The sequence below is a fragment of the Trachurus japonicus genome, chromosome 6, assembly GCF_045865225.1.
Source record: "Trachurus japonicus isolate A0001 chromosome 6, Traja_1.0".
In the NCBI taxonomy this organism is placed as follows: Eukaryota; Metazoa; Chordata; class Actinopteri; order Carangiformes; family Carangidae; genus Trachurus; species Trachurus japonicus.
In genome coordinates, this window is record NC_140912.1 from 30,198,409 (window position 1) to 30,267,585 (window position 69,177).

A 69,177-nucleotide genomic window follows, 5' to 3' on the forward strand; every position below is an offset into this window, starting at 1 on the left:
AAAGCGTCCAAATGTTGTTCTTCTGAATGATGCCGAACTGAAGACTGGACCCTGATGATACTAAATATGAGGTCGGACCTGGTTTCACATCGATACCCGTATTGATTCTGGTATCATAAGGGATAAATTGGTGACTTTTGACCGGCGGTGGCCGTGACGTTCTCTCAATCACCAGCAGTCTGTTGCTAAAAGAACTCCTCCACGAACTGAAGAGTTATTTTAGCAGCAGCCTGGTGATGCCAAGATGTTCCTCAGAGAGATGCAGGAGGTCTTTTGTACCTGGTGCAGTGAAGTTTTTTAATGAACATTGTTGTTTTCTGTTGTGTTGTGTGTGCTATGCTAAGTAATGCATTTCATAGCACTTATGGTACTGCCTGAGTTGTCAATGCTTGTCATGTTGTACGTACAGAGTGACAATCAATTTCCCTTCAGAGGGATTAATAAAGTAAACCAACCAACCAGCCAACCGGGCGGTTCGCTTCGCTTCGCGCCGCGGCTAACGGTGCAGCTAGCTAACGTTAGCCGGCGGTCCCATCCAGCAGCCAGACACAGACACACACACCGGCACACCCTGCCTCCTCCGCCCGACCTACCTCCTTCTTGTCCTGCAGACACTCCAGCACCGCCAGGTTGTTGCTCCACGAGTGTTTGGGGCAGAGCCGGCTCAGGTCCTCCCTGCACACCGCCTCCTCCGCCAGCTTCCAGCCGCCGCCGCCGCCGGCAGCAGAGCGCCTCCGAGGCTGCGAGGCCCCGGCAGCAGCAGCGGCGGCGCCCAGGGATCCCCGGTCCGATCCCCGGTCCGCGGCGGCGGCGGCTGCGGGCAGCACCGGTCCGGGACCTCCTCCTCCTCCTCCTCCACCTCCTCCTCCGACCGGGTGCTGCTGCGGGTTGTCGATGTTAGCGGCGGCGAGTCTGGCGACGGCATTGTTGTCTCCTCGGAGCGGATGCACGGACGACAAGATGCACATCAGAAGCAGCAGCAGAGGAACACGTATACAGTCCGCCATCTTCACACAGCCAGTCAGCCTGCCCTGCTGCGTTCACGGGCTGTCGGAAATATGGCAACTAGGAGAAAAGTTTTTTTTTTTTTTTTTTTTCAACAAACTTTATTATCATCAGGGCTCCAGCCTAACTTTTTTTTTTTTTTTACTGGGAGCACAGTGGCCCCTAACTTAAAACTTCAGGAGCGCAATCAGAAAATATCAGTGGTGTCAAACTTATTTTAGTTACCGGTAAGCGGAGCCACATACAGCGCAATGTGTTTTATTATCAACTGACGATCATAACTGACAGATAGAATGTTCACAGATCAGCTGTAACCGGTGATACTGTAACCTGGCAACCGTAGTGTTCCATTTACAGTGTTGCCTGGGACTGCGCTACTTATCTTTTTTTGTAACTTCCTTTGTCAAAAATAAATAACTTTTAGTCCAGTAATTTTAGGCCAAAAAAAGGGGTCAACGTTAAACAAATTGCAACAGAAGCAAACTCAACTGATTTTGTATCCTCAACATGTCCTGAGTGAGGGAAAAAAAGCCCCGAAGAATCCCATTAGGGGAAAGTTTCGAAACACACCCAAATATATCCCATTTATACGCATATAAAAAAAATTTTTCACATGAATAGGGTAAAATTTTTAACCTTTAGATATCTCTATGAAAATGACTGAGTTGATTACTTACATTAAGACAAACAAAAAATGTATTCCAAGTTTTTTGAAATTCTTTGTTAACATGAGCAAATTTGCATAAATCTGCATACATTTGCATAAATCGCACCATTTTGACGGCACATGTATATATGAAGTTGCTGTGGTGGTACCGGCATGAAAATTGGAATGAGTTGACTCCATCGGTCAACCGACAAGTTGACCACTTTAAATTTCAAGATGACTGCAATTTTTCAAGACAGCCACATCCTTAGTAGAGCAGGTATGACACGCTCCGTCTTTATTAGTAATGCTCATGGGTAGCCTTGGTTCCATTCCTTAAGTTTTTTAACGGTAATATGTTAAAAAGATTGAACAAGACATTTTCACCTGCTCTACCCAATGTTTAGATCAGGTGCTGCTGTATGTATGCAAATTAGCCATACGTAATTGACCCTTTGTTGGCCTTCTGATTGGTTGCTGATCCACCAATCAGAGTGCTCCTCCCCATGTCACATGTTGCACAACATTCTAAGGTTGGACAACCCTGGAATGAAACCCTATGAAACAAGATAGGTAGACAGCAAGTTTTTCGGCAAAAACTACTTTATAATTTTTCAATATAGTTAAAATGTGCCTGGGGTTCCTGCAGTAGCAACTCACGATATCTGGAACGTATTCATGGAGTCATTTTTATCCCATTCCCCAAACCTAAGACATCAATAAACATGTAGGCTACTGTATTACTTTAACCTACTGTTATGTATTTAGTTGAGCTTAGAACTAATAGGGTTTGGGGGTGGTCCACTAGGGGGAGCTGTAGACATAGGTCAGGGGTTAACTGCAAAGTTTTGTTTGTTGTTGTGTGCAGTCCCTGTGCAGTCCTCATGAGAAGTGAGCCTGTTTTTCCCTGGCTGTATTACTGAAGTGCTATTGAAGCTCATTCATTCTCTAGTCCACTCTCTGGTCGTGTTCATAGACAGAGAAGATCTAATACCTTCAAAGTTATCTAGCAAACGTAACATTACCGCTGCTAATGTCTTTTGAACTTTGTGAAGTTTTACGAGGAAAAACGGGAGATCGGCGGAGATTAGCTTGTAGCTAACGTTAGCTAGCGTCGTTAGCTACTAGCTAGTGAGTGACCAAAACAATGATTTTACCCCATTTTTCGGAAAAGTCAGGTAATGCCCGTTCAATCGCTATTGAGCCACGTCTGTCCTCTATCATGGACACTATTTTTCTGATGTATAAGTTAATTCAAATTTTCCTTACAAGCAATTTAAATCTGCCTAATTTTCAATGGTTTCCAATGGGAGTTAACCCTTCCGTGACCATTGTTTGTCCAACCTAGCAACAGTAACCGTGGGGGGCGGGGCCTTGACAAAGGGTCAATTGGATTATGCACTGTTGGCTCAGGTCATACCTGCTCTACTAAGGATGTGGTTGTCTTGAAAAATCAACCAAAACCCGGCCACAGCAGCGTATTTCAGTTTGTGCGAATCAGGGGATTTTACAGTCATCTTGAAATTTAAAGTGGTCAACTTGTCGGTTGACCGATGGAGTCAACTCACTCCAATTTTCATGCCGGTACCACCACAGCAACTTCATATATACATGTGCCGTCAAAACGGTGCAATTTATGCAAATTTTGGCAGATTTATGCAAATTTGCTCATGTTAACAAAGAATTTCAAAAAACTTGTAATACATTTTTTGTTTGTCTTAATGTAAGTAATCAACTCAGTAATTTTCATGGAGATATCTAAAGGTTAAAAATTTTACCCTATTCACGTGAAAATTTTTTTTATATGCGTATAAATGGGATATGTTTGGGTGTTTTTCGAAACTTTCCCCTAATGGGATTCTTCGGGGCTTTTTTTCCCTCACTCAGGACATGCTGAGGATACAAAATCAGTTGAGTTTGCTTCTGTTGCAATTTGTTTAACCTTTTCTCATAAAATGACTGGACTATTAATGAACATTAACCTTAAACAAATGACATATTGATGAGCATCAATAAGGGTATCTATCTCACTCATAAAACAAAAATTAATCATACCTTCAAATTGCTGTATCAATTATCAATACAGAGATTATGTGACTTAAACCAAAATATTAGCCTACATCCAGAGTGCAAACACTGTTTCTAATAAAATTAAAGATGTAAAGATAAAATTAAAGATGTCTCAAATATTATTTGCTGCCACCATGTTTCATCCTGTCCTGTTGTCTTCAATAATCAACTAGGCCTACAGGATGTACGGTTAAAGCACAAACTTGCTTAGGCTACTTGTTTTATTATCAACTGACGATCATAACTGACAGATAGAATGTTCACAGATCAGCTGTAACCGGTGATACTGTAACCTGGCAACCGTAGTGTTCCATTTACAGTGTTGCCTGGGACTGCGTTACTTATAACAAACCTGTAGCCTACCTCATTAAAGAGACCCAGAGGAGGTTGCTTTTGGTTATAAAAGAGTCTCATATTAAAGCAGAAGTAAGCGGAATATTTGTATTAAAGCAGATATCAGTGGAATGTTTTTGTTAATATAAGTCCTAAATAGTCCTATTTTCCGTCAGCAATCACTTACATGAAGTATTTCAGCCTAAACACGAGTCTCTCCGTCACTCTGCTCTGCTGTAACCCGAGGAGAAAATTTTCCTTGTGGGATACAAGTGTTATCCAATGAGGGGAGAGAACGGCATGAAGGGCTGTGTGTGCAGCCAAGGGATGCGCGTGAATGTGGTGACGTAGCACGAGGACCAATTGATGCCTGACAAGGGCGGGGCTGCTAACTCATGGTGCGTTCAAGGAAACTCGTACTTTGTGTTTTTCCTTCCTGTGAAGTCATACCAGTTCGATCTGGTACGAGTTCACGGGTCGGAAGTTACGAGTGGCCGTTATAGGGAACTTTCACAGACAACAGGACGGTAAAAACACGAGCTACGGGTTACCTGGAACGCTACCAAGTCGTAGTTGTGACTTGAAGCTGTAACTTACGGTTTCAAAAGCCTGCCTTGAACACAGCATTAGCCGAAACGGCCGTGCCACTGATATCTGCTTTAATATAAGTCTTAAATAGTTATATCTTCCGACGGCAATCACTTATATACTGTAGAGTGTTTGGTCTGAAACACGTGGGTCTGTCAGTCACTCTGCTCTGAGCCGAGGAGAAAACTTTCCTTGTATCCTACAACCTTTATCCAATGAGGAGAGAGAACGGCATAAAGGGGCGGTCCTCTCTGTGTGTGCAGCCAAGGGATGCGCCTGAATGTGGGCGGAGACTGCTAACTCCATCATCAGCTGACAGGAAGTTAGCCAAAACGACCGGATCGCTTACTTCTGCTTTAAAACTTTAGGAGCGCAATCAGAAAATATCAGCGGTGTCAAACTTATTTTAGTTCAGCGGAGCCACATACAGCGCAATTTGATCTCAAGTGGGTTGGACCAGTAAAATAAAAATATAACTTTAAAAAAAAAAAAACAAGAACTCTAAAAGTTCTTCCCTTTGTTTTAGTGTTAAGAAGTAAAAACTTGTAGCCTACCTCATTAAAGAGACCCCAAGGAGGTTGCTTTTGGTTATAAAAGCATCTCTGTGGATGAATCTACGTTACCCACATTTGTTAATGGGTCCATTTTTGATAAATATATTGTTGTCTTTATAGTTATTTTGATATTATTTAGTGGTCGACTCACCCAGCATTTCCTAGTTTAGGTTTCCCTGATGCTGTCATAACGCCGCCGGATCGCTAGTTGGCACTAGCGTATGGTCGGAAATACGACGGTATCTGATCGTCTTCAAACTTTCGTTCTTGATTAATGAAAACATTCTTGGCAAATGCTCTCGCTTTCGTCCGTCTTGCGCTGGTCCAAGAATTTCACCGTGTACTCGGAGGCTCATGGGAAATGTAGTGTGAAAACCCCTCGTATAGTCCCTTTAAGATGTTTACATTTAATGAACTATACTTTTACAAAACATTATGAACATCCTGAAATGTCCTATGTGATATTTCAACAACAATAAGCCTTTTCTGTCTTCTGTTTAATTTTCACACTTGGCAAATTCATCCCCGTGGGCTGGATTGGTCCCTCTGGCGGGCCGGTTTTGGTCCGTGGGCCACATGTTTGACACCCCTGCTGTAAATCGACTTGCAAAGCGAATATTCCCATTTACTTTACATTCATGATCCTCACACACATCAGCCTGACACCTGACTGACTGAGTCGTCTCTTCCATGTTTTACGAGTGTTAAAAAAAAAACAGCAAATTTACTGGTTGCACATGCGTCAAACATTTACTTGCACTGTCTCAAATTTTAGGGGCAAAATGCTGCAGTTTAGGAGACAATCTGGAGCCCTGATCATATTAAAGGGCATATATTAGTCTATGTAATTATCACTTTTTGAAATAACTAGTAATTGCATCATAATGTCTAGAAATACCCTAGAAATAACCTTCAATTTCATAGTAATGTCGAGAAATATGGCCAAGAAATAACGATTGATTGCGTAGAAATAGTCCAGAAATAACGGTCAATTACAAGGACTTGGGGGGAAAACATTACTACGCCAGTAATTGTTATTTCTTGGCTATTATCATGTAATTAGCGGCCTGTAAATTAAAGGGTTGCCAAAAGAAAAAAGAAATACAATGTATCAGGATGCATTAAGATAAATTTGATCAATAAAGAAACTATACAAAGCCCAGAGGCAGTGAACAGCTCAGCTCATGAATAATTAATGAGTGCATTGGGTTCATGCTCTGAGTCATCCATCCAATCACACAAGCCATGTAGACTCATAGCCTACTCTACCGGTATTTCTGGTTAATTTAATAGCAGATAAATACATAGAAATATGAAGCTAATACAAATATTGATACTGCACCAGTTCAGTAGAAAGACATTTAATATGTTTGTGCCCAAAGGAAAATAATGCAAAATGTGCACCAACTTTACTTTGCATGAGAAATATTCAGTTGTTGATCCATTCAAAACTCAATCTAAATGGTTTTGTGTGACCTACAGTTTAAAAAAATCTATAATTGAGTGTATACTGATAGAAAACAGAGAAAAGCAGGATCAGGAGTCAGGGAATAATTGACCGTTTTAAAACAAAATAGTGTTTATTCATTTTTATATTGATAAATCTGTGTTAAAGAGGAAAATTATGGACGGATGCAACAAACACTTGCCACGACTGTGAAAGAGACCCAGGAATCGACGAGCTTACCTTGAAAGCAGCATCCAGTGGCTTTGTGCAGTTAGATAGAAATATGTTTTCCAGATTGAAACATCCCATAATGTACCGACAGTAATAAAGTAGCCGATCTTATATAAGGAAAAAATGTTTGGTCTAAAGAATGAACAGGTGTTTTTTTGTTTCCATTGCTTTGTATCACACTTACTGTGATTTTTCCAGCTGATGATGATTCCAGATGTTGACCACTGCTCAGTCACATTCACCGTCGACATCTGCTTCATCTACACAGCAGCTCCGCTCCCAGAGATTTTAGACAAATCCATGACATTTCACAGCATTTTTATCTTATTACATCAAGAAAATGTTAATTAAAATGACACAACAGTGACTAGATATGAAGATGAGCCACTGAGATGAACCATTGAATAATTAATTTAGTAAACAAACTGTTTATATGGTTGAACATTTACAGTTCAGTTCGTAGCCTCACAAACTAAGCATGTATATGTAATAATCAATTTAAATAATCATTTTTTTTATTAAAGAGGTATCATTGGTATATTAAAGTGTAAACAAACAAGAAAAATGTAAAACTAAAATGTCAATTTATAATTTGTTTTGTTTGATCAATTTACAAATTCACTGCAGACTTTTACACCATTTACAATCAATTCTGAAAGTAACTTTAAACTTTTATCATATAGCAACATAAAAAATGTAATAAATTAAAAAACATGTTGATTTTGGAAGTGTTATTTTTTGGTGTTACTGCATTTACAAATGACACTTTTACTTTATCAGTTGATAAAATAACTATTCAAAAGATAAAATGTGATTGAATCTTTTTTTTTTTTTTAACTTTTATCCTTTTACATTCTGTATATCAGTTAATTTTATTGTCCGGTGCTGTCCTATGAATTTTTAAGTCAGAAATGTAAAACTTGGCATTTTTAGCAATTAATTTAAAGCAGAAGTAAGCGATATTTTTGTGTTAATATAAGTCTTAAATAGTTATATCTTCCGACAGCAATCACTTACATAGAGTGTTTGGTCTGAAACACGGGTCTGTCAGTCACTCTGCTCTGCTCTGAGCCGAGGAGAAAACATTTATCGTATCCTACAGTTTTTATCCAATGAGGAGAGAGAACGGCATGCAGGGCTGTGTGTGCAGCCAAGGAACGCCGTGAATGTGGCGACGTAGGGACGAGGACTGTTATGGTGCGTTCAAGGAAACTCGTATTTTTCCGACCGTGGATCGTGAAGTGGTACCAGTTCGATCTGGTACGAGTTCACCGGTCGGAAGTTACGAGTGGCCGTTATAGTGACTTTCACCGGTAAAACAGGTCGGAAAAACACGAGTGGGTTGCCTGGAACGCTACAAAGTCGTAAGTTGTGACTTGATGGAGGAGAGAGAGAAGCTGTTACGATTTCAAAAGCCTGCCTGGAACGCATCATTAGCCAAAACGACCGGACCACTTACTTCTGCTTTAATATAAGTCTTAAATAGTTATATCTTCACACAGCAATCACTTACATAGAGTGTTTGGTCTGAAACACGGGTCTGTCAGTCACTCTGCTCTGCTCTGAGCCGAGGAGAAAACTTTTCTCGTATCCTACAAGTTTTATCCAATGAGGAGAGAGAACGGCATGAAGGGGCGGTCCTCTCTGTGTGTGCAGCCAAGGGATGCGCCTGAATGTGGTGACGTAGGGACGAGGACCAATAGATCCATGACGAGGGCGGGGGCTGCTAACTCCATCGGCTGACAAGACGTTATGGTGCGTTCAAGGCAGCCCGTACTACGAGTTCACGGGTCGGAAGTTATGAGTGGCCGTTATAGTGACTTTCACAGGTAAAACAGGTCGGAAAAACACGGGTGGGTTGCCTGAAACGCTACAAAGTCGTAAGTCGTGACGTGAAGCTGTAATTTACGGTTTCAAAAGTCTGCCTGGAACGCAGCATTAGCCAAAACGACCGGATCGCTTACTTCTGCTTTAATGAACTATTTTGACAGTGAATTCATTATTTTAGACTTTATTTTAATTGTTGATTGGAACAAAAATTCTAGGAAAATGCATCGCTAGTTAACACCTTACAGGCAAACTGATTAATGGAGAAAATGTTCTTCAGATTAATGAGAAATAAAAATAGCTCTCATATAAAACAGTAAGAAAAAAAATAAAAATCTGTGAGTGGCGCTGAAAAACGGGTCGAGTCTCGACAGCGTAGATTAAAAATAACTAATAATTTTTATTAACTTTGACCTGGTACTCAAACAGCTGGTAGCAAATATACATATGTACAAGTTACAACAACAGGACAAAGTACAAAGTGAAGAAGAGGAAGAAGAACAACAACAACAACAACAGCAGAGTCCTTTGGCACTTAATTACGGTAAAGTTCCTGTTCAGAGGGAGTGGAAATATAAAAAAAACAGAAAAAAACACACAACAACTGGATCAGACAGAAGAAAAAAAAAAGAAAAGTGTTTGTCAGAAATCATTAAGACCTTTAAACAAACGTCTCTTTTTATTTTAACGTCCTGCAGCAGCTTCTCACTAAAGGGAAATTAATCTAAAATACTAACAACAACATGAGGAGGCTGCAGGTAAACTGGTTTTTTGTCCCATTGAGCCCTTTTGTTCCCACATCTGGACTTTAAGTGGAAATCCAGATGTTCAATAAAAAAAAACTAAAAAAAAAAAAAAAACTAAATCTGATCGATCAGACTCCTCTGACACTTGATCTGTGTGTTTTTTCCTTCTCATCATCACAAAAACGTCACAGGTTTGAAGTTTGAGACGAAGAGATCTGTTAAACATCTGGATGGCGACTTGATCAGAGGCAAAAACACCTGGAACATCTGGTAAAAATGGAAAATGTATGTTTTTGCCAACTCAAACTGTGAATTCAGTCGTTCAGTCGTCTTGATCACAGACCGAGTGGAGGGAACTGACCAGTTCAATGAGTCCGATTGATTGATTGGTTGATTTTCATACTGCAGAGACGATGATGTGGATGTTTGATTAAAAAAAAAAAAGAAAGAAAAGAAAAGAAACTAAAAATGAGGAAGTTGAAACGTTTCCACTGTTTATCCCTCTGTTTTTTTTAGCGTGTGTGTGTGTGTGTAAACGTATAACAGATAAAAATACAGAAACAGAAAAAAAAACGTCTTGATCACAGACCGAGTGGAGGTAACTGACCAGTTCAATGAGTCCAATTGATTGGTTGATTGGTTAATTTTCATACTGCAGAGACAATGACGATGATGTGGATGTTTGATTAAAAAAAAAAGAAGAAAGAAAAGAAAAGAAACTAAAATGAGGAGTTGAAACGTTTCCACTGTTTATCCCTCAGTTTTTTTTAGCGTGTGTGTGTGTTTGTGTGTAAACGTAGAACAGATAAAAAGTTTAGCAGCATCTGATTTCAGCACAGTCGCCGTCGTCTCCTCGTGTTCAGACCGTGTCCGTTTGTTTTTGTTTTTTTTTCTTTCTTCTCCTCTTCTCGGCATCGAACCGGCTCCTCCTCCTCCTCCTCCTCCTCCTCCTCCTCCTCCTCCTCCTCCTCTCCTCTTCACTCCCACCTGTAGAGCTTCAGCATCTTCTCGGTCAGCGACGCCAGGAAGTGGTCTCCGTTCACGGAGAACGGGCTGATGTCCAACACCGGCAGGTCGGCGGGAAGCTTCTGGAGGAGAGAACCGCTGCCGGCGTCCCATACCTAGAGGAGGAGGAGGAGGAGGAAGAAAGGGAGAAAGAGTTTAGTTTAGTTTAATAAGGGACAATGTGCAATTACATTAATCATTTAAAGGGATAGTTCACCCTAGAATGATATTTCGCTCATTATCTACTCACCCTCATGTTGACTAAGGGCTGGAAGAATTTTCAGAGTCCACCGTCCCTTCTCTGAGTTACAGGGGGTCTCGGCGTAGCAGTGCATGTCCATATAACGGTTGCAAAGGGACACCAGAGCTCTTCGTAAAAAAACACACACAAAAAAACATCCAAATACCTCCATGATGCTCGTATGTAATGTCCGTCTTGTACTGAAGCCCCAAATTGCGTAATTGTCCCGAAAAAAATTAAATAAGTCTATATTTTAAGCTTGTTTGTAGCGGAAGCTTCTCGAAGCTCCTCTTCCTGGTCAGTCCAAATCTCGCGTGATTCGCAGTAACCGCACTGACGCATGCTGACGCCGGCGCAAATCACGCGAGATTTGGACGGACCAGGAAGAGGAGCTTCGAGAAGCTTCCGCTACAAACAAGCTTAAAATATAGACTTATTTAATTTTTTTCGGGACAATTACGCAATTTGGGGCTTCAGCACAAGACGGACATTACATACGAGCATCATGGAGGTATTTGGATGTTTTTTTGTGTGTGTTTTTTTACGAAGAGCTCTGGTGTCCCTTTACAACCGTTATATGGACATGCACTGCTACGCCAAGACCCCCTGTAACTCAGAGAAGCCACGGTGGACTCTGAAACTTCTTCCAGCCCTTAGTCAACATGAGGGTGAGTAGATAATGAGCGAAATATCATTCTAGGGTGAACTATCCCTTTAAAAGAAAAAATGAAAAGATGGTTGCACCAGATTTAGCTCCCAGCTAATTTCCATCTGTAGTCCCTACACATAACATAAAAGTAATAAGATACACAGAATACAAGCTATTATACAAAGATGAGGCATAAACAGACACAGAATGACAATGGACAACATTTAGACAACAACATGTATGAGGTAGGCAAAGTGCAAAGTGCTTATAGCAGCAGGATGTTGATTGTCATATACTGTATGTGTGGTGGACAAAGTGCTCATAGCAGCATGATTATTCACAGTATTGATAGTAATAAATGAAGTAATAATAGGTAAAACATGAAAGTGGCAACAGTGGCAGATGTAATACCAACGATGGTAATTCTCAGTTACAAAAAATTAAAAATGACCAGCTATGGTGATGTGACAGATGTATCTATGGATATCAGATGAAAAAAGAGACAAGAAGTGCCAACGAAAAAGAGAAACAGCCCAATGAGTCGGGCAGAGAGCCTGACAGCTCCATCTAGTGGTGGCAACTTTGATGGCTAAGGAGCAATTTCTTTGTGGCAAGATAGAAAGAGGAAGAAAAGGAAAGAGGATGGGGAGAGAGAGGGAAGAAGAGAGGGAGAAGGGGGAGGACGAAGACGAAGAGGAGAAAGGAGGGGGAGAGAAGGAGTAAAAGGAGGAGAGAGAGGAAGTGGAGGAGTGAGGAGGAAGAGGAGGAGGGGGAGAGGAGGAGTAAAAGGAGGAGAGGGAGGAAGAAAAGGAAAGAGAAGAGGTGGAGAGAAAGGGAAGAGGAGAGGGAGGAGGAGGAATAAGACAAAAAGAGGAGAAAGGAGGGGGAGAGAAGGAGTAAAAGAAGGAGAGAGGAAGAGGAGGGGAGAGAAGGAGTAAAAGGAGAGGGAGGAAGGGGAGGAGGAGCAGAGGAAAGAGGAGGAGGAAGGAGGAGGAGGAAGAGGGAAGAGAGGGAGGAAGAGGGAGAAAAGGAAAGAGAGGATGGGAGAGAAGGAGTAAAAGGAGGAGAGAGAGGAAGTGGAAGAGGAGGAGCATGAGAAAGAGGAGGAAGAAGGGGAGGAGGAGCAGAGGGAAGAGGAGGAAGTGGTAGGAGGAGGAGGAGGGGAGAGAGAGGGAGAGGAGGAAGACGAGGAAGAGGAAAGGAGGAGAGGAGTAAATGGAGGAGAGAGAGAAAGTGGAGGAGGGGGAGGAAGATGAGGAGGAGAGTGAGGTAGAAGAGGAAGACGAGGAGAGAGAGGAGGAGAGGGAGGAAGGGTGAGGAGGAGCAGAGGAGAGAGGAGGGAGAGGAGTAAATGGAGGAGAGAGAGGAAGTGGATGACGGGGAGAAAAGGAGTAAAAGGAGGAGAGGGAAGAAGGGGAGGAGGAGGAGAGGAAGAGGAGAGGGAAGAGAAGGAAGTGGTAGGAAGAGGAGGGAGAGAGAGGGAAGAGGAGGAGAGGGAGAGGAGGAAGAGGAAAGGAGGAGGTAGAAGAGGAAGACGAGGAGGAGGAGAGAGGAAATGGAGGAGGAGCAGAGAGGAGGAGAGGAGGAGTAAAAGGAGGAGAGGGAGGAAGGGTGAGGAGGAGCAGGAGTAGAGATAAAAGGAGAGGAGGAAGAGGAAAAAGAGGAGGGGAAGAGGAGGAGAGACGGAGTAAAAGGAGGAGAGAGGAAGGGTGAGGAGGAGCAAGAGCAGAGGGAAGAGGAGAGGAAAGAGAGGAGGAAGAGGAGGAGGAGGTAAAAGGAGGTGGGAGAGGGAGGAAGAAAAGAAAAGAGAGGAGGAGAGGGAAGAGGAGGAGGAGAAGGGAGAGGAGGAAGACGAAAAGAGGAGAAAGGAGGGGGAGAGAAGGAGTAAAAGGAAGAGAGGGAAGAGGAGAGGAGAAATGGGAAGAGAAGGAGGTTTGAGTCGGGTCTTGATCAACACTCTTGTCTCTCTCTCTGTGAGTGGCTCTGATTGGCTGTTGGAGGCGATGACATCACTGACCATGGTGGAGTTGGAGGCCTCGTCCCCGGCGCAGACCAGCGAGCCGCCGCCGCCCGGCCGCCGGAACACGGCGTTCTTGGTGAGGAGTTTACAGGAGGAGCCGGCGCTGAACGTCTGCACCGGGGAGCAGGAGCAGCTGGGCAGCTGGGCCGAGTCCTGCTGCGGCGTCCGGGTCAGCGCCATGACGACGCAGCGCAGCGACGGGTTGGAGCGACCTGCAGGAAGACATATTTGTAGTTTTAACATCTACCTTTATTTTGAAGGAGTTTTAACACAAACATCTACTTTTATTCTGAAGGAGCTTTAACAAACATCTACCTTTATTCTGAAGGAGCTTTAACACAAACATCTACCTTTATTTTGAAGGAGCTTTAGCACAAACATCTACCTTTATTCTGAAGGAGCTTTAACACAAACATCTACTTTTATTCTGAAGGAGCTTTAACACAAACATCTACTTTTATTCTGAAGGAGCTTTAACAAACATCTACCTTTATTCTGAAGGAGCTTTAACACAAACATCTACCTTTATTTTGAAGGAGCTTTAACACAAACATCTACCTTTATTTTGAAGGAGCTTTAGCACAAACATCTACCTTTATTCTGAAGGAGCTTTAACACAAACATCTACTTTTATTCTGAAGGAGCTTTAACACAAACATCTACTTTTATTCTGAAGGAGCTTTAACACAAACATCTACTTTTATTCTGAAGGAGCTTTAACACAAACATCTACCTTTATACTGAAGGAGCTTTAACTCAAACATCTACCTTTATTTTGAAGGAGCTTTAACACAAACATCTACCTTTATTCTGAAGGAGCTTTAACACAAACATCTACTTTTATTCTGAAGGAGCTTTAACACAAACATCTACTTTTATTCTGAAGGAGCTTTAACACAAACATCTACTTTTATTCTGAAGGAGCTTTAACACAAACATCTACCTTTATTTTGAAGGAGCTCTAACACAAACATCTACCTTTATTCTAAAGGAGCTTTAACAGAAACATCTACCTTTATTTTGAAGGAGCTCTAGCACAAACATCTACTTTTATTCTGAAGGAGCTTTAACACAAACATCTACCTTTATTTTGAAGGAGCTCTAACACAAACATCTACCTTTATTTTGAAGAACTCTAACACAAACATCTACCTTTATTCTGAAGGAGCTTTAACACAAACATCTACCTTTATTCTGAAGGACCTTTCATACAAACATCTACCTTTATTCTGAAGGAGCTTTAACACAAACATCTACCTTTATTCTGAAGGAGCTTTAACACAAACATCTACCTTTATTTTGAAGGAGCTCTAACACAAACATCTACCTTTATTTTGAAGAACTCTAACACAAACATCTACCTTTATTCTGAAGGAGCTCTAACACAAACATCTAACTTTATTTTGAAGGAGCTTTAACACAAACATCTAACTTTATTTTGAAGGAGCTTTAACACAAACATCTAACTTTATTCTGAAGGAGCTCTAACACAAACATCTACCTTTATTTTGAAGGAGCTTTAACACAAACATCTACTTTTATTCTGAAGGAGCTTTAACACAAACATCTACCTTTATTTTGAAGGAGCTTTAACATCTACCTTTATTTTTAAGGAGCTCTAACACAAACATCTACCTTTATTTTGAAGGAGCTTTAACACAAACATCTACCTTTATTTTGAAGGAGCTTTAACACAAACATCTACCTTTATTTTGAAGGAGCTCTAGCACAAACATCTACCTTTATTCTGAAGGAGCTCTAGCACAAACATCTACTTTTATTCTGAAGGAGCTCTAACTCAAACATCTACCTTTATTTTGAAGGAGCTCTAAAACAAACATCTACCTTTATTCTGAAGGAGCTTTAACACAAACATCTACCTTTATTTTGAAGGAGCTCTAACACAAACATCTACCTTTATTTTGAAGGAGCTCTAACACAAACATTTACCTTTATTTTGAAGGAGCTTTAACACAAACATTTACCTTTATTTTGAAGGAGCTCTAACACAAACATTTACCTTTATTTTGAAGGAGCTTTAACACAAACATCTACCTTTATTTTGAAGGAGCTCTAACACAAACATCTACCTTTATTCTGAAGGGGCTTTAACAGAAACATCTACCTTTATTTTGAAGGAGCTCTAGCACAAACATCTACTTTTATTCTGAAGGAGCTCTGTAACAGACGTCTCACCTGGCCTGTAGGTGACCAGACAGTGTCGACTCTCCGTCTCCACCTGGATGTCGATGCACCCGGCCGTCTCCAGCGGCAACACGTGCGGCCGGTACGTGGTCTCGTTGACCTGCTCCCAGAAGCAGCCGCCCTCCAGAGAGCCCGCGATGATGCCGCCGCACGGGAACGAGCTGGACGCCGCCCGCGGGACGTAGCACAGAGACGCCACGGGACACCTGCCGGGGAAAACGTCACAGGGTTTCAGTAACACTGTCCCATTCATGCTTTGGAGAAGTGTTCTTTTCGACAATGGTACCTTATTTTGTAAATTTAATCAGTTTGTTTCTATATTTGTGACCCGTTCCATCAAAATGAGTCGGAAGTCGCAACGTTCTATTTTTAGATAATCAGCTGATAACATGGAAAACCCATAGAAAATCAAAAAAATTTTTTTACCCTAATTTCAAAGCAATGACATTCAAAAACAATCTCCCAAAGTTTCACAGTCCAGATAATTGAGAAAAGGCACGTAAATGATGATTAAAGTTGACCTGCAACTTAAACCCTCTGAAAATGAGTGTTGCTTCGGTGCAAAACATGAAATATCTTCTGAACCGTTCATGATAGAGACGAGCTGTAAACTGCATCTGAATCGCGGGATTCTCCGCTTTCCGACGGTCATTGAATGGTGCCTCTATGGCGAGCAGGGACGGGTACAGAAACAGATGCTAAACCGAGTAGCATCGACGCTAACAGAGCGTAGCATCGATGCTAAACCGAACGTAGCAACGATGCTAACCCGAACGTAGCAACGATGCTAACCCGAACGTACACGCTTGCACATGTTTTACAAAATGTCAACAAAACATGACAACTTCTGAACCGTTTATGATAGAAACGAGCTGTAAAAAGCATCTGAATTGTGAGATTCTCTGCTTTCCGAGGGTCATTGAATGCTGCCTCTATGACAACAAGGGGCCGTATAGGTTGTGTGTAATCACGTGGTACAGGAACAGATGCCAGAGTCACTGGCAAAAACTTTAACTGCTATTTTCTCAGGTTTTAGAACAGAATAAGAGAGTAGGAGATCGTAATTCAAATGGCCACATCTCGAAAACCATCAAATGTATGACTCTGACTAGGGTATAATTTTAAAGCTTATTTTCTAATCTTTCCATTGATACCAAAATCTCAACTTTGAAATTTGGGTCACTGTGACTCATTTTGATGGATCGGGTCACATTCCTCTCTTTTCATTCTCTCTCTCAGAAATCGGATTTAAAGATGTGCAGTCTATGGCTCTAACTTATGAAATAATCTCTTAAAGCAGAAGTAAGCGATCCGGTGGTTTTGGCTAACTTCATGTCAGCAGATGGAGTTAGCAGTCCCCGCCCTCGTCAATACGTCACCACATTCACGCGCATCCCTTGGCTGCACACACAGAGAGGACTGCCCCTTTATGCCGTTCTCTCTCCTCATTGGATAAAGGTTGTAGGATACAAGGAAAGTTTTCTCCTTGGCTCAGAGCAGAGCAGAGTGACTGACAGACCCGTGTTTCAGACCAAACACTCTATATAAGTGAAGATATAACTATTTAAGACTTATATTAACACAAATATTCCGCTTACTTCTGCTTTAAATGCTTAGAAATTATGACAAATTTGTAATAGAACAGCACAAACATGTTTTTTGTTGGAAACAAAAAAGTCAAATAAAGCTCTGGTAGCTGTGTTAAATCATTTTCCAGGACTAGGGATGTCACTTGGATTTTCTTGGTACGATTATTGTCAGAAAAATAATCATGGTATTACAATTATCACGATTATGCATCAATAGACTGTGGTGAAAAAAACAGGGTCTCTGCAGGTTTCACCAGCTCAAAGTTAAGACTTTTTTAAGACCTTTATGGATGAAATTTAAGACCTATCATGACAAATAAAATACGTACAAAAGAAATGCAGAGTCACAAAATTAGAAATTGATTGCAATATACTGTATAAGTTGCGTGTTAGGCTTGTTTGTAGTTGAAAATACATTCAATAAAGCACAATGAAGTGTTGCAGGAGCATTTTATTGAGCATTTGCGGTAGCGAAGGCTCTACCATAACATTTTTCCCAAGGAGCACGCATTTTCCCGGTTCACACATGTATTTTGTTTTAGGGTCAAATGCGAGTGAAATGCTCGCCCATGGTCGGCATAAGAAAATTTTAAGACCTGTCTAAAATTATTTAAGACGTGAACACAATAATTCAACGAATTTAAGACATTTTAAGGCCTAAAATTTAGATTTTCAACATTTTAGACTTTTAAGACCCCGCGGATACCCTGAAAAAAGCAAAAACGTGCACAGGTGTGACATGTTGTGTGTGTTGTGTGTGTGTTTGTGTACCTGGAGCGTAGCGGCTGCAGCTCCTGGACGTGCGTGCTGGTGTCTCTGGTGTCGTAGACGAGCACCGAGCCGTTGCTCAGGCCGGCGTACACGTAGTTGCTGTTGTCCAGACACCAGCAGCAGCTCCACACCGGTTTACCTGCGTTGTAGGTCTGGACCACCGTGTTGGTCAGCAGACTGACACACACACACACACACACACACACACACACACAGAGAGTCAGTCCTCCGTCACATGACGACATCACAGCCCCCCCTGCCCCCCCTCAGTGTTTCCCACCTGGTCAGTTTGATGGTGTTGTCCAGAGCGGCCGACAGCAGCAGGCTGTCGTTCTGCCGGTTGAAGGACAGACCTCGGATCTGTTTGCTGTGGATCGGGACGTAGTGACTCGCCTTCATGTTCACCACGCTCACCTTCTTCACCCCGCACCCTGAGGAGGAGGAGGAGGAGGAGAGTGAAAAGAAGAAGAGTAAATCCTCAATAGGAATCATGTTTCTGGAGGAGGAACCAGGCTAAAGGCTAATGCTAAGCTAAGCTAAGCTAAAAGTCCATCTGATCAATAACATCAAGGTCCGACGTGAAGGTTTCCACCTACCTGCCAGGAAAGTACCTCTCTAATCTACTTGCCTTTTCTCCGCAAATTATTGAATCGTAGGCATCTAGACGTGTATTTGTCTGGGAAATCTACTTGCCCCATCTCAATTCTTACTTGCCCTGCCCTGAGAGGAGGCTTTTTGGGGTTAATCACCGATTAGTGAGTTTAAATATAAACTGATAATAACTAGGCCTGGGACAATCAGTGATCAAATTGTGTAGGTGATCTGCTGGACATCAAGGCAATTTTCAAAAAAGAAAAAGTTAACTCATTGATTGCTGCGCTGTTTTCCAAAGCTTTAATCCTGGTGCCAGCAATTTAGACCATTAATGATGATGTTTGTAGAGCCATAGCGTTATATTCTATATTATAACTATGGACACATACTATGGCTCATTTGAAAGGTGAAACTTTCTGCTTCCAATGGGGATAAACCGTTTATTTCTACTTGCCTCCATTCCTGAGCAATCTCAAGCTATACAGTGGCCAGTTTTCATCAAAATCCCTGCTTGTTTTCTAGAAATGGAGATATAATGTAGCATCTTTTATGAAATATGCACTGTTTGTGCCTGTCGCTCTCCTGACACTTACATTTCTGGGTCAAAGAGTTTGTGTAAGATAAATATTGTTGTTCTATTTACAAAACCACCATGGGGGGGCGCGCTACAAAACAACAATAACACATTTCTACCGCTGTATGATGTAACAGAATGTTATGAGACAGAGTCGTTTTCGAGGGAAATACAGAGACTGTTTGCTGAAAAACTGTCCCTGAAGGCAACGCACATCAGCGGTTTTGCATGTATTTCCCTCTAAAACAACTCTGTCTGGTAACGTTGTGTTATTATCTCATAGCGTGGTGAATGTGCAGGTCACAACTTGTCCACCAGAGCGTTGTGGAGTTGTTGGATTGTGTATTTGATGAGTTTGATGAGGGAAACCAAGAAATCCCATGAGCCTCCGTAGCGTAGCTCTGAGCAGCTCACGGCTCTGCTCCGCCGTTCTAAAAACAGCTTGCACCGACAATTAAAGTTAACGAACCTACTGCTGAGACTATAGGGATGCAGAGACTCACCGGGCACCAGCGTGGGCTGCGGCGACGGCTGCGAGGCGAGGAGGCAGCTGAGCGGTTCGCAGTAGGACAGCACCCTGCAGCCGCCGGCCTGAGACACCAGCACCGCCTTGGAGAAGCCGTACTGGGCCGGCCGCGAGCCGTCGGCCCGCTGGGAGGCGCTGAGGAGGAGGGAGGAGGAGGATGAAGACGAGGAGGAGGAGGAGGGAGTGGAGCCTCGGGGAGTCTGCGCCATCAGAGCCCGCAGCTCCTGAACAACAAACAGAAGAAGGAGGAGTTAACAAAGAGATTCGTCTGAACCGGGGGGGGGTTCCTCCATCAAGCTCTCAGCTCAAAGTCTGGCTTCAACGGCCGAGTCTCGTTTGTTTTAGTGAGAGTTCAGTTCCATCATTTAAAGACCTTTTTAAGACCATTATGGATGAAATTTAATCATCCATCATTTTATCATGACTAATAAAATACGTACAAAAGAAATGCGGAGTCATGAAATTAGAAATTGATTGCAATACAATGTACAAGTTGCGTGTTAGCCTTGTTTGTAGTTGAAAATACATTCAATAAAGCACAATGAAGTGTCGCAGGAGCATTTTATTGACCATTTTCGGTAGCGAGGGCTCTACGATAACATTTTTCCCAAGGAGCACGCATAAAGTTAAAGCAGAAGTAAGTGATATATTTGTGTTAATATAAGTCTTAAATAGTTATATCTTCCAACAGCAATCACTTACATAGAGCGTTTGGTCTGAAACACGGGTCTGTCAGTCCCTCTGCTCTGCTCTGAGCCGAGGAGAAAACATTCCTTGTATCCTACAGTTTTTATCCAATGAGGAGAGAGAACGGCATTCAGGGCTGTGTGTGCAGCCAAGGGACGCCGTGAATGTGGCGACGTAGGGACGAGGACTGTTATGGTGCGTTCAAGGAAACTCGTAACTCGTGTTTTTCCGTCCTGTGAAGTCGTACCAGTTCGATCTGGTACGAGTTCACGGGTCGGAAGTTACGAGTGGCCGTTATAGTGACTTTCACAGGTAAAACAGGTCGGAAAAACACGAGTGGGTTGCCTGGAACGCTACAAAGTCGTAAGTTGTGACTTGAAGCTGTAATTTACGATTTCAAAAGCCTGCCTGGAACGCAGCATTAGCGAAAACGACCGGACTACTTACTTCTGCTTTAACTATTTTCCCTTTCACACATGTATTTTTTTTAGGGTCAAATGCGAGTGAAATGCTCGGCCATGATGGGCATAAGAAAATTTAAGACCTGTCTAAAATTATTTAAGACTTGAACACAATAATTCAACGAATTTAAGACATTTTAAGTCTAACCCTGTGGCTGAGATCAGCTCCACCTTCTGGCTAAACCTGACACTTAAAGCTAACTCCGACTTTCTGCTCCATCAACCTGAGCCTCAACTCCGTTCCATCAAACTCCATTTATGTTCAAAAAATGTCCAAAAGACAGTTCTGCTGGTGAGTTTTCTTTTTTCTTTTCCAAAGAAAGAAAGAAAGAAAGAAAAAAAAACTAATTATTTTATACGGACATAATGAACTTTCATAATACAGTTCTGTTGCTGCTTTTACACACTCACTGTCATGTAATGATAAAATGATAAGATATGCCTGATGAAGGTCACACTGACCCAACCACTGCTTTAATAAAATGATTATTGAGAGTGAGACAGTGTGCGGGAGCCTTTTTTGAAATTATAAGATATAAATTAATGAAATTCATTTAAAAACATTAAAGTAGTTCAATCGCAAATACGGAAGTAAAAAAAAAAAAAAAATTAAATATGCAATAAATAGGTCCAGGGGAGCCAACGGTGTCGTGTCTGTGAAGCAAATGCAGAATTCATTTTAGTTATGAGACAAGCCGCCCGGCGCTCAGCTCCACCTCCTGAACGGTACGTTACTGTATGTAAAGAGGACGAGGATGTTTATATCTGATAGGCTGCACCACTGGCCCCAATAAAGATAAAATTAAACTAATTAAAAAATAATAAAATTAAACTGAGGCATTTAAAAATAGGCCTACTGTTCACTATCACCTCATCTCCTTGAATTGATTTTCTACAGTCAGTTGTGTGATAAATGTGATGAATATCACTTGTTAAAATAAATGAATGAATACATTTTGTAAATTGATTTAGGTCGTAGGCTAAATGAATTAAATGTTAACAGGTGTCACTATCTACATTCACTTTGTACCTTTGATGAGGGTTTTAAAGTATCTTCTTGGACTTTTACACCTTTATTTCAAGAGGACAGGTGGAGAGAGACGGGAAACGAGGAGTGAGAAGAACTCGCAAAAAAACGACCAGCGAGGGATTCGAACTCAGACTCACTGCGGGGAAGGACTAAAACACTTTCAGTGAGCATATACCTAGACCTTTTATATTCATCATAAACCTCCATAAGGAGCCTTTTCTCTGCTGTGGAGTTGGTGTTTCCTTTGGTTTGGGCACTCGACTGGTTTGGGCTTGGACTAGATGAGGCTTGATGGAACGGGTTTGGAGTTCACACCAATTCAAGCTTCAATATTAAACCATAGTCTGGATGTTCTTAGCGACTCTGATGGAACGAACCCCCCCCCCCCCCCGGTCTCGGCTGAAACAAAGAAATAAATGATTCAAGAAACGGCGGCTATTGCCTGCAGCTCCTGTTCTACTTGTCCACATTTGTTGACAACGACCTGCAGTTGGAGTTTGCACCGAGCTGTTTCCAGTTCAGCTTTCCTCCGCAGGGACTGCTCCTGCTCCAGAGACCTGCACACACACACACACACCACACACACACACACACTTCAGTTAGTGATTGTGTTTTCTTCTTAAACTTATTTCAAGGCCGTCTTTTACTCCTAGAGGTAAATTTATGCAAAACTGCTGATGCACGTTGCCTTCAGGGACAGTTTTTCATCAAGCAGTCTCTGTATTTCCCTCTAAAACAACTCTGTCTGGTAACGTTGTGTTATTATCTCATAGCGTGGTGAATGTGCAGGTCACAACTTGTCCACCAGAGCGTTGTGGAGTTGTTGGATTGTGTATTTGATGAGTTTGATGAGGGAAACCAAGAAATCCCATGAGCCTCCGTAGCGTAGCTCTGAGCAGCTCACGGCTCTGCTCCGCCGTTCTAAAAATAGCTTGCACCGACAATTAAAGGTAACGAACCGACTGCTGTGACTATAGGGGTTATGGCAATGGGCCAATTTGCCAAAATGTTGAACTATGCCTTTAACTTTTCATCGATATTCATGACATTTAATCGAATTTTACCGTTTCCATGAGGAATTTTGAATTGGATATTGCTAAATGTGAATAAAAACATGCGGATGGAAACACGGTTAGTGACAGCGTCATCTCTACGTGGTCACGTTGTTCAGATTTACGGCGCTGGTTCATCAGACAGTGAACGCATCACTCACTTCTTCAAACTCTCCTGTTCAGAGTTGTCCAGCGCTCTGAGCTTGGGAGCGTAGAGCCGCACGATGTCCGAGTGCTTCGCTTTCTTGTTGCACTAAAAAAGTGAAATTAAAAAAAGGAACAATTAGGATTTATACTTTTACAGCTTTAATAACATTTTAATTAACTTTTAATAATTTTCCCCGTGTTGTGTCTGATCACCGACCTGTGGACATTTGGCCGTGGAGCCCTGAGTCTTGAGCCAGCGCTGGATGCAGATGAAGCCGAACAGGTGACCGCAGCGCAGCGCCGACAGCCGGTGTTCGCCGGCCGTCGTCCACGACTCGAAGCAGATGGTGCAGGTGTCGCCTTCCGTCTCCTCGCCGCCGCGAGGCGACGACGGCGCCGCCGGGTTGGAGGACGAGGCCTCCGAGGCCGGCTGCAGGCGACGGAAACAAAACATTCAGAGCTTCGTCTACGCAGAACAAACGTTTCTTCTACAGCAGCCGATAGCGTGGAACGAACCACAGAGAGTCGTTATCAAAGGTAACGAACCTACTCCTAAAACTATAGGGATTATTGGCCAATTTGCCAAAATGTTGAACTATCCCTTTAAAACAGTTTCCGAGATAAAACGACCAAAGTGAAAATTGGACAAAACAAACGATTTTGTATTTTTTCATTCTCTCTCTGCGGCCCGGTTGTTGGGAACCTCTGATCTAGAGCATTTATCTGCAGAAAATAAAAATAAAAAAGCTGCAGTGTTTTCAGACCTGGGATAAAGCAAAGAAAACAAGTTCATATTCATTCTTAAACAAGACAACGAAGATGAATATTTTAACTTTGGAAGAGTTTATACACCGGTTTTGGTGGGATAATGTCGATGTTTAATCCCAGCAGTGGTTTTTATAATCTTCTATAAAATCAGATGTGGTTCATCAGTGTCTCATTAGGTAGAATAAGTTTTGTTTGTGTTGGTTTTTTTTTTTTTAAATGGAAAGGAATGAGTGCCGTACATGTAGAGATGCTTTTTAAGTAACATTTGTGGTCTCTTCATTTTTTTAATCATTAATTTGGTTTGGTTTTGGGCTTTAAAATACTGGACATGAAAATAATGAATGGAGCTGAAGAGTAAAGTTTGGATGTTACCTGGACGACCTGATTGGTTGTCCTCTGGTTGTCTGCTGCTGGTCCAGAGTCTGGACACAGAGGAAACACACACACACACACACAAATAAATCTCACTGTGACTTAGTGCTGCAACAATAAGCCGATTAATCAAACAATTATCGATTATTATATCATTATTAATTGTCAACTATTTCTATAATCTAATAATCAGTTTGAGTAGTTTATAAAGAAAAAAAGTCCAAATTCTCTGATTCCAGCTTCTTAAATGTGAATATTTCTGGTTTCTTTGTTCCTTTATGACAATAAACGGAGTCTCTCTTTGGTTTGTGGACAAAACAAGACATTTGGGGACGTCGTCTTGTGGTTTGAGAAACACTGATTGATGTTTCTCAACATTTCTTAACATTCTATTGACCAAACAATTAATCGATTAATCTTTTAAATAATGGACAGATTAATCAATAGCAGAATATTCGATAGTTGCAGCCCGACTATGTCTAAATGTTTAACTCTGCACTGATGTTTAAAAACTCACCGGCTGCTGCGGCGTCCTGCGGTCGCGTGTGATTGGTGGAGGCGCTGAGGGGCGGAGCTGCGGGGTCAGGGGCCGGCGCTGCTCCTTCGTCGTCCTCGTCCGACTCGCTGACCTCGGTGGTGCTGCCGGACTCGGGCTCGGCCACGCTGGCGGCCGGCACCCGCAGCAGGAAGTCTGGGAAGCCTCTGGAGGGCGCCGCCGTCTGGCTGGGGTAGTGGACCCGGAGGCCCTGCCTGCAGCGGCCAATCAGAGGAGAGGAGGCGTTAAGACCGCTCGCACAGACACTAGGGCTGGGTATCGATTCAAATCTGAAGAATCGATTCGATTCCGATTCTTAAAGGGATATTAGCATTTTTTTAAAGTGGGGTTGTATAATCTACAAATAGCCCCCAAGTACTTTAATTGCAGTAGAAGACACAGTTCCATTGTTCACTATAATATATTTTTTTCTAGCCCTTCAAAGTGCAGGAAAAACACAGTTTTTATTTGGACCTAACCAACTCACGTATCCCTCCGCCCAGGGTTAGCGCCCGCCGATCAGCAGTTGGTTAGGTCCAAATAAAAACTGCGTTTTTCCTGCACTTTGAAGGGCTGGAAAAAATTATATTATAGCGAACAATGGAACTGTGTATTTTTTTTCAGGTAAAACCTCTTTTAGGCCGCGAAAATAGGCCGTTTCTTTGGGTCCATTCACAACACTGTATGTTGTAAATCTCTGGGCAGGGCTATTATGGGCTGGCGTTGCTAACGGGAGGAGTGCAGAGAGTCTTCTACTGCAATTAAAGTACTTAGGGGCTATTTGTAGATCATACAACCCCACTTAAAAAAAAATGCTACTATCCCTTTAACTCATTGAGTGCCGCGCTCCTTTCCAAAGTTTTAGTCAAGTGTACCGGCAAATTAGACCATATTTGACTTTTTATTTTAGAGCCATAGTGTATTCTATATTATTGCCACCAACACATACTGTGGCTCAATTGAAAGGTTTAACTTTATGCTTCAAATGACCACAAACCGTTTGTTTCTACGTGCCTCCGTTCCTGAGAAAAGTCAAGCTAAACATGGCTGGGTTTCACCAAAATCCCTCCTTTTTTTCTAGAAAAGGAGATAGAGCGTCTTTTATGAAAGGTGCGCTGTTTGTGCCTGTCGCTCTTCTCACACTCGCATTTCTGGATCAAAGGGCTCGTATAAGATAACTATACACAACAATTGTTGTTCTATTCACAAAACCACCATCGGGGGCGGGGGGGGGCGCCACTAAACAGCAATAACACAGACGCACCGTGCCGTGTCACAGCCTCTCGCCGCGGAACGTGAGGCTCTGTCGGCCACAGCGGCTCGCGAACACCGGTCCCGCCGGTGGTCGCGGTCCTTCTGGGGTACGGGTCGGTGGTGCCGGTCTGCTTTGACCCAGAGACCATCAGATTTTACCGCGGGAGGACTTTGGGGAGGACACGGTGTTGCTCCAGATGAAGACCGGGCGGGACAGTGGGCTGAGAGCTTCCTGGTTCAGCTCCCAGCTGCTGCAGCCTCGCGGGTGAGAGCGGAGCAGCAGCGGAGCAGCAGCGGAGCAGCTGCGCTGCATCTGCATGCAGACCTCCGTTTGCAGAAGCTGAGTTATGATAAAAACTTCCAGATCATGAGCTGTCATGTGACTTTGATCGTCATCTATTTCAGTTCTGCTCGTCGTAGAGTCCCCAAATTTACATATAATGTGTATTAAAGTGTCTATTTTCATAATTTAAAAAAAAAGCAAAAAACGAAAAATTTCGTTTTTGGCACTCAACGCATGGGAACGAAAAACGAGAAATTACGTGGTTGGCACTCAATGAGTTAAGATTCAAAATCGATTATTTTGATTCAATTCAATCCGATAACAATTTGAGTTAGTGTTATTAGATTAGATTAGATTAGATTATACTTTATTATCAGATCACTCTGAAATTTGTCTTGCGTCCCATGACGTCCAAAGTTTCACATAAATAATAACAAAATACAAAAAACATACATTTACAGAAAGCATAAATGTTACCCTCAAAAGTCACATTTAAGAAAGACACAAACTACCTCCTAACTCCTCACAACATAAATCCAACACATTAAAACTGTTTTTGGGCTGTTACATGATTGTCTAGTTATGCAACATATTAATACTCGTATTAAATTAATGAAGTAGCCTATTGGTAGTTAATATAATGGCTATAACTGGGGGGGGGGGGGGGAATCGATCTTTGGACTTATGAATCGATCTGTAGGAATTAAAATGAGAATTGATTTAAAATCGGCGGATCGATCTTTTCAACCCAGCACTAACAGACACGCCGCCGGTACCTGAGCCTCCTCCTCATGGGCGCTCCTCGAGCCGCCGAGGGCGACGCGGCCGTCCCGCCCACCGCCCTCTGGCTGAACGCCCAGGTGGCAGGAAGTCTCTGTGGCGTCCGCGCCGCCGTCCGTCCCGCTCCTCCTCCTCCTCCGTTGTTGTTGTCGCCGTCGTCTTCGTCCTCGTCCACCTCGGTGCTGCTGCCCGAGTCCGAGATGATGAGCGGGTGGCCGGCGTCTCCGGCCGGACGCGCAGCATCGACCTCAGGCTGCACACGGCCGCCGCCGCCGCCGCCCGCCACCTCCATAGGGGAGTCGACCTCCATGGCCTCCATCTGGAAAACAGCACAGGTCGTATGGTCACACCTATAGTCCCACTGAAACAAACATCCAAACATTAGAAGTGGATTATTGCTGCGTTCAAGACAACTCGGAAGTCGGAAAAAAAACAGCTCCGAGTTGTAAAAAATGAATTGAACGGCGTCGAACTCGGAAACTACAGGTCGGAAACTCGGGTATCATATCAGAGCTCCGACTTTCCGCAGCTCTAGTCTTAAACGGTTAGAATTTAGACATTTTAAGTTCTTTGTTGAGGTTTTAATGCATATTTTTGTGTGTTATTGCAGCAGCCTATATGAAATATGTTTATATTAAGCTGTGATTGTTGTATGGTGTGAAATTGCGGTTCCTCGTATGTGACGGAAATAACGTTTAACTGTTATCAAGGCTGTAACATTATATGTGCACTCATCTGCGGCGTCTCCTCTCCTCCAAAATAAACATCATTTACTGCTGCATTGATTTTTCATATTCAGCGATGAGCCACAATAATACGCCAAACTTCCTTCAGGTATCCATGTTTTTTTCCCCTCCCGAGTTCCTGCAGCGTGAACGCAATGATGTAGAAGTCGGAAATTTTCGAGTTGGGATTTCCGACCTCCGAGTTGTTATGAACGCAACATAAATGTTGTCGTGTTACGTCCAGCTGGGGGGGGTGACTATGACATCATCTTTAGAATTTAGAATTTTTTTAAATTCTAAAATTCTTCACAAAAGATCAGTTTTTGGTTTCTACACGAAACTGCTGGGGCGGCGTTTTGAGATTTACCCACTCTGGAACCCATTTCTATAAACAGCCTTCCTTAAAGGAGTGCATTTATCTAAATTTTATTTATATGGACACAATTATTTATTTTGTGTTATTTCAAAATAAGAGCCTGTGTTCCATGGAAACGTGGTATTTTTTTTTCTTACCCAGACATTTCAAAACAACACATTTTAGACCTGTAATTGCAACACAGTGAAACCGTGATGTTGTTGTTACCGTCACAATCTCACACTGGCTCATCCCTAAATGTCCGTCAAACTGTGTCACTAACCCAAGTGTCAACGCCCCCAGGGACTGCAGCGATTCTACTTACTCTTCTATTGAATACATGGATTTATTAAAACAGTTGTCTTTGCTAAATTAACTTGTGTTTCTTTACTATGTGTCAATCACCTTATGAAATGTGTCTTCTCTCTCACCACCACTCGTGATACTATTCAACACGCCCTCTTTATAAACTGTAGTCCAGCTTTCTATCCTGATATGATCATGTTACACATGTCTCCTCTGCACCACAACCCAGACAGGGGAAACCGAAAATGTGTGGGGGTATTTTGTCACTTCCACATCAATGTTTCAGACACTATTAACATCATCATACTGTTGGGTTAATATCATATCCATTGTGCTAAATGGAGGAACTCTAAGCCTTCCTTCCCTGGTTTTATTAATCATTTTAAATTATTACATATTGTTTAAAAAGATAGAGCAAATGCCAAGAAATTAAGCCTGGACATTGCCCGTCTTCTTCTATTCCATTTTATGTGAAATTAAATTGCCTGTTAAAATGTATCTTTTGCACCTTATCCCATCTGCTACTATTTGGTGTTGTTTTGCTTTTGTTTTGGCTTCATGAATCCCCTTATGCACTTTTATGATGTACTCAATTTTCATCTGTATTATTATTATCCTCGTTGAGAGTTTGTACTTTCAATTGCTCAATAAAAAAGTGCCACTGTAATGTCATTTCTCTGTGGATTATAACCTTTTAGTCAAAGTAAAAAATAAAAAAAAATAATAATAAAAAAGCCCCAGGAGCCTCTACGGCTCGCGGTGCTGCAGACTGATCTACCTGCACAGGTGTGAAGAGCTGCAGCGGATCAACACTTACACAACCTGCCGCCTGAGCCAACCAGCTAGCAACTACTAATATCTTTACCTGCTGCAGGTGTAACCTTTAAATTGTATTGAAATGATGATCTACTTTCTTATTCTGACGCGGTGAACATCTCCCGGTGCCAGGTGAAGCCTTCTGCGGCTACACTCTCCAACTCGAGCCCGAGGTCCACCGAGGCCTCCGGGCGTTAAATAAAAGCTAACAGGAGCTAATTTCACCACCGTTTCAACGTCGACAAGCTTACTTTGTCTTTTTTGTCGTCTAACTCATCAACACACATGCGATGCATTTCTATAAAACAAGTAGATAAATATGTTCCATTGTTATTGTCTGTTTTTTGTTTTGTTTTTATCTCCTAGTAACCACGGGCGGTTGAGCTAAACTTAGCATTAGCATTAGCATTAGCCAGCACCGACCTGAAGGTTCAACAGTCGCCGTCGATGCCGCTCTGAAACGCCGCAGCAGGTCCCGACATGGCTCCGCCGCGGCACAGGGAACAGAACCGGGGTTTAGCTGTGGACGTGTCGGTCGTAGGGGTCACTTCACTTCTCTAGTTTAGGCTACTTCAACACCAACACCGCTGCTGCTCCCGTGTGTGTGTGTGTGTGTCTGTGTTATCAAACCGGGACCGCGGTCAGGGCTCGAATCTCCCGGCGCCAGTGCACGCGGCCCCGCCCCCATCCTGCACTGACGTCACCGCCGAAGATCGTCTGCTGCGAAGATGGACGACACCAAAAAAAAAAAAAAAAAAAGATGGACGACACCCTGTAACACGAAATTTTGGTCAGACTTGTGTTCTTATATTTTCTCCCATGTAAACATAAACTGCTAGGGGCTTCGTAGCTCCGTAAGAAGCAGTTTATGTTTACAAAGGGACATGGAAGGACTTTTTTTTTTTTTGCGAGATCTCGCAATACTTTTGCGAGATGTTATATGTTATTATGAAAATAAGAAGAACAGGTGTCTTCAGTATTTATTTAGTTAATTTTTTCATTTTATTTGGTAAATACTTTATTCATAAGCAAAAGTTTGCAACCTCCAAACCAACCTTTTCTCATTTTTTAATTGAATTCAATTCTCTCTATAAATCCCTTAGTTAAAAATAAAAAGAACACAACTTTTTTAGAAAACTATGAAAATATATTTGTTAACAGTGATTATTACACACCTATGTATTGACATGACAATATTTATTTATTTTTGTTTTGTTTTTGTTTGTTTAATTTTCTTCATTTTCTATTTATTTGAATGAGATCCTTGCTGTATTTATTTATTTTATTAATTGTCTTTCTGAATATGAAACAGTTCTCGTGTTGTGTTATGTGTCAGTGTTTGACACTTTTTGTACACTTTGAACAAAATAAAGAGAAAAAAAAAGATGGACAACACCCTCACATGATTATTGTAATATTTCAAACAAAGCAAAAGAAGTGCATTTCAAAATCTTACATATTATTAAATTTACAGATGTTGAGGACTCCTGTAGTTCTTGTAATAAAAAAAAATATATAATATAATATATAATATAGTATATATAATATACTATATTATATATGATGACAATGTGGTGCTGATGTGCCAACAGAAACTTTACGAAATGCTCCATGGCCCTCATTTTAACTTTCCTCCTCCAAAACGACAGGTTAAAATATTATGACTTTATTCTCGTAAAATTAGGGCTTTATTCATGTAAAACTATGATTCTCGAAGCCCGTGAAAAATGTTTCTCAATGTGGCCCTAATACTTCGTCATAGTCTACTCGCTTAATTATTTGCTAGCCTAAACCTACTATATTAATCCAGAAGATCATACTCTTGAACACCTGATGAATTTTATCATCATTTATGCAAAAGAAAAAAATTATTCATAAACAAAAATTTGCTAAATCATTTTCTAATGGAACGAAATGCTCTGATTAAATCTCTCAATTTGATAAACAACAATAAAGCAACTCATTACTCAGTCACTATGAAAGGTTTTTCCCTGAAGCCTCTGACTGGCCCTCTTTTTGTTGTTGTTTTGTTTGCTGTTTTATTTTCTCTATTTATTTTTTATTTTATTCTTAATCCCTTCGTTCGTACCCATATTTGATTTATTTGGGCCTATTTATTTTTTTATCTCAATCCGCCAACCTTGATTGGCTGGTGGTGAAAGGTGTTCGTCCGCGCCGCACCCAGTAGTCCCACCTTGGCTACTATGTGTGCGGATACTCCCTCAGTTCAAAACCTCAGAGCTTATATCACATTGGAGCTTTTCACTAGCTGTTCAGCTAGCAAAGACTGATCTTTGCATTTCAAAGCAAAGCAAAAGACTGATCTTTGCTAGCTTCCGTCACCGGACGTCGTGCCTTGTCTATTCACACCAGACCGGACCGTAAGTATTTTTTCATCCCCTCCACAGCGGAATTCTTCTCGACTCCCCTCCGCGGACGCTCGAGTCGGTTGAGATAGCTAGCACGCCAGCTACTCCTCTCGACCCCAGGCTAAAGGCCCATTTATACCCTACGGTAAAAACGGATACGGACACTTTCGTCCGTATCCGGAGGTCGTTTCATCCGTCAGTGGATCCGTTGCCTCTGAGCTTACGAATCCGGAGTGCTCCGGATGAAACGGAGCAATACCACCAGTAACCGGGGTGGCGGTATTGAGTCAGAAGCAGAGAAAAGTCACTCCATTACGAAAATTGGCGAAGAAGAGAGTAGTTGCCAGAAATTCAAAGAAGGAGGAGAAGACGAGAGTAAACATTGAACATTTAAAAACGGTGCAGAATTTGGAGAAGACATGTGACTTGGTGAGAGGGTACATACATTTAATGTTGGTGCCAGTAATGACAGCGTTCGTTGACATGGCAACATTTGCCGTGTCAACGACTCTGTAATTAGACACACACTGCCGCCTAGAGGATAAGTTGCGTTACGTCCATAAAAACGGTTAAACCGGACGGAGGTATGAAGGCCAGTTACGGAGATAACGTTTGATACGGACGGACGAAATTCATCCGTATCCGGAGGTATAAACCAGCCTTAACACACCAGCTAGCCACGGCCCTTTTTTTCCCGTGCGCACTCGAGCTCGTCGGCGAGATGGCGACCACTAAAAATCCTCACACCAGAGAAGACTCTTGGCCCTGTGGCTGCGGGAATAATATTTTGGGGAAGGACAACCTGGTGTGCAGTAGCTACCTGCCTGAGGTTGACCACACCAGGTTAGCCCTCAAAATTCCCAGGTCTTATGGACATTGCAAAGTGTTCACGGTCAAGTTAGCCTTGCGGACCGTGACCCGTTTCTCCCCACCGCTGACCAAGGTGCAGCCGTGGAGGAAGACAAGGACATGGCCGAGGAAGTTCCGGAGACTGGCTACGACTTATCCGCACACACTATACTAGGTGGGACGACGGGGTGTGGCGCGGATTAACACCTTTCACCGTCCAATCAAGATTGGCGGATTGAGGTAAATGCTTCAATAAGGTTGCAGGAGGCCAAGACACCTCGCTCATATTATTCTAAGAACTGCGATTATGTTAGATAACCAAACATTTTGGTTGTTGTTGTTTTTTTAGGATCAGAATAATTTTTATTGCCAAGTAGCCTGATATTACACTCACTAGGAATTCAATAGGTGTACAGTGCAAAGTACAAGAGGCAGGGATAGTTAAATAAGTAAAAGTACAATAAATACAACAACAACTAAATGTTATCAATGATATACCAAGATAAATCTTCCCTGAATTTATTCAATTTTCACAGATACTGCACTCTTGGCGGTGCAAACACCTAGCTCAAACTAATAAAATATGAGACAGTTTATGTTGCAATGTTTATTTGCTGTTGATGTCTGCAGAAAGGTGTTGTTGTAAAACACCGGACTGCTGGAATGAAATCAAATAAATTATCTTGGACACAGAAACAGGCAGAAATAAATGTACCCACTTTTTCCCCCAGCAATTTGGGTTCAAAACAGGACATTTTATTGAGGAATTTATTGAACATAAAACAAAAACCTTCCACCATGGGGTATCCCTTTTGTCAGTTTGAATGAAGGACATTCAATGTTTTTTTAATAGAAAGACTTTGGTGTGTATAGCCAGTCAAGCTGCATCCAACACAAAAATCATTCACAGATTCAATGGTCAAAGCCAAAGTCTTTTGTTGTCACCACTAGGTGGAACCATTTTCAGTTTAATATAATGGAGTTACAGCAGACTCCAAAGCTGGTGTTCAGAGATATGGCTCATTTATGTAGACAGCATATTTATACTGGATGCTATAAAATACAGCTGAACTGCCTTGATATCACAATGTTTTCAATTGACCCTTTGTTGGCCTTCTGATTGGTCTGCTGATCCACCAATCAGAGCGCTTCTCCCCATGTCACATGTTGCGCAACATTCTAAGGTTGGACAACCCTGGAATGAAACCCTATGAAACAAGATAGGTAGACAGCAAGTTTTTCGGCAAAAACTACTTTATTTTTCAATATGGTTAAAATGTGCCTGGGGTTCCTGCAATAGCGACTCACGATATCTGGAACGTATTTCTGGAGTCATTTTTCTCCCATTCCCCAAACACAAGACATCAATAAACCCTATGTAGGCTACTGTATACATATTACTTTAACCTTCTGTTATGTATTTAGTTGAGCTTAATAATAGGGTTTGGGGGTGGTCCACTAGGGGGAGCTGTAGGCATAGGTCAGGGGTTAATTGCATAGGTTTGTTTGTTGTTGTGTGCAGTCCTCATGAGAAGTGAGCCTGTTTTTCCCTGGCTGTACTTTGTGCTATTGAAGCTCATTCATTCTCCAGTCCACTCTCTGGTCGTGTTCATAGACAGAGAAGATCTAATACCTTCAAAGTTATCTAGCAAACGTAACATTACCGCTGCTAATGTCTTTTGAACTTTGTGAAGTTTTACGAGGAGAAACGGGAGATCGGCGGAGATTAGCTTGTAGCTAACGTTAGCTAATGTCGTTAGCTACTAGCTAGTGAGTGACCAAAACAATGATTTTTCCCCATTTTTCGGAAAAGTCAGGTAATGCCCGTTCAATCGCTATTGAGCCACGTCTGTCTTCTATCACGGACACCATTTTTCTGATCTATAAGTTAATTCAAATTGTACATACAAGCAATTTAAATCTGCCTAATTTTCAATGGTTTCCAATGGGAGTTAACCCTTCCGTGACCATTGTTTGTCCAACCTAGCAACAGTAACCGTGGGGGGCGGGGCCTTGACAAAGGGTCAATTGTAGCTCCAAATTTCCCTGATGTTACCAGCTGCTGAAACATTGATAAAAAAATAAGCACCTACAATTCAGCATTTGTAAAACATGACTGCTGCGTCGACCTTTCTTTGTTGTTGTTTTATTGCTCCTCCAACTGTGCCACCACGATCTGCAGTTTGTCCACCAGCGCTGTGAAGCAGAAAGAATAGCATTGTTATTTTAGATGGTTTCTGATGCACTTAACACTTTATACTGGGGTTTTACAGTTTTGGTGCATGGCATGGTGGCATGATGACAGTGACTGGTTCACCTCCAGCAGATGGTCTGTGGAAGGGGTCGAAGGCCCGGCACTCGTTGATCACCTGTTCCAGTGGCTTGGGACAGTCAAGAATTGATTCCTTCCATTCCTTGTTGCACACTTTTTTTTGGATTTCCTCAACTGACATGTCTGGAAAAACAGCAACGCATACAAGTGGAGTATTTGATAATTGAAGTGTACTTAAATGTCCTTAAAACATCAACACTCGTAACAGTAGTTGGGGATGGATTTTGATGACTGGTGAACAGATACTTACTTTCAAAAGGTATCTTACGGGTTGCAATTTCCCACAGGACGATACCAAAGCTGAAAGAGACATTTCTAGGTTTTAGAGGTTTTAGAAGAACATCTCAACCAAAACTGATCTAGCAGCAACAACTTGTTAGCATGTTTTGAAAGTTTAGAAACAATATTTTTAGATTTCAAAGTTCCCTCTCCCAGTGGCCTAATTGACCTCTTGGCATTTATAGCCCTGTTGTGCAGCTGTGTAGATGAACCTCTGGATGGATGTCTGACCTGTAGATCTCACACTCTTTGGTGTATTCATAGTTGATGTCGTTGAGTTTCTGAGGAGATTCGTAGCACGAGGACCTGCTCTCCTCAATTTTCGACCTTCTCAGCGATGTTTCTGTTTTTGCCAGCTCAAAACCTCCCAGCTGCAAATTAAAAAAAGAAATCCAAAATAACGCTGTTGAATACATTGTCCTCAATCCCTTCAATACCACAAACCCAGCAAGCATTGACTTCAGTACCTTGACTGTGAAGTCCTTCGCCACCAGGAACTTGCTGCTGGTGATGCATCCATGAACCCTACTCTTTACTTCAGTGTTATGCAGTCTGCGAGAAAACAGAGAGTCATCAGCAAGTTATCATAAACTTTCATCATAAAAAGTAACTCTGCCCCCTAGTGGCAAAACTGATTAAATCACAATTTACACTAATGACACCTTAAACCAGCACTAAGTAACTTTTCAACCTTCATAAAATATTTTCATAACTTTTGTGATGTTACATCGACTTACAACAAGTTGAATGACACCTCTGTCATGGCCTGAGGGGGTCTGTATCTCTTTCTCTGGCACTAAGCAGCTTTGAGGAGCATGGTAGGAACCCAGCTCTCACTTTACTTTCACTTTCACTTTTGCGAGTCACAACAAGGAGGGAACAGGCAAAACAGCACTTTAGCAATGGATTATGTTTGTGTTTTCACTTTGAAATGATCCACTGGACAGAAACTTAGTTTTGATGTCTTCTGTTAATTTTAATGCAGGATATTTACAGGGCTTCACACGCTAGTGTTCATGGGAAATGGAGTCTTCCTTCAGGCAAAACACTACCGCTTTGGTCCACAGGCGCCGCCAAACTCAACCAAAAGTGAAAGTTCTTTAGTACTGCTTTACTGTAAAGAAAATTTTCAGCCCTTTTGGTTCTTTTTCAACAAAATGTCCCAAGTCACCAAAACATTTCAATTATGTTTTTGTGGAAATTGGTTGGTGCCAGTAAAATGAAGTTTTTTCATTGTTGTTTCAGCCAAATTGGTTAATAGACTCATTGTTCTGATAATAGCTCGGTATTTTGAAAAATTCATGTTCTTACTTGAAAAAGAAAAAAGGAATTTTACATTTTTAATCTCACCTGCAACAACAAGACCTTCACTTTCTCCATATAACTTTCTTGCACATTTAAATTTGACATATCGGTAGTAAATACAGAGTCTGTAGACTGACCGGTAGAGTCCTTGTGCCGCGTCCAGACACATTCGAGCTTTCTTAGCCCAGGACAGTTCGGTCTTGGAGTCCAGCACCTCTCGGAGACTTCCCCTTTCACAGAACTCGGTGACGATGAGGAACTGAGGGTTGGCTCCTATCCATTCATGAAGACACAATGCATTATTTATAGTTTTAAAGGTGTTAAGCGGCTAATATTCTGTTATTGACATTGTCACTGCTCACCGTCTCTATCCCGGACACAGATGCCATACATCCGTAAGATATAGGGCGACTCAAACTGCTTCATGGTGATGATCTCCCTCTTGAAAAAAGCATCTATCTTGCTACATATGGAGAAAACATTTAGGCAACTTTAAGGTATACATCAGATTATCCACACAAAACACATTGGTGTTTTACGTGCTAAATTGCTTTGGAAAAAAATCTAGACTTAATAATCTAGAACTTATTAAAATCTAAACTAAATGGTATTTATAATTGTCCAGTAGTGTGGCACACAGACCTTGGGTTGTGGTTCTCAGCTTCCATGTATCTCTTGATGGCGACTTGGAACTTGCGATACTTTCCTTTGTAGACCTCTGTGGTCGGTGTTTTCATGAATGGTTCTTTGTCGTACTCCAGTTCATCCAGTTTGATCGTTCGGATGCTGTCACTGTTGTCTTGGGGCTTACTCACTGAGAAGATACACAAATCATTGTGCAGAATTTTAGAGTTACTTTAGAAGCTACCGTGTCTGGTACTCACTGTAATAACGACACCAATGCAGGACCTTGTGTTTTGTCATTATGACTCACACAGTATGAGCTTTTCCATATTGCTTTTGATTTCTTCCAGTTTCTTCAACTGCTCTATCATCTTCTCATCGATCACTGAGGAATAGACACAAACACATCGGATGACAATGTTAGAGAAAATGTTAAGATTTGGGCAATTTTTGATCCTTAACTGGTTAACATGCTAATTTAAGTCCCAATGTTGTGGTGAGGAGGTTTTTACATGAGCCCTTGTTGGGTTTCTTACCATACCTGCATCCTCTTTTTTTAAAAACACCACAATGCAGTATAGGCTTTCTGTATTTGTAATGTATGTGAGGTTAAAGACAAAACCAGTTTCTCTCACAGTCGTTCCGCTCCTTCTCGTCCTTCCTTCTGGCTTCCTCATACGCTTCTAGTCTGGAGACTTTCTCATGCGTTTCGTATATCCCAGTCCCTTGCTCCAGCTGCATAGCTACAGCCAGCCTCTGGAAGCCATCATTGATCCGTTCAATCAAAATCTTTAAATCCTCTTTGCGCTTGTTGGCTTTCCAAGCATCCTCTAAGAAGTTGCCCTTGGTGCACTTTTTGATGAGCTCCCGTCCCCCTTTCAAGATGTCAATTACCTCCCTCAGCATCCGTTCTACATCTTCTGTGACACGGACCGTGTCCCGTTTTTTTATGGACTCCACCAGCCTCTCCAGGGATTTCACCAGATTCAAAACATGTTGGCAGGTCTTCTTGTTACTCTTCACTGTGTCATAGAGCTTATAGATCTCTGAGGCAACAGAAAAGATGGTGTTCACAGACTCCATGATCTCCTGTGGAGACAGAGAGGAAATTGACTTTCAGCAGTGAAATGACACATATTATCAGGCTGAACCACTCTGCCTTCCAGTGGTGTGTCCTGCAGTGTTTAAAAGATGCTCACTTGGTACCAAAGTTACAAGAAAATCTCATTACCTTCATGTTGTTTACACCAAATTCTGAACTGACCACCTGAACGTTGAAACAGAACTCGAGATTCATCAGAAATGACCATTTCTTTCCTTCTTCTACGATCCAGTGTTGGTAAAATTTCTGCTGCTGTAGCTTATCTGCCTCAAGGTTTGACATAGTATTGTGGTTTTAGGATGATGTTCTTCTGCAGACCTCAGTTGTAACCAGTGGTTATCTGAGTTACTATGTCTTTCTATCAGCTCCAACTGCCTGACAATTAAAGCAGAAGTAAGTGATATATTTGTGTTAATATAAGTCTTAAATAGTTATATCTTCCGACAGCAATCACTTACATAGAGTGTTTGGTCTGAAACACGGGTCTGTCAGTCACTCTGCTCTGCTCTGAGCCGAGGAGAAAACATTTATCGTATCCTACAGTTTTTATCCAATGAGGAGAGAGAACGGCATGCAGGGCTGTGTGTGCAGCCAAGGAACGCCGTGAATGTGGTGACGTAGGGACGAGGACTGTTATGTAGGGCTGCAGCTATCGAATATTTTAGTAATCGAGTACTCTACTGAAAATTACATCGATTAATCGAGTAATCGGATAAAACGTATTTTTGCTTGGTTAAAGAGCAATTATGAATACACAAGAGAAAATAACATATTTCACTTAATAATGAATGACCAATTGGTTTCCTTTTGTAGAATCAACTGTTTTTATTTCTTAAATTCACAAGCAAGTATTTTCTGGTCTTGAAACATTACCAAAGAGGCGACTGCTAACATAAATAAGAATAAATAAAACACAAATAAAAATTAATTAAATTAAATTACTTTCAAGATATCAAAAATAAATTAAATTAAATTACTTTCAAGATATCAAAAATAAATTAAATTAAATTACTTTCAAGATATCAAGGAGATGCCCCCCCCCCTCCCCGCAGCCCCCGCATGCCATGGGGGCCCCGCCCCCGCCCGTTAAGCCGTCTATGGTTTCTACCTTTTTTTTTTTTTTTTTTTTTACACCGCAACATAAGGTTCACGTCATGATAACTTCTGTATTTTGGCCATTCAAGCTTCCACAGTCCATAGTCCTTTTCTTTGTTTGATATTTCAAGAGACTGTGGTTGGTTGGTAACCATGGATAGCTCCTAGGCAGGATTGTTCTGCTGTGTTGTCGCCACGGTCACCCCCCCCCCCCCCGTCTTCGCGGCCACCGCGGCCATCGCCCCCATCTCCGCCGTCATCCGCGGGCCCCGCACGGTTATGTTCATAGGTTACGTTACGGCGCACGTTGTGCCACATTGAAAGTAGTCCGTGCGGCCGCTTGAACTACAATTAAATTAACGATTCCTCGAGGCAGAAAAAAATCCTCGGACCATTTTTTGTAATCGAGGTACTCGAATTACTCGAGGAATCGTTTCAGCCCTACTGTTATGGTGCGTTCAAGGAAACTCGTAACTCGTGTTTTTCCGACCTGTGAAGTGGTACCAGTTCGACCTGGTACAAGTTCACGGGTCGGAAGTTACGAGTGGCCGTTATAGTGACTTTCACAGGTAAAACAGGTCGGAAAAACACGAGTGGGTTGCCTGAAACGCTACAAAGTCGTAAGTTGTGACTTGAAGCTGTAATTTACGGTTTCAAAAGCCTGCCTGGAACGCAGCATTAGCCAAAACGACCGGATCGCTTACTTCTGCTTTAAAGGGATAGTTCACCCTAGAATGATATTTCGCTCATTATCTAATCACCCTCATGTTGACTAAGGGCTGGAAGAAGTTTCAGAGTCCTCCGTCCCTTCTCTGAGTTACAGGGGGTCTTAGCGTAGCAGTGCATTTCAAGGCAACGGTTGTAAAGGGACACCAGAGCTCTTCGTAAAAAAACACACACAAAAAAACATCCAAATACCTCCATGATGCTCGTATGTAATGTCCGTCTTGTGCTGAAGCCCCAAATTGCGTAATTGTCCCGAAAAAAGCGCAAGGTTCGCACTGAGACCGACTCGAGTCTCAGTCTGGTTGCGCATGCGCGCTGGCAGCGGAAGACCGGACAACAGACACAGAGCTAATGCTACAAACATGCTTGGAATGTGGACTTATTTAATTTTTTTCGGGACAATTACGCAATTTGGGGCTTCAGCACAAGACGGACATTACATACGAGCAGCATGGAGGTATTTGGATGTTTTTTTGTGTGTGTTTTTTTACGAAGAGCTCTGGTGTCCCTTTACAACCGTTGCCTTGAAATGCACTGCTACGCTAAGACCCCCTGTAACTCAGAGAAGGGACGGAGGACTCTGAAACTTCTTCCAGCCCTTAGTCAACATGAGGGTGAGTAGATAATGAGCGAAATATCATTCTAGGGTGAACTATCCCTTTAAGTGTGACAATTAAACTCTAGAAATAATTGTGAGTGAAAATTCCAGTATACTGTACCAACAATGCTTCATTCAAGTCACTTAAATCACTGTTCTTCTTCTTTCTGATGCTCAGTTGGTAAAGACACACCACACAGACCTTGAGATTTAATTGACGAACTATGTTGCTGCTGTATAAAGTGATCTGAATTCAGGTAAAAAACAAAACAAAGACATCTGTATTGACAGGATAACCCACTGAAGAAGAGATCTAGCTGTTTCCCTAGAAAACAGGTCTGTCAACATTATGTTCCCTGGTAAACATTCAAATTTGCCCATGCCAGCCTTGGCTGATTTGAAAGACTTCCTTAGATATTGCCACATCAGATTTTGCTGTTTTGTTTTCTAACCACACAGTCAGGAGGAAAAAATTAATTAAATTTAAAAACTCTTTAAGATGGAAACTAGTCCCGTCTTAACAACTGATACTCTCTCAAGCATGTTTTTTTCAGAGAAAGGGGGGATATAATCTGAGGGGGGAATTGAATCTAAAACATCTGTATGCTTGCACAACTTCGTGTTTGGAGTGTGTATTTAAAAAAACAACAACAAAGGATACACAAGTTGGCTAAACAAGTACTAAGGTACTAAGTGGAGAAGGGATAGGATAAAATAAGCTAATGCTTCTTCCTACTCCTTTTCAAACATGCAAAACGTATCAACCAAAGTGCTTCAAATGTGCTAGGTATCACTCACATGTTTTAAATCAGTGTTTTTCAACCTTTTTTGAGCCAAGGCACACTTTGTTCATTAAAAAAATCCCGCGGCACACCACTAACCAAAAATGTTAGAAAATGACACAGTGCAGCCTAATACAGTAAATATAATACAAATGTTGTCTCTTACAGTGTAGTTAGTTTGTTCTGACTCAGTAATGGTCACTGTGCAGGCTTCTGCCACTACACTCATTGACATAAACAGAGTCCCATTTTATTAGCCAACTCTGCCAGACAGTCACTATTGCAGACACAGATGCTCAACAAAGCCTTTTTTTTCTCCTTTTTTTTTAAGCTATCAATCAACTCATGGGAGCTTGTCAACACGTGCACACTTCCACTCGTGCCTTCAGCCATAATTCACAGCAAACATGAGAGGACTTAAACTTATGTGGTGCACTCCCTGTGATAGAAAGTCAGAACAAACTCTGAGTGCAACCTGCAACACGTGCTTCACTCTGCCTGGTCGCACATCTCGCGCTCTGGAGCGCAGTGCGCGCAGCTGCAGCGCTTCAGATCGATCCAGGTCTATTTTTCACGCGAGCCGCGAGCGCCGTCAAGCTGGGTAGACCAGATCGGACCAGACAGGAACTCGGGCACAGAAAAGGCGAGAGAATCCGGTCAATTTTCAAAATAAAATAATTAAATGATGATTCATTAAGTTGTTGCTCGTCCGTCTATACATATTTGACCGTTGCGTCTGCACACGAGACACATACACATGTTTGAAATGACGTGTGTGTGTGGAAAACCGAGTGAATACGAATAAGGATGGTGCCCCTAAAATAAAAAGGAGGGGCTCTCAGCTGGCTCCCCCGTCACTCACCTGCAGCTGCACAGACGAGCAGAGGAGCTCTCCGCTGGCGTGGATGAGCCGCAGCACAGCGGGAGCAGCACGCGCGTGTGTTTTATAAAAATAAAAAACAAACAAAATGAGACTGGCCGGTCGGCACGAGCCTAGTCACAGACACTCGATGGAGTGCTGAATCTCACTCGTTAACGGTTATAATCGCCTATGAGCGTCGGTTATCGGTCTGAAAAAAAAATTCAAAATGTGCATTGCTAGTTTGGATCAATTAAGTTAAATTTGGTAATTTTCCACGGCACACCTGGCGTAAGCTCACGGCACACTAGTGTGCCGCGGCACAGTGGTTGAAAATCACTGTTTTAAATAAAGCCTTCATTCATTCATTCATTCATTCATTCATTCATTCATTCATTCATTCATTCATTATATGACTTAGTTTTAGTTTAGTTTAGTGTGTTTATTTCAGTCTTTGTAAAAACAAATACAATTGACAAATATAAAAGTATAGATACAAAGCAAAACGTAACAAAAACATAACAAAACATATGGAGGATCCTGAGCTTGCCCTTATTTGGACAAGACCCAAAGAGCTAAACAAACACGTTATGGTAAACATACATCCAAATCCAATCAGGGAGGTCTAACACCATCTCTAACTCCTTTCCTCCAGGAGGAAATCAGGTTGAGATACGTCATCTGCCTCAGCAAAGAACAAAGAGAACAAACTATGTCCTTACACTGTAATATATATGAGAAAGGACTATGTAAAGAGGGTATGGCTTTAAATCCCACACGTATGTCACACACTTTTTGAATTAGTAGCTTTGTATTAAGTTTCGCTTTCACCACGCGCTTTTTTTTAAGATGTTAGTTTAGGCGGCAGCTCTTTGTTGTTAAGGCAGGAAACCCTGTACTGCTGTGAGATAAGCTGACTGGTACTTTGAAACAGGACTTGTTATTTTCATGTGAATGAATTTCTGCTTTAAAAAAGTGGTTCCTCTTCCACCACCGGTGTCGTGACAAATCTTTTGGCTTTTTCTTACGCTCATTTACACTCATTGTTTTCTGTCGCGAGGCAAGCTGCTCAGTGAAAACCTGTTTGCGTTACACAATGGTTTTAAAGCCACGACCTACATCTCCTCAATAACTTAAACTTTCAATTTAAAGCTACAGCTTGTATATATACCCCGAGGTCTAGTTTCTATGCAAAACAGATTTTCTCAGTATACAGATCTGTTGAATGGGTACTGTACTGTACATGTACATTCACTCTTTTGTTTCCCTCTCCCTCAGCTCATGTTGACTCATTTATGCTACCAGCAAAAACAATTAACAAAAACAATATTTACCTGAAGTTGAGATTGATGCCAGTGGTGCAAGACTCGACACACGAAGAAAAGGAGTTGGACTCGTATGTGTACTCCTCTGTTTCTGTCAGGCAGTTAGAGCCTTCCCCTCTGGGTTTTCTATCGCTTATGCACAGACATACTCAGGTGTTACTTATGTCTTGCCTGCTTCCTCTCAGTGAATACCAGGAAGCAGTGGGCCATCCTAAGCAGACCACACCTTAGGGTGTGGCTTCAGTTCACTGACAAAAGGTCAGCCTGCTCGCTCTCTCTGGTGGCTGAGCAGCTGACTGCTGCTATGGCCTACAACCTGCTGTAGTTTGGTGTTTGGTCGCTCATATACATATACACATGCACACACACCACCACCCACACACACACACACACACACACACTACATTTGATGCAACACACACACACTCATTATGTTCCTTTTGGGTTATTTAGTTAAATAAACACTGAAACATCCTCAGAGCTCTGTTGTTTCAACCTGAGAGCCAGGGTTGTAACACTGGCTTGAAGTAAATAATCAGATTCAGAGCCAAGTCTTCAGGTAAAAAAAACCTGCAAAGGCTTGTATTGACACGATAACCAACAAACAAATGAATCTGTCTGTTTTCCCTAGAAAATAGGTCCGTCAACACTGTGTTCCCTGGTAAACTAATTTATTGGCACATCAGATTTATCAATTCCGTGCTTCCTTACCACAATAAAGTGAATTTTCCAATTTTCCATTTTCTCAAAGTTTCTGTCTGCCTCAGAATAATACACAATCTCATACAATCTTTCTAACAAATATCCATTATGATCCATTCTGGGTCACATTAGAAGTCAACTTGAAGACAAAGGAAAAATGTTTAGGGTGTTTTTACTGTTCTCAAAAGTAAAATTGGTGAAGCGCCAAGTTGCACAGCTTGAGGAGGCGCCCCATGTGTGGAGGCTACAGTCCTCGCTGCAGGCGGCACCGGCTGTTGATGTCTAAAGAAAGGTCTCGTTGAAAAACATTGTATCGTTTTGAAATTTCCAACTTAGTCTGGAATTTCATAGACCTATACCAACTGTAGCTTTAAGACCAAAAACTGTATTTCACAGACCCAGAAATATTCTCACTTTGGAATTACAAAAGTGAAATGCTTGGAAAAAACAAAACATAAAGAGATCATGAAAAGTGATGAGATAATATTGTGAGCAAAAAGTGGAAGAAGCAGGAGGAGGATGGCCATACAAACAGGCAGAAATAAAAACTTTTTCCCCCAGCAAATTGGGTTCCAAACAGGACATTTTATTGAAGAATGTATTGAATATAAAACTAGGACCTTCCACCTGAGGTCTCCCTTTTATCAGTTTGTATGATTTTATTAATAGACAGATTTTAGTGTGTGAAACAGTCCCGTTGCATCAAACACTAAATCATCCACAGACTCAATAATCAAAGCTGGAAGCCAAACATGACACAGGAGGTTGAAATTTTGTAAAGATAACCTGATGTCTTTTGTTGTCACCACTAGGTGGAGCCATTTTCAGTTTAATATAATGGAGTTACAGCAAACTCCAGAGCTGGTGTTCAGAGATTTATATGGCTCATTTATCTAGAGAGCATATTTATACTGGTGGATGCTATAAAATACAGCTGCACTGCCTTGATATCACTGTGTTTTCAGTTGTGACTGGCTCCAAATTTGCCTGATGTTACCAGCTGCTGAAACATTCATACAAAATAAGCACCTACAATTCAGCATTTGTAAAACATGACTGCTGCGTTGACCTTTCTTTGCTGTTGTTGTTTGACAAATTACAGGCCAGGTTGAAAACTTTATAAATGTGGTTCTTCTCAGCTCTCCAAAATGCTGAATATTTGTGAAGACTTTTATTGCTCCTCCAACTGTGCCACCACGATCTGCAGTTTGTCCACCAGCGCTGTGAAGCAGAAAGAATAGCATTGTTATTTTAGATGGTTTGTGATGCACTTAACACTTAATGGTTTTACAGTTTATGTTGATTTTGGTGCATGGTATGGTGGCATGATGACAGTGACTGGTTCACCTCCAGCAGATGGTCTGTGGAAGGGGTCGAAGGCCCGGCACTCGTTGATCACCTGTTCCAGTGGCTTGGGACAGTCAGGAATTGATTCCTTCCATTCCTTGTTGCACACTTTTTTCTGGATTTGCTCAACTGACATGTCTGGAAAAACAGCAACGCATACAAGTGGAGTATTTGATAATTGAAGTGTACTTAAATGTCCTTAAAACATCAGCACTCATGTAATGCCTGTCGTCCAATCGAATTACAGCATTATTGGTGCATTTAACATTAGCTCGGGTTGGATTTTGATGATTGTTGAACAGATACTTACTTTCAAAAGGTATCTTACGGGTGGCAATTTCCCACAGGACGATACCAAAGCTGAAAGAGACATTTAGGTTTTAGAGGTTTTAGAAGAACATCTCAACCAAAACTGATCTATCAGCAACAACTTGTTAGCATGTTTTGAAAGTTTAGAAACAATATTCTAAGATTTTAATGTGTTCTTTCCCAGTGGCCTAATTGACCTCTTAGCATTTATAGCCCTGTTGTGCAGCTGTGTAGATAAACCTCTGGATGGATGTCTGACCTGTAGATCTCACACTCTTTGGTGTATTCATAGTTGATGTCGTTGAGTTTCTGAGGAGATTCGTAGCACGAGGACCTGCTCTCCTCAATTTTTGACCTTCTCAGCGACGTTTCAGTTTTCGCCAGCTCAAAACCTCCCAGCTGCAAATTAAAAAAATAATACATAAAACATCATACATTGTCCCCAATCCCTTAAATACCATTACATACAATACAATACAATTGGTGGGAGGCAAACCCAGCAAGCATTGACTTTAGTACCTTGACTGTGAAGTCCTTCGCCACCAGGAACTTACTGCTGGTGATGGATCCATGAACCCTACTCTTTACTTCAGTGTTATGCAGTCTGCGAGAAAACAGAGAGTCATCAGCAAATTTCCTTGTAAACTTTCGTCATAAAAAGTAACTCTGCCCCCTAGTGGCAAAAGGATCAAATCACAATTTACACTGATGACACCTTACAGATATGTTTTCAGTCCTTTTGGCTCATTTTCTGCAAAACATCCTAAGTCACCAATTTTTTTTCGTTATCGCTTCAATATATAGTTTCTGTGTTAATTGATTGATGGTGCCACAAAAATGAAAAGATTGTTTTGTTATCGTTTCAGCCAAAATGGTCAATAGACTAACTGTATTTCGAAAAATTATTTTCCCACTTGAAAGAGAAAAAAAGGCCAACAAGAGCTTCACTTTCTCCACGTAAATTCATAGGACATTTAAATTTGACATATCGGCAGGGCCGGCCCCTGGCATAAACACTCTATGCGGTTGTTTAGGGCCTCAGCCGTCAGGTGGGGCCACATGATCAGAAAGGTACCGGGGTTCAGTTCAAGTCATTTTAACACAGAGGTTGGCGCGCGCGTTTACGCGACAGTCTTGATATGTTTTTGTTTATATTTCGGTCATTTTACGCCGTAGAAACGCGGTTTAACTGCTCCTGTGACCGAGAGACGGCTCTCCTCTTTCAAATACACCCGCCCTCGATGACCTATGTTATTCACAGCCAGGGTTTGAGAGCCAATAACAGAGCATGGTGCCCGCATCGTCCCCTCTCACTGTGCGTAATTGGTTGAATCCGTTGTCCGTCAACTTGAGCATACGTGATTGGTTGAATCGCCTGTCAGTCAACTTCGGCCAACCAATTGGCACTCTGGGATCACTAAGGTCCTTCCTATCACAGTTTTAGCTCCATGGTTTACCTACAGCGGCTGGCATGGAGAGAGACGGCAGAGGAGACCGAACCTGTCAATTAAAACAACGGTGAAGCTTCAAACCCGCAGAATCGTTAGGAGAGAGAGAGAATCAGTGATGACGGTGCTTCAGACGCTGAAAGTTTTGACTCATCTGATGAGCAGGATTATTTAAAAAATATATATAGGCTATATGAGAAAGTTCAGACTTAAACTCAGCTCCAGCTCTGTATACAGACCTGAGCTCTTACACTTTTTTTTTTTTTTTTACCTTTCACATAGCACAGACACAGTGACAACACACATTATATGAACAATGTAATTGTGTGTTTTCCATTTATTTAGTAAATATTTTTGTTTGAAGAGGAAAAAAAGCTAATTTCTCATTTAAAAAATCTGATGAAGCTTTGAAGTCAATATTCAACTTCTTTTATCTCACATTTAAGACATTTGGTGAAAATAGAATGCCAGAATGACAACATTTATGCTCAAAAGGCGATTTTACTACATTTCATTTTAAACTTGTTTTCTACACTTATCTATTACTGTATTCATATCCTATTTCAAGCACCAAAAGAGTTTGTTCTCATGACTGAAGGAGTGTTTTCACAAGGGATTTGAAATATTTCAGAAAATTTGGCCTAAATTATTTCTTTATACAGTGTTCTAGGACAAATTGGCCTCAGTGTACTTAGAGCGGAAGATTAGACTTAAAACACTTGAGTATTGTTACATCTGTCTATCAAACATGTCTGTTTGAGTGTGTGTATGTGATTTGGTGTTTGCGCTTAGAGTGGGCCACAAAAAAAATCTTGTTTAGGGCCACCAAAATGCTAGGGCCGGCCCTGCATATCGGTAGTAAATATAGAGTCTGTAGACTGACCGGTAGAGTCCTTGTGCCGCGTCCAGACACATTCGAGCTTTCTTAGCCCAGGACAGGTCAGTCTTGGAGTCCAGCACCTCTCGGAGACTTCCCCTCTCACAGAACTCAGTGACGATGAGGAACTGAGGGTTGGGTCCTATTTGTGCATTCATGAAGACACACTGCATTATGGTTTTAAAGGTGTTTTAAGCGGCTGATATTCTGTGATTGACATTGTCACTGCTCACCGTCTCTATCCCGGACACAGATGCCATACATCCGTAAGATATAGGGCGACTCAAACTGCTTCATGGTGATGACCTCCCTCTTGAAAAAAGCACGTATCTGGCTAAATATGGAGAAAACATTTAGGCAACTACATGAGCTTATACACACAAAACATAATGCCATTTGTAAGTGCTAAACTGCTTTAAAAAATCTGGATTTTATAATCCAGTATTCATTAAAATGTAAACTTCATTGTATTGATAATCGTTCAGCAGTGTGGCACAGACCTCGGGGTGCGGTTCACAGGTTGCATGTATCTCTTGATGGCGACTTGGAACCCACGATACATTCCTTTGTAGACCTCCGAGGTCACTGTTGAATGGTTCAATGGTTTTCCGTCGTACTTCAGATCATCCAGTTTGATCATTTGGATGCCGTCACTGTTGTCCTGGGGCTTACTCACTGAGAAAATACACAAATCATTGTGCAGGATTTTAGAGTTACTTTAGAAGCTACCGTTTCTGGTACTCGCTGTAATAACAACACCAATGCTTGTGTTTCAGTGTACTCACACTTTTCTATGAGCTTTTCCACTTCGCTTTTGATTTCTTCCAGTTTCTGTGGCTGCTCCCTCATGTTCTTCTCGATCACTGAGGAATAGACACAAACACAACCAATAACAATGTGATTGGTCCATTATGCAGAATATTTGGGTGATTCCAGTTATCATCCTTTACTGTTTAACACTCTGCTCAGGCAGCCCATCTCCAGAAATGTCATTGTCTAATCTAAATTCTTATGTTGTGGTGAGGTTTTTACATGAACCCTTGTTGGGTTTCTTACCACACCTGCATTCAAACAGTATAGTATAGTCCCTCTGTAATGTGTGTGAAGCTCAAGACAAAATCAGTTTCTCTCACAGTCCTTCAGCGCCTTGTCGTCCTTCCTTCTGGCCGCCTCATCATCTTTCTCTTTGGAGACTTCCTTATACACCATGCATATCCCAGTCCCTTGCTCCAGCTGCATAGCTACAGCCAGCTGCTGGAAGCCATCACTGATCCGTTCAATCAGAATCTTTAAATCCTCTTTGCGCTTGAAGGCTCTTGTGACACGCTTAAACCAGTTTTCCGTTGTGCACTTTTTGATGAGTTCCCGTCCCGCCATCAAGATGTCGATCACTTCCTTGAGGATCCGTTCTACATCTTCTGAGACACGGACCGTGTCCCTCTTTCTGATGGAAGCCACCAGCGTCTCCAGGGATTTCACCCGATGCAAAACACGTTGGCAGGTCTCCTTGTTGTCCTTCACTGTCTCATAGAGCTTATAGATCTCTGAGGCAACAGACTGGATGATCTCCACGTAATCCATGATCTCCTGAAACGATAGAGGGGAAATCCACTTTTAGCAATGAAATGACACACACTCAGCTTTATCAGGTCGAACCCTGCTATTCTCATGAATTATTATACTGCCTGTAGTGTTTAAATGATGCTCAGTTGGTACCAAGTTACAAGAAAATGTCCCCAAACCATAACACCACCACCAACCTGAACCATTGATACAGACAGGAAGGATTCACGCTTTCATGTTGTCTACACCAAATTCTGACCTGACCACCTGAGCATTGAGGCAGAAATCAAGACTCATCTGACCAGACAACATTTTTCCTTCTTTCATGGTCCAGTGTGGGTGAAGGTTTTGTTGCTGTCACCCATCAGCCTCAATGTTGTGGTTCTTCTCCAAACCTCGGTTGTAACCAGTGGTTTGATTTGTCTTTCTAAAGCTTCGTACACACCGACACACCGACTTTTATTTGTGGTGTGGTAAAAGTCGATGGAATGACGCAATCTCTCTCAATCTCACTCTGTGACTCCAGGAGGCAACTAGCTTGTTACGCAAGTTTGATATATTCAACTCCAGCAACAAGTCCGCCTGTGGACAGACAATCGGTGTTGAACAGAGCATTAAACTGGGCACTGGTGAGCCTCAGGTAGCACTGGAGACGGCCATCATCCAGACGCAGTCCCTGGAGACGGCGATGAAACTCTGCAAGCTACATACGCCTACGTAGGTAAGTATGTTCTGCACCCCCCACCTGTCACTCCTCAACCAAGGACGATAAACTATGAGACCAAGTGACCATGCAACATTGTCACTTTACACAGCTTAAAAGCGCCAATCAAGTCTGAGCAGAGGACCAAGGTGACACCACAGGGAGGGGAGGTTCATAAGCCAAACCCTAGCCTAGATGATATTAAATAGTACGCTTCACTTCCTCCTATTCAAACCTGGATCTGTCCTGTCTGCTTGAATTACATCCGTCTCACAGTAAGTAGTCATTTCCTCTCCATATTTTATTACTCCAAACCTCTGTCAGAACCTGTCCGTCAGGCCAACAAATAATAAATGGTTATAACTGAAAATCCCAGTATACCAGTTAAGTAAAATACTCGTCATGCCATGTTCAAAGCCACTTAAATCACCTTTCTTCGTCTTTCTGATGCTCAGTTTGAACTTCAGCAGATCATCTCGAGAGCGTGCCTATGTTCCCACAGCCCTATGTTCCCTCAGCCCTATGTTCCCTCTGGACTCTCTCTACCTATCTGGACTCTATCTATCTGGCCTGTCTAGCCTCTATCTGGTCTTTTTACTAAACTTAACCAACTCCTTTCTTCATTGCCTAAACCCAACCAATGGTGGGACCAAAGGGCTGAGGGAACATAGGGCCTAATTTTCAGTAACAACAAAAGTTAGAAATGAGGGAACATAGGCATGACCCCATCTCGACAACATAGTCTAAATGCACTGAACAGTGATTGGCCTGTTAGGCGATTATGTTGATGAGCAGATGAACAGTTGAACCCGATACAGATAACATCTGTATAACTGATAACTTTAATCAACCACACTTAAAATAAAATATTCTGATATGGTTGTAATAGCTTCACTGATAATGATAATCTCTGGGTGTGACTGAGCAGACAGCTACAGCAGTGAAGTCTGGAGTTGGTAAAAACACGTCACACAGACCTTGGAATTTTTATAATTTAATTTGTGAACTGAGCTGCTGTTTGTGTGAAGTTATGTGCAGAGACATGTGAGAGTTGACTCAGAATCAGAGTCTAGTCTTCATGTAAACAAACCACAAAGGTTTGTACTGTCAGGATAACCCACCAAGGGAGAGATCTGGCTGTTTCCCGGGAAAACAGGTCTGTCCACACACACAGGTTTTACAGTGTCTTGGTGTTCCCTGGTAAACTTATTCAAATTTGCCAGAAACTGCCTTGATTGATGTGAAAGACTTCTTTTACATATTGCCACATCAGATTTTGCAGATTTGCACTTTCTAACTACACAGTGACGAACATAAAGAACATTTCAGAGCTTTTTAAAGCTGTATTTTGTAACTTTTAGACTCTGTCCAGGGGGGAATTACTGTAGGTTGAGCTACATTAGCTGCCTCAGCAAAGAACAGAGAAAACAAACTAGGTCCTTATACTTTAATATATATGAGAAAAGATATGAGTTTAACTCCCACATGTATTTCACATATGTTTTAAATTCGTAGTATGAGGCTTTCCTTGAGCTTTCTGAAGCTGTGTGCATTTCTACAACTACCCAGGACCTTTAAAACTATAGTTTCAACAGCTTTTCAGGATAAGTTAAGAACATTATTATATATAACACAGTCCTCTTGTGACCTGTTACAAAAAAAAAGAAGCAGAATCTTGTTCAGGCTCTCTCTCATGTCCACAAATCAGTTTCGTCCTATTCAGTGTTTTTTCTCTAAATGAGGAAGTTTTTCTTTTTGCCTTACCATTAATTAGATAAGTTAGAAAGCATTCGACTACAGTGGCACCAGTTCCCTACAAGGCAACTGTTTACTTTCAGTTGAAGTGCATGTTGCTGATAACACTCCTGATAATACCGCTCTAAGATAAACTGACTGTAACTTTAAAAGCAGGACTCGTTATTTTCCTATGTATGAATTCACGCTTTGAATAAAAACCTCAGCTCCTCTTCCACCACTGGTGTCGTGACAAATCTTTTGGCCGTTTCCTACAATGGTTTACAGTCTATGCATGAGTCAAGCTGCTCAGTGAAAAACCATGACCTACATCTTTCCATTTCCCGTTTCCACTTAAAGCTACAAAACGTACCCTGAGGTGTAGTTTGTCTGTAAATCTGGTCTCATACAGTGTACAGATCTGTTCACTCTTGTCGCGCTTCTCCATGAATTCATGTTCATGTGACCGGCTCAACTCACTCAACTCCACCCAAGACCTAAAGATGAAGGAATCATGCTGGAAACTATGAGCGGTGATGACACACACATACACACACACACACACACACACACACACACTCAATCACAGACTCAACAAGCAGACGACACACAAAGAGCTACCAGCAGAGAACAAAAATTATATTTACCTTTTAAGTTAAGTTGGATGTCTGTACTGCAAGACTCGACTCTGTGAACCACTCCACACTCTGCTGCTCGAGAACTTCCTGTTTCTGTTAGGCAGTTTACAGCCCTCCCCCCTGTTTTTTTTTTCTTTCGTGTCTGCTCGGACACACATTCTTACGTCTTCCTTGAAGTGTAAGGGGGGAGGAAGAGCATTCTTGATCCATGACTGCTTAAAGCCCCATATATAGTATTGTAGTGTATTATCCACCTTCATTTTCTTACTTTAATAACTTCAAGTATTGTATGTTCTTCTTTGTATGTATGTAGGCCTTTTTTGGACAGATGCTCTACTTCATGGGTTCCATAATTTGCTTAGAAGTCATCCGACCTAATGGGATATGCATGGTTCAATATGACTGAAGATGTTTGTATTAAAGCTCCATAGTCTAAAGGTAGATGTCCATGTGTAGTGTGATCATAAAGCACACAGCCTGTATTCAGACACTGAGCCTTAAAACCAGCCGTCAGGACTTCGTGTGACTTTGTGATGTTACAACAGAGCAGTCAACCCAAAGCCAATATCATTGTCCTGTCTAAATAATCCATGAAATACATTTGTTTGTATATAAACTACACTCACTCTACAGTATATGTCTCATATTTGCAGAGAAACAAGAAAGAGAACAAAGTCTACTTCATCTCATCTGGAGAAACTCGCACGTAACCTCAGAGAGTTATGTCATCGTGTATCGAAGTGTAGTTGAATGAACACTGTTAATAAACCTGTGGTGGTGAAGGAGTATATGTCACCTTTGTCCTCTGTTCTAAGTCTGAGCAGAGGACAAAGGTACATAGCTTCATAAGCCATATATACCCTAGCCTAGGTGATATTAAATAGTACACTTCGCTCCCTCCTATTCAAACCTGGATCAGTCCCGTCTGCTTGAATTGTGTCCACATCACAGTAAGTAGTCACTTCCTCTCCATATTTTACTGAACTCCAAACTTCTGTCAGAAACTTTCCCTAACCCTAACAGAAGCTCGGAACTGCTCTTTAATCAATCTGCTAAATCCAGGATTTTTGAATTGATACAGTTTTTGATATCACGGGATTTAAGAATCCAATAATGTCATACTGACTGATTTGACAGGCATTTGTTGTAATTTCAAAGGTGTTGCATATTTATTAATTAAAAACAACATTATTTCTCACGAGATCAGAGTCAAAGAAGCACAACGTCAGGTTTATGATTGATTAGTCCATGCCTTCTTATCTCAGCTCAACCATTTGTGTTCACTGCTTGTAATTAAAGGGACAACGAGGAGTTTCTCCATCGGCAGAACAAAAAATTCTGCGACAATAAAAAAGTCCCATATTAATGTGGATGAATCTACGTTACCCACACTTGTTAATGGGCCCATTTTCAATAAATATATTGTTTTGTCTCTATCGTTATTTTGTTATTATTAGTGGTGGTGGAAATGCTGGGTGAGCCGACCACCGTTTCCTTACTTTGGGTTTTGCGGACGCTGCCCGGCGGGTCATGAGAATAACGCCGCCGAATCGCCGTTTATGGTCGGAACTACGACGGTATCTGATCGTCTTCGAACCTCTGACTTTAATTCTTGATGAATGAAAACATTCTTGGCAAGATGTTTGTCTTGCGCCGGTCTAAGAATTTCACCGTGTGCGTGGAGGCTCATGGTAAATGTAGTATGAAAACATTTCGCTTTCCAAAACTCCTCGTTGTCCCTTTTAATGAGAATGATATCAGTTGCTGTTCTTACGTGATTGGTATTGGTCCATTTTGTTCTGATTTAACGGGCTTCCTGTCTTGCCAGCTGATCATGGAGGTCATAAAAGTCTTCCAGGCCACCTCCAGAGTGTTTGAAAAGATGAAGAACAATGATGAGCAATGTCCTCACGTTCTGCAGAGGATGAAAGCCCTGGGAAAACTGCTGGCTTTCATCCAACATCAGAGGCACGACCAACTCTCTGACGACCTGAAGGAAAGTTTGAAGGAACTGGAGACGGTCATGCTGTCAGCTGCTGAGGTGATCAAGAAATTCAGGGGGTCATTCAAGATTAATCAGGCCTTTAAAGCCGGCGACTACAAAGTAGAGTTCGAGACCCTGAACAAAAGCCTCACAGACACGTTCGTGACTCTGTCCTCGGCTCTGCACATCTACCAGGAGACGAAGCTGGAGGAGCAGGAGAAGAAGCTGGAGGTGCAGGAGGTGGAGCTGGCGAGGCAGGAGAGGAGGATGGCTGCACAGGAGGAGAAACTAGCAGATCAGGAGGATGTGCTGCTGAGAGTGGAGGGTAAAATAGCCTATGAGAGCAGAGCGTACTATTGTGTCCTGCTGTGAAGAAGAACTCAAGATCAAAAGTAAAGACATACTGTAATATATTTGTATTTTTGTTTTATTTCTTCACTCATAGAGCAACATATTGGGTATTATTAATAAATGGTAAACATATCAAATGAGCACATGGATGTTCCTGCAACCTATTAACCCTATATCTGCCAGTCTAGACAACTAGACAACATAAAACTTTTTTAACAAACACAAATCCACATGGTTTTTACTTAAAATGATTTTGACCTCTTAAATACCTTTAAAATGTTTTTAACCTTTTTAAACTAAACCTTTTTAAAATTATTTAAATTCTATGTCAGGAAGTTAAAGCAGAAGTAAGCGATCCGGTCGTTTTGGCTAATGCTGCGTTCCAGGCAGGCTTTTGAAACCGTAAATTACAGCTTCAAGTCACAACTTACGACTTTGTAGCGTTCCAGGCAACCCACTCGTGTTTTTCCGACCTGTTTTACCTGTGAAAGTCACTATAACGGCCACTCGTAACTTCTGACCCGTGAACTCGTACCAGATCGAACTGGTACCACTTCACGGTCGGAAAAATACGAGTTACGGGTTGCCTTGAACGCACCATAACAGTCCTCGTCCCTACGTCACCACATTCACGGCGTCCCTTGGCTGCACACACAGCCCTGCATGCCGTTCTCTCTCCTCATTGGATAAAAACTGTAGGATACGAGAAAAGTTTTCTCCTCGGCTCAGAGCAGAGCAGAGTGACTGACAGACCCGTGTTTCAGTCCAAACACTCTATGTAAGTGATTGCTGTCGGAAGATATAACTATTTAAGACTTATATTAACACAAATATATCACTTACTTCTGCTTTAAGGGTATTGGACTTAAATGCAGACGATTTAATCGAAACTCACAAAATCACACAGGGCATAGACACAGCAAACAACACAGACGATAGGGAGACGCTGAGGTTAAATACTGTGGTGGCAAAAAATGTTGTTCCTTCAATAAAGTATTTAAAAAAGGATTGACTGAACACGTCAGCTGTCTTTCTTGAGTTTTAATAAAAGGCATTCATGAATGGAGTCACACAAACACAACCGAACAGGAGTACAGTCAGTGAGTGAGTGCCCTGAAGATGTTCTCAGAGCGCTATCTTTATAGTTCCCAAAACACATTGAACAGCAGACAAAATATATGGCACTCTGACAGTTCTGCCCGGCTTCACCGCCAGGACACAACACGCCTTGTAAATTCACACAGAGCACAGGTCAGAAGAGCTTCTCTGGCTTCTGACCTTTAACCTGTCCCGAGTGGACTCTGTCTCTGTGTCTGGTGTATCTCATACAGATATCATCAAAGGGATTGTTTTTTAATGTAAGCATCTCTGAGCATCTGTAAAAGCATGTTATAAATAAGATGTATTATTGTTATTATTATATATTGTATTATTGTTATTATATACAGTAGTTATTTGTTTGTATCAGAATCAGATTTATTTGCCAAGTATGTACACACATACAAGGAATTTAACTCCGGTTTATGCACTCACTTGTACACAAATAAGAAAGACAGCAACAAGAACTGAGCAATGACATAATACAACAGAGTACAAGTAAAAACATAGATAAGTAAAGTGGCAGGTGGATTAAGGTGGTCAGTCGGTAGTGCAAATAAACAAGGTGGTCAGTCGGTAGTGCAAATAAACAATGAGGTAGTAGTGCAATGGGATAAATAATACATACTGGATGAATATATATATTTCTATATGTTATTTACAGCAGGGTTGTATTGCAATATCTATGGCAGTGACAGTGGGACATGAAAAATTATTTAGTGATGAGTAAGTGGGTTGATATGATATAGATGGTTATTGACAATGTATGACACAAACAGGTGTTCCAGGTGTTCAGTAGAGTGACGGCCTGTGGGAAGAAACTGTTCTTGTGTCTTGTTGTGTTGGCGTACAGTGCTCTATAGCGCCTACCAGAGGGGAGAAGTGTGAACAGGTTGTGTCCGGGGTGTGATGGGTCAATCTACACTCCCTGTACGTGTCATATTTGCAGAGAAACAAGAAAGTGAACAAAGTTTCCTTCATCTCATCTGGAGAAAATGACACATGATCTCACAGAGTTACTCTACATAATCATGTATTGAAGTGTAGTTGAATGAACCCCCATTAATAAACCAATAAAGATAACTGTATTTTGATCAATACCCTTGAGATTATCTAAGGAGCTATTAGCCTTCAGAGTCCCTGTAGGTCTGCAGAGACTTATAGAAACCTGCAGAGGCCCACAAGCAAAGACTAACATACCATACAGATAGATAAACTACATGGTAACCAGTGGAGAAGGAGTTATGTCACCTCTGCGTCAGATCAGAGGACAAAGGTAAATAGATTTATAAGCCATACCTTATAGCCTAGATAATATTAAATAGTACACTTCACTTCCTCCCACTCAAACAGATCAGTCCTGTCTGCTGGAATTGTATCCACCTCACAGTAAGTAGTATTTTCCTCTCCATATTTTACTCATTCTTTTTCTTTCTGTCAGAAACTTTCCCTAAATTACCCTAACCCTAACAGAAGCTCTGAACTGCTCTTTAATTAATCTGCTAAATCCAGGATTTTTGAACTGATACAGTTTTTGATATCTTGGGATTTAAGAAGCCAATAATGTCATACTGACTGATTTGACAGGCATTTGTTGTAATTTCAAAGGTGTTGCATATTTATTAATTAAAAACAACATCATTTCTCACGAGATCAGAGTCAAAGAAGCACAACATCAGGTTTATGATTGATTAGTCCATGCCTTCTTATCTCAGCTCAACCCATTTGTGTTCACTGCTTGTAATTAAAGGGACAACGAGGAGTTTCTCCATCGGCAGAACAAAAAGTTCTGCGACAATAAAAAAGTCTCATTAATGTGGATGAATATACGTTACCCACACTTGTTAATAGGCCCATTTCCGATAAATATATCGTTTTGTCTCTATCGTTATTTTGTTATTATTATTAGTGGTGGAAATGCTGGGCGAGCCGACCACCGTTTCCTTACTTTCGGTTTCGCGGACGCTGCCCGGTTTCAACCCTAACAGAAGCTCTGAACTGTTCTTTAATAAATCTGCTAAATCCAGGATTTTTGAACTGATATAGTTTTTGATATTTTGGGATTTAAGAATCCAATAATGTCATAGTGACGACTGACTAAACTCTAGTAGCTTCCTTCCTACCTCAGGCATTTGCTGTAATTTCAGAGGTGTTGCATATTTATTAATTAAAAACAACATTATACCTCAAGAGATCAGAGTCAAGGAAACACAACTTCAGGTTTATGATTGATCTTATCTCGGCCCAACCCCATCTTAATGAGAATGATATCAATTGCCTGATGGGTGTTGGTTGATCCATTTTGTTCTTATTTAACAGACTTCCTTTCTTGCCAGCTGATCATGGAGGTCGTCAGAGCCTTCCAGGCCACCTACGGCGTGTTTGACAGGATGAAGACCAACAAGGAGCAATATGCTCACGTTCTGCAGAGGTTGGAGGCCCTGGAAGAATTGTGGGCTTTCATCCAACTTCAGAGGCAGGAAGAAGTCTCTGACAAGGTGAAGGAAAGTTGGGAGAATCTGGAGGCTATCATGACGTCAGCTTTTGGCGTGATGGATAGATTTAGGAAGTCATTAACTAATTTTAATCAGGCCTTTAAAGCCGGCGACTACAATCTAGAGTTCGAGAACCTGAACAAAAGCCTCACAGAAACGTTTGTGAATCTGTCCGCGGCTCTGCACGTCTACCAAGAGAGGAAGCTGGAGGAGCAGGAGAAGAAGCTGAAGGTGAAGCTGGAGGAGCAGGAGAAGAAGCTGGAGATGAAGCTGCAGGGGCAGGAGAAGAAGATGGATGAGCAGGAGAGGAAACTGAAGGAGCAGGAGAAGAAGATGGAGGGGCAGGAGAAGAAGCTGGAGGAGCAGGAGAAGAAGCTGGAGGAGCAGGAGAAGGAGCTGAAGGTGAAGCTGGAGGTGAAGCTGGAGGAACAGGAGAAGGAGCTGGAGATGAAGCTGCAGGGGCAGGAGAAGAAGATGGAGGAGCAGGAGAAGAAGCTGGAGGAGCAGGAGAAGGAGCTGAAGGTGAAGCTGGAGGTGAAGCTGAAGGTGCAAGAGAAGAAGCTGGAGGTGAAGCTGGAGGAGCAGGAGAAGAAGCTGAAGCTGCAAGAGAAGAAGCTGGAGGAGCAGAAGAAGCAGGAGATGAAGCTGAAGGAGCAGGAGAAGAAGCTGGAGGAGCAGGAGCTGGAGCTGGCAAGGCAGGAGAGGAGGATTGCTGCACAGGAGGAGAAACTAGCAGATCAGGAGGATGTGCTGCTGAGAGTGGAGGCTAAAATGGCCTATGAGAGCAAATCGTACTACTGTGTCCTGCTGTGAAGAAGAAAAGTAAAGATATTCTTGTATTTTTGTTTATTTCTTAATTCATAGAGCAACATATTGAAATCAACTGCATCTTAAAATAAAGCCAAATAATAATATGGTAAACATATCAAATAACAGAATAAATTCCACTTGATCACTGTGCAAATGCATGTATAAACAGTAACGAGTGGGCTATTAATTCTCTTGTACTGGTTTGTCCTAAACCGAGTAGTATCCCACACCTGTCAGGTTCAAACTCGCTTCAATGCGGATGTAAATCACCGTCTCAATGAACAAATCACATGCTGCTTCTTATTGTGCTTTTTCATTAAATGTAAAGTCTCCTACCTGATCTTATTGTATTTCACAGTTTTATTTAGTCATATTTGCTTTTATTGTTTCAAAATGTGACTTCATTGTTCTGGTATTCATTCATTTCCTTGCCTTTGTAAATCAAGTTGCCTCGTGTCTGAATGATACTGTGGAAATAAACATGCCTTGTCTTGCATAAATAAAAACTGAACATGACAATAAAGAAACAAAGCAGAAAATAAAAATATATTGACATTAAATATGTTCTGACTCTTTCATCAGTTAAATAAATTCAGAATATCTGAGAAGAAAATCATGCAACAATTGAATATAATAAACCTGAACAAACAGGTTTCCACCTTCTTATCCGGTGCTAAAATGGCGCCCCCCTGTGACAACAGTCGTACTCTACAATAATAAACATGAGGCAAATCTTATGCAATGATCATGATCTGTTTGGGTTTTGTGCACAAAAACAATGCAGATATGATCCGGCAAAGATTGTTTTTCCTTAAGATTAAACACAATTTGTTATCATGGTTACAATAATAAAAACATGTTCAAGCCTGTGGAGAAGTCATGGATAAACAGAAAGAACACAAAATCAGGGATTTAACACTAATATTGAACACCTTTTCTTCCTGTCATCCCTCCTGCAGCCACAAGATGTCACCAAACATATTGTGTGCACCACTGTGGGGGCAGAGTCTCGGGAGAAACTAAAGTGGGGTGATGGGAGGAGTCAAGTCCGCATGTTGTTCACTCCTGATCTGCACACATCACAGGAAAACAAATGAATGTTCAGAGTCTATTTCTTGTATTAACGCAAAAACCCATATGTATTCTGTGGTGAAAAAGCCATGGGGGCCGCAGATGATGTGACGAGTGCCACCCGAGTCACGGGGGCTGCGGTGGGGGAGATGGTTATGGCTCTGATCAGGGGCCTGGTGGTCACCGGGTTGTACACTGAGTTGTACACCTGCATGAGCGACACGATCTGACGCACAGGGGACATGATGTACTGCACAGGTCTGGGAGCTGGAGATTGATACATTGGCATGGAGACGGGCATACGGGCCGGAGGGTTAGACATAGGCATGGTGAGGGCAAAAGGGGCTGTAGGCATGGTGGGAAACGTCGGAGTTGGAGGCATGGTGGGAAACGTTGGAGTTGGAGGCATGGTGGGAAACATTGGAGTTGGAGGCATGGTGGGAAACGTTGGAGTTGGAGGCATGGTGGGAGATGTCGGAGTTGGAGGCACGGTGGGAGACGTCGGAGTTGGAGACGTGGGTGAATACATCGGATTTATGGGTGGCGGTGGAGACGTCTCCGTAGAAGACATGCGTAGATACATTGGGGCTGTATTTGTGGTTGGAGACATCAGGGCTGTTGAGTCAGTAAAACTCTGCTCCTCTTCTGATCTTGCGACGCTTTCGTAGACTTTGTGCAGAATGGCCCCGTGCTTGATCTGCAGGGCTCCCGACAGGACCTGGAAATTGTCGGAGAGCTTCTCGTTCAACTCTTTGAACTTCTCCTTGTGGCTGCCGGACTTCAGGAATGCCTTGAAAGTCTTTGTCTGGGAGAACTTCTCCATCATCTCCTTGGCAGAAATCAGGGTAATGTTGAGTTCCTTCAGAGCTTCGTCCACAGTGGGAGAGATTTTGCTCTTCCTGTTTTTGATGGTTAGTTTAGTTTAGTTTAGTTTTATTATGGATCCCCATTAGTCCTCACCTTGGTGTGGCAAGGTGAAGAGGGCCCGGGCGGGGATTGAACCCACACCTCCCGGGTAAGAGTCATGCACGCTTGCCAGTCACCCAAAGGGACATCCCCTTGGCCAAGTAGCCAGGGCACATGATCAATTGGAGGCATAGTGACAGGAACCTCAACTGTCAAATCGGTAAGGACTATTCTTCCTGGGGTCCAGGAAGAATAGTCTAACCCCCCTTCCCGGGGTTAGAAGCAGACCCTCCAGACTTTTGACCCTCTGGGCGACTCTCTGGCAGCACTGCTTGTTGGCCTTCATGTTCTCAACCATCCCGTAGATATTCTGGCACAGAGACAAGACTAGTTCCACTTGATCCATGATGAACTGTGGAGACAGACGAAGGATGTCGTTACAATTACCAATATGGACTAATATAACAAAGCATCTCATCGCAGTTGAGATCATTCAAGCTTCTGATAATGAAGCCTCCAGAGCACCAGGCATGTCCAACTTGGAGGAGAACTTGGGACAGACCCAGAACACAAGGGATTATATGTCTTATCCACCCTGGGAACACCTTGGGATCTGACCAAACAGAGGCAGAAGAAAATGGATGGATGGATGGATGTCATATCAATATCCCAAAACACCTGAAACTCACATCTATGGTGGCCCTGAGAGCTCAACACACTGAAACTATAGGAGGACGAGACCTGAACTTCAAAATAAAACAGGAACTAAAGACAGAACAAGACAAAAAGGGAGCACACAGGAAGACAGAACACTAACTACAAAATAAAACAGGAAACCAAGACACAGACCATGACACTCTACACTATTTATAGCTTCATTCATTTTCATAAATCTGTTTTAACAGGGTTACACAGTATAGAGCTCCATACAGTATAAAGGTAGATGTCCATGTGTAGTGTGATTATAAAGCACACAGCCTGTATTCAGAAACTGAGCCTTAAAACCAGCCGTCAGGACTTCCTGTCACTTTGTGATGTCACAACAAAGCAGTCACCCAAAGCCCCGCCCCCTCACCATCTGGACCCACCATCCAACAACTTTAAGGATTTGGTTTCTCTGAGTGTTTTATTCTGAAATCTGCTGTATTTTTATTAGATCATTCAGAAAACAGTCAGCCAATCAGAAGAGAGGCTCAGAACCTCCTCTCTTCTGATTGGCTGACACCAACCTGTTGTTACCAGACCTCCAGAGAGAAACGGAGAGAGGAGATGGAAAACTAGAATTGGCCTGGAATATGGAAACAGCAAATACTTTAGATTACATAGTGCAACTTCATTCATAATTGTTCCTAATTTGGTACAAGTTATGTCAACTAACTTACCAAAATGAGTTGTAAAAGAACAAATGTGTGTTTCATTGATATAATTTTAATATAATTTTCTTGTGTAAATAATCCATGTATTTGAATATAATTCAAAATCCAACTCCTCACTTACAAACCTCCACCACCCCCCACAGACTTCCATAGCTTCAAAACACTCACACAAACACCTTCTAAACTGGCTTTTAATGTGTAATTAAATATGTCTAATTTCTGTTCTTTTCATTTCATCCTATTTCTTTTTTGATATTTTACACGTTTCTGTATTTTAATTGTGTTGTTTTTTAATGTAAGCGTCTTTGAGCATAAAAGTGCGTTATAAATAAGATGTATTATTGTTATTATATATTTGTTTGTATACAATCTACGCTCACTGTATGTCTCATATTACAACGTTTCCTTCATCTCAAATGAGAAAACAACACATGACCTCACAGAGATACATAATCATGTATTGAAGTGTAGTTGAATGAACACCATTAATAAACCAATAAAGATAACTGTATTTTGATCAATACCCTTGAGATTATCTAAGGAGCTATTAGCCTTCAGAGTCCCTGTAGGTCTGCAGAGACTTATAGAAACCTGCAGAGGCCCACAACCAAAGACTTAAATAAACCATACAGATAGATAAACTACACTGGAAACAGTGGAGAAGGAGTATACGTATGTCACCTTTGTTCTCTGTTCTACGTCGGAGCAGAGGACAAAGGTGAATAGATTCATAAGCCATACCCTAGCCTAGATTATATTAAATAGTGCACTTCGCTTCCTCCCACTCAAACAGATCAGTCCTGTCTGCTGGAATTGTATCCACCTCACAGTAAGTAGCCTAGTCATTTCCTCTCCATATTTTACTGAACTCCAAACTTCCCTAACCCTAGCAGAAGCTCTGAACTGCTCTTTAATTAATCTGCTAAATCCAGGATTTTTGAACTGATATAGTTTTTAAAAATGTTGGGATTTAAGATTCCAATAATGTCATATTGACTGATGCTAAACTCTTGTAGCTTCCTTCCTACCTCAGGCATCTGTTGTAATTTTAAAGGAGTTGCATATTTATTAATTAAAATATTATATCTCAAGAGATCAGAGTCGAAGAAGCACAACGTCAGGTTTATGATATATCTTATCTCAGCCCAACCCCATCTTAATGAGAATGATATCAGTTGCCTGATGGGCGTTGGTTGATCCATTTTGTTCTTATTTAACAGACTTCCTTTCTTGCCAGCTGATCATGGAGTTCGTTAGAATCTTCCAGGCCACCTCCGGCGTGTTTGACAGGATGAAGACCAACAAGGAGCAATATGCTTTCGTTCTGCAGAGGTTGGAGGTCCTGGAAGAATTGTGGGATTTCATCAAACATCAGAGGAAGGACCAAGTCTCTGACAAGGTGAAGGAAAGTTTGGAGAATCTGGAGATTATCATGAATTCTGGTTTTACGATGATCGATAGATTCAGGGCGTCATTCAAGATGAATCAGGCCTTTAAAGCCGGCGACTACAATCTAGAGTTCGAGAACCTGAACAAAAGCCTCACAGAAATGTTTGTGAATCTGTCCGCGGCTCTGCACGTCTACCAAGAGAGGAAGCTGGCGGAGCAGGAGAAGAAGTCGGAGGAGCAGGAGAAGAAGCAGGAGAGGAAGCTGGAGGAGCAGGAGAAGGAGCTGAAGGTGAAGCTGGAGGAGCAGGAGAAGGAGCTGGAGATGAAGCTGCAAGGGCAGGAGAAGAAGATGGATGAGCAGGAGAGGAAACTGAAGGAGCAGGAGAAGAAGATGGAGGGGCAGGATAAGAAGATGGAGGGGCAGCAAAAGAAGCTGGAGGAGCAGGAGAAGAAGCTGGAGGAGCAGGAGAAGAAGCTGGAGGAGCAGGAGAAGGAGCTGAAGGTGAAGCTGGAGGTGAAGCTGGAGGAACAGGAGAAGGAGCTGGAGATGAAGCTGCAGGGGCAGGAGAAGGAGCTGAAGGTGAAGCTGGAGGAGCAGGAGAAGAAGCTGGAGGAGCAGGAGAAGAAGCTGGAGGAGCAGGAGAAGGAGCTGGAGATGAAGCTGCAGGGGCAGGAGAAGAAGATGGAGGAGCAGGAGAGGAAACTGAAGGAGCAGGAGAAGAAGATGGAGGGGCAGGATAAGAAGATGGAGGAGCAGGAGAAGAAGCTGGAGGAGCAGGACAAGGAGCTGAAGGTGAAGCTGCAGGGGCAGGAGAAGGAGCTGAAGGTGAAGCTGGAGGAGCAGGAGAAGAAGCTGGAGGAGCAGGAGAATGAGCTGAAGGTGAAGCTGGAGGTGAAGCTGGAGGAGCAGGAGAAGGAGCTGGAGATGAAGCTGCAGGGGCAGGAGAAGAAGATGGAGGAGCAGGAGAGGAAACTGAAGGAGCAGGAGAAGAAGATGGAGGGGCAGGATAAGAAGATGGAGGGGCAGCAAAAGAAGCTGGAGGAGCAGGAGAAGAAGCTGGAGGAGCAGGAGAAGGAGCTGAAGTTGAAGCTGGAGGTGAAGCTGAAGGTGCAAGAGAAGAAGCTGGAGGTGAAGCTGGAGGAGCAGGAGAAGAAGCTGAAGCTGCAAGAGAAGAAGCTGGAGGAGCAGAAGAAGCAGGAGATGAAGCTGAAGGAGCTGGAGGTGAAGCTGGAGGAGCAGGAGAAGAAGCAGGAGAAGAAGCTGGAGGTAAAGCTGGAGGAGCGGGAGAAGAAGCAGGAAAAGAAGCTGGAGGTGAAGCTGGAGGAGCAGAAGAAGCAGGAGATGAAGCTGAAGGTGCAGGAGAAGAAGCTGGAGGAGCAGGAGATGAAGCTGAAGGAGCAGGAGAAGAAGCTGGAGGAGCAGGAGCTGGAGCTGGCAAGGCAGGAGAGGAGGATTGCTGCACAGGAGGAGAAACTAGCAGATCAGGAGGATGTGCTGCTGAGAGTGGAGGCTAAAATGGCCTATGAGAGCAGAGCGTACTATTGTGTCCTGCTGTGAAGAAGAAAAGTAAAGATATACTTGTATTTTTGTTTATTTCTTAATTCATAGAGCAACATATTGAAATCAACGGCATCTTAAAATAAAGCCAAATAATAATATGGTAAACATATCAAATAACAGAATAGATTCCACTTGATCACTGGAGGTGCAAATACATGTATAAACAGTAACGAGTGGGCTATTAATTCTCTTGTACTGGTTTGTCCTAAACCGAGTAGTATCCCACACCTGTCAGGTTCAAACTCGCTTCAATGCGGATGTAAATCACCGTCTCAATGAACAAATCACATGCTGCTTCTTATTGTGCTTTTTCATTAAATGTAAAGTCTCCTACCTGATCTTATTGTATTTCACAGTTTTATTTAGTCATATTTGCTTTTATTGTTTCAAAATGTGACTTCATTGTTCTGGTATTCATTCATTTCCTTGCCTTTGTAAATCAAGTTGCCTTGTGTCTGAATGATACTGTGGAAATAAACATGCCTTGTCTTGCATAAATAAAAACGGAACATGACAATAAAGAAACAAAGCAGAAAATAAAAATATACTGACATTAAATATGTTCTGACTCTATCATCAGTTAAATAAATTCAGAATATCTGAGAAGAAAATCATGCAACAATTGAATATAATAAACCTGAACAAACAGGTGTTCACCTTCTTATCCGGTGCTAAAATGGCGCCACCCTGTGACAACAGTCGTACTCTACAATAATAACCATAAGGCAAATCTTATGCAATGATCATGATCTGTTTGGGTTTTGTGCACAAAAACAATGCAGATATGATCCGGCAAAGATTGTTTTTCCTTAAGATTAAACACAATTTGTTATCATGGTTACAATAATAAAAACATGTTCAAGCCTGTGGAAAAGTCATGGATAAACAGAAAGAACACAAAATCAGGTATTTAACACTAATATTGAACACCTTTTCTTCCTGTCATCCCTCCTGCAGCCACTAGATGTCACCAAACATATTGTATGCCTCCACTGTGGGGGCAGAGTCTCTGAAGAAACTAAAGTGGGGTGATGGGAGGAGGTGGGAGGAGTCAAGTCCGCAAGTTGTTCCCTCCTGATCTGCACACATCACAGGAAAACAAATGAATGTTCAGAGTCTATTTCTTGTATTAACGCAAAAACCCATATGTATTCTGTGGTGAAAAAGCCATGGGGACCGCAGATGATGTGACGAGTGCCACCCGAGTCACGGGGGCTGCGGTGGGGGAGATGGTTACGGCTCTGATCAGGGGCCTGGTGGTCACCGGGTTGTACACTGAGTTGTACACCTGCATGGGCGACACGATCTGACGCACAGGGGACATGATGTACTGCACAGGTCTGGGAGCTGGAGATTGATACATTGGCATGGAGACGGGCATACGGGCCGGAGGGTTAGACATAGGCATGGTGAGGGCAAAAGGGGCTGTAGGCATGGTGGGAAACGTCGGAGTTGGAGGCATGGTGGGAAACGTTGGAGTTGGAGGCATGGTGGGAAACATTGGAGTTGGAGGCATGGTGGGAGATGTCGGAGTTGGAGGCATGGTGGGAAACATTGGAGTTGGAGGCATGGTGGGAGATGTCGGAGTTGGAGGCATGGTGGGAGACGTCGGAGTTGGAGACGTGGGTGAATACATCGGATTTATGGGTGGGGGTGGAGACGTCTCCGTAGAAGACATGCGTAGATACATTGGGGCTGTATTTGTGGTTGGAGACATCAGGGCTGTAGAGTCAGTAAAACTCTGCTCCTCTTCTGGTCTTGCGACGCTTTCGTAGACTTTGTGCAGAATGGCCCCGTGCTCGATCTGCAGGGCTCCCGACAGGACCTGGAAATTGTCGGAGAGCTTCTCGTTCAACTCTTTGAACTTCTCCTCGTGGCTGCCGGACTTCAGGAACGCCTTGAAAGTCTTTGTCTGGGAGAACTTCTCCATCATCTCCTTGGCAGAAATCAGGGTAATGTTGAGCTCCTTCAGAGCCTCGTCCACAGTGGGAGAGATTTTGCTCTTCCTGTTTTTGATGGTTAGAAGCAGACCCTCCAGACTTTTGACCCTCTGGGCGACTCTCTGGCAGCGCTGCTTGTTGGCCTTCATGTTCTCAACCATCCCGTAGATATTCTGGCACAGAGACAGGACTAGTTCCACTTGATCCATGATGAGCTGTGGAGACAGACGAAGGATGTCGTTACAGCTACCAATATGGACTAATATAACAAATCATCTCAGTTCAGAGATCATTCAAGCTTCTGATAATGAAGCCTCCATGTCCAACTTGGAGGAGAACTTGGGACAGACCCAGAACACAAGGGTTTATATGTCCTATCTACCCTAGGAACACCTTGGGATCTGACCAAACAGAGGCAGAAGAAAATGGATGGATGGATGGATGGATGGATGGATGGATGGATGGATGGATGTCATATCAATATCCCAAAACACTTGAAACTCACATCTACGGTGGCCCTGAGAGCTCAACGCACTGAAACTATAGGAACACACATGCAAAGACTGTGTTTCTGGAGGACACAGCAAAGTGGGGGACCAGGCTACAGACGAATGCTAAGCTAACAGTCCATATGATCAACAACATGTGAATCATGTGATATTGATGTTCTAATAAACCAAACAAACTCAACTTATTATCAAATCCCACTAACAGGAAGCTGTTTGCACAGCTTCTAGAGTCAAGAAGAAGGACAACTAAAGGCCCCAGATTGATCCCTTGCTTTATCGTGTCCCCCGACTGGTCCCCCACTTTATTGTGTCCCTGGAAACACTTCCTGTTGTGTTGAGAGTTTTTGCACCGCATGTGTTGTCAAACTGTCCTGTTTCTGAATTTTTGTTTTGTTTCACTCATTTAAACTCATTGTTATTTTGAATCATTTAAATTAGTAACAAACAAGAAATCTGTGTAGGCCTATATAAGTCTGCATTCCAGTGCTCCCATTAAGCTGGTCTGCTCTCCCTGCCTTTCCTGCCCACCAGAAGCTGTCTCCTTCATCAGCTCTTGCTAACCATTTCCATGTTTTCCCATGTTCCATGTAGTCAATTGTTTTCTTGTCTGTATACAACATCTATTGCACGTCTGCCCCTCCTCTGTTGCTCACCCTGAGGTTTCTCACAAATTTTCCCTGTTAAAAGGGATTTCTTGGGAGTTTTTCCTCTGTCAATGTGAGGGTCTAAGGGCAGAGGATGTTGTTGTGATGCCATGTAAAGTCCTTTGAGACAAACCATAAAAAAATAAATAAATGGGCTATACAAATAAAATTCCCTTGCTTTGCCTGTGTGTTGAGTTCTCAGTGCCACCTTACATCTGACTTCTGACCTACATAATAAGGTTAAGTAACTACAGTCACAGCTTGATGCTCATCTGGCCTCTGACC

General features: G+C 42.2%; 8 protein-coding genes across 10 annotated transcripts in view; 3 read left to right on the plus strand and 5 right to left on the minus strand.

Annotated features, from left to right (window-relative positions):
• Positions 1-1,028, minus strand: part of LOC146986399 (Golgi apparatus protein 1-like) — a 55,951-nt gene extending 54,923 nt beyond the window's left edge. The window contains exon 1 of the mRNA XM_085780192.1: positions 594-1,028. Coding sequence (XP_085636318.1) covers positions 594-1,007 — 414 coding nt within the window. The 5' untranslated portion in view covers positions 1,008-1,028. The remainder of the gene's footprint in view (positions 1-593) is intronic.
• A 9,369-nt stretch (positions 1,029-10,397) lies between these two features.
• Positions 10,398-29,747, minus strand: rfwd3 (ring finger and WD repeat domain 3). Of its 3 annotated transcripts, none has more exons than XM_085780174.1 (13): positions 29,616-29,747; positions 26,987-27,309; positions 24,656-24,888; positions 24,139-24,188; positions 23,216-23,428; positions 23,013-23,104; positions 22,284-22,356; positions 19,599-19,845; positions 18,208-18,358; positions 17,928-18,104; positions 15,559-15,773; positions 13,360-13,574; positions 10,398-10,568 (listed from the first exon to the last, which is right to left on the minus strand). In XM_085780174.1, exons 2-13 carry the CDS (start codon positions 27,307-27,309, stop codon positions 10,425-10,427), a joined length of 2,133 nt encoding a protein of 710 aa, XP_085636300.1. In that variant the 5' UTR covers positions 29,616-29,747; the 3' UTR covers positions 10,398-10,424. The 3 variants fall into 3 exon arrangements, with proteins under 3 accessions (XP_085636300.1, XP_085636303.1, XP_085636302.1); XM_085780177.1 differs by having other exon boundaries at positions 22,242-22,356; XM_085780176.1 differs by having other exon boundaries at positions 29,612-29,709.
• A 4,809-nt stretch (positions 29,748-34,556) lies between these two features.
• On the minus strand, positions 34,557-38,033 carry LOC146986401 (mixed lineage kinase domain-like protein). The gene is made up of 10 exons (XM_085780469.1): positions 37,586-38,033; positions 37,261-37,335; positions 36,969-37,140; positions 36,689-36,789; positions 36,464-36,599; positions 35,489-35,573; positions 35,253-35,392; positions 34,993-35,042; positions 34,728-34,865; positions 34,557-34,606 (listed from the first exon to the last, which is right to left on the minus strand). The coding sequence occupies exons 1-10, from the start codon at positions 38,031-38,033 to the stop codon at positions 34,557-34,559; spliced, it is 1,395 nt and encodes a 464-aa protein (XP_085636595.1).
• Positions 38,034-44,809: 6,776 nt separating this feature from the next.
• Positions 44,810-52,880, minus strand: LOC146986402 (mixed lineage kinase domain-like protein). Its single transcript, XM_085780178.1, has 11 exons — positions 52,768-52,880; positions 49,254-49,707; positions 48,906-48,983; positions 48,621-48,795; positions 48,354-48,454; positions 48,127-48,262; positions 46,315-46,399; positions 46,055-46,194; positions 45,797-45,846; positions 45,487-45,624; positions 44,810-45,360 (listed from the first exon to the last, which is right to left on the minus strand). The coding sequence occupies exons 2-11, from the start codon at positions 49,699-49,701 to the stop codon at positions 45,311-45,313; spliced, it is 1,401 nt and encodes a 466-aa protein (XP_085636304.1). The 5' UTR covers positions 49,702-49,707; positions 52,768-52,880; the 3' UTR covers positions 44,810-45,310.
• A 797-nt stretch (positions 52,881-53,677) lies between these two features.
• LOC146986403 (uncharacterized) lies at positions 53,678-55,168 on the plus strand. The gene is made up of 2 exons (XM_085780626.1): positions 53,678-53,708; positions 54,587-55,168. Exon 2 carries the CDS (start codon positions 54,593-54,595, stop codon positions 55,112-55,114), a length of 522 nt encoding a protein of 173 aa, XP_085636752.1. The 5' UTR covers positions 53,678-53,708; positions 54,587-54,592; the 3' UTR covers positions 55,115-55,168.
• A 3,347-nt stretch (positions 55,169-58,515) lies between these two features.
• On the plus strand, positions 58,516-60,593 carry LOC146986404 (uncharacterized). The gene is made up of 3 exons (XM_085780471.1): positions 58,516-58,917; positions 58,993-59,100; positions 60,456-60,593. Exons 1-3 carry the CDS (start codon positions 58,534-58,536, stop codon positions 60,591-60,593), a joined length of 630 nt encoding a protein of 209 aa, XP_085636597.1. The 5' UTR covers positions 58,516-58,533.
• Positions 60,594-64,092: 3,499 nt separating this feature from the next.
• Positions 64,093-65,797, plus strand: LOC146986405 (uncharacterized). The gene is made up of 5 exons (XM_085780472.1): positions 64,093-64,449; positions 64,549-64,740; positions 64,831-65,031; positions 65,083-65,367; positions 65,572-65,797. The coding sequence occupies exons 1-5, from the start codon at positions 64,093-64,095 to the stop codon at positions 65,794-65,796; spliced, it is 1,260 nt and encodes a 419-aa protein (XP_085636598.1). The 3' UTR covers position 65,797.
• Positions 65,798-66,928: 1,131 nt separating this feature from the next.
• Positions 66,929-69,177, minus strand: part of LOC146986406 (uncharacterized) — a 2,981-nt gene continuing 732 nt past the window's right edge. The window contains exon 2 of the mRNA XM_085780473.1: positions 66,929-67,954. Within this exon, the coding sequence (XP_085636599.1) occupies positions 66,929-67,948 (1,020 nt within the window). The 5' untranslated portion in view covers positions 67,949-67,954. The remainder of the gene's footprint in view (positions 67,955-69,177) is intronic.

Excerpts from the sequence above, each read along its gene's own strand:
- LOC146986405 (XM_085780472.1), top strand. The coding sequence starts at position 64,093 with ATGGAGTTCGTTAGAATCTTCCAGGCCACCTCCGGCGTGTTTGACAGG. Across the intron at positions 64,450-64,548 it reads TCTACCAAGAGAGGAAGCTG|AAGGAGCTGGAGATGAAGCT; the intron begins GCGGAGCAGGAG and ends GAGGAGCAGGAG. Across the intron at positions 64,741-64,830 it reads AGCAGGAGAAGGAGCTGAAG|GAGCAGGAGAAGAAGCTGGA; the intron begins GTGAAGCTGGAG and ends GTGAAGCTGGAG.
- LOC146986404 (XM_085780471.1), top strand. The coding sequence starts at position 58,534 with ATGGAGGTCGTCAGAGCCTTCCAGGCCACCTACGGCGTGTTTGACAGG. Across the intron at positions 58,918-58,992 it reads AGCAGGAGAAGAAGCTGAAG|AGGAAACTGAAGGAGCAGGA; the intron begins GTGAAGCTGGAG and ends GATGAGCAGGAG. Across the intron at positions 59,101-60,455 it reads AGCTGAAGGTGAAGCTGGAG|CCACAAGATGTCACCAAACA; the intron begins GTGAAGCTGGAG and ends TCCCTCCTGCAG.
- LOC146986401 (XM_085780469.1), bottom strand. The coding sequence starts at position 38,033 with ATGGAGTCTGTGAACACCATCTTTTCTGTTGCCTCAGAGATCTATAAG. Across the intron at positions 35,393-35,488 it reads CGAAGGACTTCACAGTCAAG|CTGGGAGGTTTTGAGCTGGC; the intron begins GTACTGAAGTCA and ends TTTAATTTGCAG. Across the intron at positions 34,866-34,992 it reads CCGTAAGATACCTTTTGAAA|ACATGTCAGTTGAGGAAATC; the intron begins GTAAGTATCTGT and ends CTGTTTTTCCAG.
- rfwd3 (XM_085780177.1), bottom strand. The coding sequence starts at position 27,309 with ATGGAGGCCATGGAGGTCGACTCCCCTATGGAGGTGGCGGGCGGCGGC. Across the intron at positions 18,359-19,598 it reads GCAGCCCACGCTGGTGCCCG|GGTGCGGGGTGAAGAAGGTG; the intron begins GTGAGTCTCTGC and ends CCTCCTCCTCAG. Across the intron at positions 13,575-15,558 it reads TCTGGTCACCTACAGGCCAG|GTCGCTCCAACCCGTCGCTG; the intron begins GTGAGACGTCTG and ends GTCTTCCTGCAG.
- LOC146986403 (XM_085780626.1), top strand. The coding sequence starts at position 54,593 with ATGGAGGTCATAAAAGTCTTCCAGGCCACCTCCAGAGTGTTTGAAAAG.
- LOC146986402 (XM_085780178.1), bottom strand. The coding sequence starts at position 49,701 with ATGGATTACGTGGAGATCATCCAGTCTGTTGCCTCAGAGATCTATAAG. Across the intron at positions 48,455-48,620 it reads CCTGTGAACCGCACCCCGAG|CCAGATACGTGCTTTTTTCA; the intron begins GTCTGTGCCACA and ends CTCCATATTTAG. Across the intron at positions 45,625-45,796 it reads CCGTAAGATACCTTTTGAAA|ACATGTCAGTTGAGCAAATC; the intron begins GTAAGTATCTGT and ends CTGTTTTTCCAG.